The sequence below is a fragment of the Uloborus diversus genome, chromosome 3, assembly GCF_026930045.1.
Source record: "Uloborus diversus isolate 005 chromosome 3, Udiv.v.3.1, whole genome shotgun sequence".
NCBI classification, from domain to species: domain Eukaryota; kingdom Metazoa; phylum Arthropoda; class Arachnida; order Araneae; family Uloboridae; genus Uloborus; species Uloborus diversus.
Genome location: NC_072733.1, coordinates 40881977 through 40946050, shown reverse-complemented (window position 1 = coordinate 40946050; position 64074 = coordinate 40881977). Strand labels below are relative to the sequence as shown.

At 32.7% G+C, this 64074-nt stretch overlaps 1 long non-coding RNA gene across 1 annotated transcript; it reads right to left on the bottom strand.

The window, feature by feature from the left end:
* Positions 1–17938: 17938 nt before the first annotated feature.
* LOC129218633 (uncharacterized) lies at positions 17939–47270 on the bottom strand. Its single transcript, XR_008580351.1, has 3 exons — positions 46810–47270; positions 31177–31301; positions 17939–18060 (listed from the first exon to the last, which is right to left on the bottom strand). It is a non-coding gene; the product is annotated as an uncharacterized LOC129218633 (long non-coding RNA).
* Between the last annotated feature and the right edge of the window lie 16804 nt (positions 47271–64074).

Sequence of the window (64074 nt, the reverse complement as noted above, 5' to 3'; positions counted from 1 at the left end):
AAATCCTCTTTATAAAACAGTTATCCAAGGGAAAAGATCTAAAGTACAATGTATATTTCGCGTTGAATGTGACAAAATACATACCGTTTTGCTTTAAAAATGTCAGTCAGTTACGCGTAGAATTGCTCAAGATATAAGCGCAGTTATTTGTTAAACAATAAGAAACAATATTTGTTAAACAATAAGAAATTTTAGTTCAAAAGTATTGAACTAAAATTTCTTTTCACCAAAGCAGGGGAAATCAATTGTTTGGAATAAAAAACAAATTTCCATTCCTTTAGTCTAAGTGTTTAGTTAAGATCACAGTGTAGCTTTAACATCAAAATGCAAAATATCATATAAAATGGGTTTTAGGAACGGACAAACAGAAACGAGTTGTTACCGAATTTTTTACTAAAATGCATGAGCGATAGATAGATCGTGGGAATATAAAGGTCAACAATTGTACACACAAAATGAGAACATTTTTATTACTACTCGTTTTTCACCCCTTTATCTGAAAGGGAGGGCGAAAAAAAAACACCGCTGTTTTACAGTTTTTTAACACAGAATCTATAAAAGAGGAGAAATAAACTTAGGCTATTTGAATAATATCTGCAGACACTTCGACGACTTCAAACAGCGGCGGTAATTGATGTCAGTAAAAATAAACAAAACAAAAAGTGACTCTTGGCAATAAATAAAGCTATATTTTCTCAATATTCAAAAGAAAAAATTAAAATTAAAATTGTGTTTTACATTTCTTTCAGCAAATTAATAATTTTTCCAGCATTATGCTCGAGCCCACTTATGGAACTATCTTGCCTGCGGAGGGAGGGGGAGGGAATTGTACCAACACTTGAGAATCGCTGCGATAAATGTTTTTATACAAAAATTGAATTAGAATACTTTAGGTATTATTTTCTAAAACACATTTATAAATTAATATAATGAGTGTTAATCGTTGAAAATGCAATAGTCCGTTTTTTATACGGACTAAAAACATGCGATATTTTAAAAATTATTTTAAAATTGGAAAAAATTGTGATTCTAATCGGGCTTCAGGAACATCAAACGAAGATACAAGAAATATTTTTTAATTTAATCTTTGAATGAACAATTGGACATTTCGCTATCTGCCATTTTACCATTTTTTTTTTTTTTTTTTTGAGTGCCAAATTCTTTTAGTGTCACATTAACTCAGGCAAATAAATTGCGCACTAAATTATGAAGTACTGGAGTAATGTTTTTTTGCAACAAATAATGAAGAATTTCATTGAACATGCAGCAGCTAAAAATATACTGAACTTCCATAATTAACGAAACTGTTTTTTCTTCCAACAAAACGAGACTTTGGACTTTTTTTCAAAATAAAGAAAGGAAAAAAAAAAAAAAAAAAGAACTATATTGAAATGCAAGTTATTTTCAAGTAATTTGAATATTTTTGAATTTAGGTAATAATTTCACTTTTAAAAGCAAAAGAAAACCATTTATTGTTTTATAAAATATTTAAAGAAATTAAAAAAAAAAAGATAAGAATCATTCTTTTTCAAAATGCTAATAGTATTTCAAATACTAAATAACCAAAATGATAAAATAAGAAAATCAATTGTCTTTGTTTATTTACCTATGTTGGAGATAGCCTTTCCAAAAGTGAAGTCAGCTCACAGAATTCCTTCCCTAAATGGGATCAAAACTTTTCCGACCCGATTATTCGCCAAGGGTCAAGCTTCAGGGCGGAATAGTCTGCTCCGTCTCCAAGACAACGGAGTAACCAAACATATCGACAACTTTGTCTAATTATGTGACAAGAGGGTTAAATTTATCATATTATACCTACAAAAAGCAATTTCACAGATGACCCATGTCTTTTAAGGGCAACGCCTATAAAGGGATTAAAATACCAGAATAAAAAACTTACGATTATATGCTACCACTTACATAGTTCCGGTCAAAAAGAGTTAAACAATTGCGGATTTAATGCTGGAAAATAGACTTAAATTTAAAAAAATTCCAAAGTTGAAGCGAAACAGTTTTGTTTCTCAGTTTTTAACCGACTTCAAAAAAGGAGGTTAAGATTTCGTCATGCGGCTTTTTACGTATGTCTTCGGATTATTCCAAGGATACTGGACCGATTTGAAAAAAATATTTTTTTGTTTGGAAGGGTATGCTTCCCAGATGGTCCCATGGTAATTTGGTTTGGATCTGATAAGGGATCCCTGAGAAATCCAAGAAACTTTAAATTTCACACGTTGTGTCTACGTAATACAGCTTACGCCACGGGCGAGCTACGTCACAGGTCACGTGGTTTTGCTGTGACTAGTGTATTTTTCACAGCTAAGGTTTTGCCATCGTCTTGAACGAGAATTCTCCCAGCATATGGATGATTAATTTTCGCCGCCTGTTAATTTTTGCTTATAGGTGTTACCAATGTTTTACTAGTAGCAAAGCAGTAAATTAAATATATTTTGCTACTTTAATAGCTGAATCAATTACCTTAATATTATTTTTAACTAAAATAACTTTTTTAACTAAAAAAACTATTTTTTTTTTTGATAATTCAGTTTTTAAACATATTTAGTGTTCAATCCAAGGGGAATTGAATTGAATGCAGAACACCCCTCCCCCGATCATTTAACTTATATTCTTTAATAATACGTTGTAACTGGTGTCTGACTTCTCAAGTTTGACCAGTATTCTAGATTTACGATTTTACAATGCCTGCAGTTTAATTTGAAATTAAGGTTATACTAATTAGCAGGCTTCAAAAAAAAAAAAAAAAAAAAAAAAAGGAGGCGGTTCTGAACTCGTCGGATTAGTTTTTCTTTGTACAATGTTCTATAAATACTCGAAGACACCTGTACCCAGGGGCGTGCACAAGATACGGGGATGAGAAAGAACACCTGTTGGCCTGGGCTTAAGAATGAAGGGGGCCCAATATTTTTAAAACTAAGGGTGAAGTATAGGAGTAAACGATATGGAGAGGGGCCCGGAAAAGTCATTTGTGACGGGCCCTAAAATTTCTGTGAACGCCGCTGAATGTACCGATTAGGAAAATTCTTTTTTTTTTTTTTTGTTTTTTGTTTGTTTGAAACGGTATACTTCCCCGGCGGTCTAATGGTAATCAAGTTCGGGTTTGATGAAATTGAGGAACTCTTCAAATATCATACTCAGATTTAAAGCTATTTGTACTTCAGTAACTTTGTCTAGCGTCTCACTTTGTGAACCGGTTTTTTTATTTATTTATTTATTTACTTTTTTTTATTAGTGGATAGGGGGTGGTTTAATTTTACTCTAATGTTCCAAATCTTTGATTTACCCTATTTGTTCTTTAGAGAAAAGTTATGGGTAAAAAACAATAAATTTCACATAATTTCCCTCACGAACGGTTAAATATAAAACCCATTGTAAAAAAAATGCCATAAAACAAAGGTATGTGTTTTCTTTACCCATTTTTAAAGAAAGTAGTAAAAAAAAAAAAAAAACCACTATTATTAAGAGTAATCATGATGAAAATTTTGAATCAAGGATTCGCTGAAGCAAACATAAAATTCATTCTAGTGGAATTTTTTATCTTCATCTATAATGGGGGAAGTGAAGAACCATGCGCCTTTCATTACGAGCTACATGACACGTATTCTTGTGCAACATAAATTACAATTAACAATTTTAAAATTTACAATGTTACAATTTATAATTTACAATTTTACGACTTGCAATTTATAGTTTATTTGTAGTGTGGGGAACCGTAAACATTTAAATGGTTCTAACTAAATACTGAATCCAGTCTATACTTTTCATTAGAAATGAGATGTATCAATTGTTGTATTTCTGCTAATGCTCGTTCATCGTGAGGTTTAGTTAAAAGTTTAAAGGCTTCTAAATCAAATCGAGCTATTAATTTAAGTCTTGACTCTGCTGAGAGCTGCGTATATACTCGTCCTTTCGCAAAGTTCTATTTTCCTAAATATATGACAGCTTTATCGAGGTTGTGTGATACGTATTGTTGTGAAACATAATTTACAAATTACAATGTTACAATTTTAAAATTTACAATTTTACAATTTCAAACTTAGAGCAATTTCTGTTGTTTTTTTAGTGACTTGTGCATTTGCTTTCGGAAAGCAAACTTCGATAAAGTCTTCGCTAACCATGTAGAAGCAAAACTTTCAGCAAAATAAGATCAGGTAGTAATTCATCAATCTTCTGCAATAACGTTTTCTGCATTTTTGCCTTGTTTTTAAAAACTGCTTGCTAATTACGCTTTACCATCAGTTACGCTTTCTGATGAAGATGAAGTCACGACCTAGCGAATTTTTAGTATGTCACATCAAAAAATAGGGGGATGTTCTTATTGGTCTATATTACTTTATTTAGCAAACTCACCTAATGTATAACTATATTTGTAACATGGACACTTCGCGGCACCCCTCGCCTCTTCCTACGGCACCCCAGGGTGCCGCTGCACCCAGTTTGAAAACCCCTGTAATAGGGTATACGTTGAAAGTTCAGAAAGAAGATGATCTGTAACTCAATTTAAAATATTTGAAATAGGTTTTAAGGATTTTTTCTGAAAATATGTAGCAGATCAAGACGCATATTCTTCTATAAACTGTGATGTGAACAATGCATTTTCAATATAAAAAAAAAGGACAGCATTAAATTTTAAAAAAATGTACATTTATGTCATTTAGGTATTCCTGCGCGGATTTTGTCTTTTAACTCTATTTTAAAAAATTACTGATACAAAATATATGATACAAAAATGACAAGGAATACGTTATTTTTCGGAAAACAACAAAAACAGAAGTTATACACCATATTCGCAGTTTTACAACACGCAATGCAGTGTACTAAATATTCATGCAGAACGTAAATTTAAGTGACGCATCCGTAAAATGTTAAGAAACGAATTGGATATGTTAGCTTACTTACTTTCAAACAGACGAAAATCAAATAAGTAGAAAAACTTCTATGAAGATTCCGATAACACAACTTAAATACAGCTAACTATCCTATTTGTTTCAATTTGCTGCATATTATTTACAGCATCAGTTACACATCACGTTCATCTCATAGCAGATTTTTACGCCTTCTGCAATATATCAAGTTCTTCTTGCAGTGATGACGTAAAAAGAAGTGCATCGGGCAATGCTTTTGTGAGATCAATTTTAAGTTACTGATAACATAGTAAAACTTGAGATATGAAAAGTGTGTGCTTAAGTGAACAGCGCCGTCTTCTTCAGGCAACTAACTCTCCTGCTTAAAGAAAGCTCAGGAGTTGGAGGGAAAATGAACGACTGCGGCTCAGGGGCGGATATAGGATTTTAACTTTTTTTTTTTTTTTTGGGGGGGGGGGAACATGCTCAAGAATGTAGTCTTACGTACTACACTTTTCTTGTTAAATTGTATTTTATCCTGCTCCCCCCCCCCAGCCGTAAAAACTCTTCAAATATGCGTACTAAAATCATCGAAATCATTAATAAAAATCATTTTAAAAGTTTTCTTTTAAAATAATTTTTCAGTTTCAGAATGTGTTTTAAACCCAAAATGTGTTACGTGTGGCTTTTATACGTAAGAGGGAGCGTTTTTTGCTTCCTCCAGGAAAAGTATGAAATGGCGAGACTGCCAAGAACTCAAGATCTGGATGGAGGGGGGGGGGGGCAAAATCTGTGACAGTTCAGATGCTGAACTGGCTCGATTGTTCCTTCAATCATTCCTATCAATCGGATAGGAATGATTGAAGGAGCATGCAAAATAATGCATGCAAGGCTCGCACAGAGGAGGGGGGGGGGGGGGGGGGAGAACGAACACTCGTTTGCCCGGGACCAAGCTTAAAGGAGCCCGATAGTTGGGGGGTGAAATATATGTAGGGACGTAGTGGTGAACAAAAATGGGGGAAGGGGGCGTTAAAGCCCTTTGTGACGGGGCCCAAAATTTCTGTGCACGCCCGTGGGATATAACAATCAAATTTTTAAATACAGAGAAGAAGATAAAATGTCGAAATATGCCCATTTTATTTTTGGATAAATGGAGACTCTGCATTAAAATTATTAATTTAAATTAGATTTAAAACAAATAATAAATGCCGGTAACATTTCTCGGTTAAATAGTATAATTTTGTACATACACTTCATTGCGATAATGACCAATTGATATTCTAGACGTTTTGTCAAATGTCTAAAAAATGTCTTGATGATTCCTTTACTGTGTACCTTCAAGAATATAAAGAGCATATGAAGCATTTAGTATTAAAAGTGAATTCCAGGAAAAAGGAGACATGACACTTGAATTTTAAAAATTAGTTTTATGTCACTTGCCATTCTCTTCCAAAACAAATGAGTTTCCTGAATCTGAACTTGTTTTTCACAAATAGTTTGATGACTTTTAGAAAATCCAGTGCAAAATCAAGTTTTCTCTTTGTGTTTCTGCAGGGCAAAAAATATCTTTTTTGTTACATACTGTAACTTCACTAAACTTGTTATCAGCATATAATATGTAGGTTAACTTTTATCTTTTGAATGTCTGGTTTAATGTTTTGGAAAGTAATTTAAAATTCTTTTTTTTTTTCAACCATGAAATAGGTCCATTACTAAGGTGACAAGTTGATGTCCTTCAGTTACCAAAATACTACATCTCAGTTAGTTCAGTAAGAACCTATTAGGTATAGAAACCAATGTTTTTTATGCAAAGCAGAATTATGTCTCTTGTCAAGGAGGCATAGGTAGAATTTTAATGTAGATTTAATTTATGTGGTTTTTCACGGTAACGGAAGGACAAAAAAAAAATTCGGTAACGGAAGGTCATTTAACTATAAGCTGGTACAGGCTAAAAGTTTAGAATGCTAGTACAAAACAAACTATTATATGAAGTTAGTATTCCCATTTAAAACATATATAAGTAATATTTGTACCAAAATTATGTGTGCTTTTATTAAAATATTAACCTTTTATTTAAATTTATTAAAAACTGTTTCGTTATTTTTTTTTCTTCTATTGTATGTGATGAAAATCATGAAAACTACACTTAAAACTTCTATGCATGTGAAAATCACTTTGGTATAACACGTTTGTGATATGACAAGGCAATTCAAGCTGAAACATTTGTTTAAAAACATGAAATTTATATTGGAACAATACAATATTGAAACTGCTTTCAGATTTGTTGCCACAAGTCACAGGAAAGAACTGTTGAGAGCATTGATTTAGCCGTTAAGCGTACTGCGAAGAGATCAGTAAATTCATAGATCAATTTTCAAAAAGATGGAGAAAAAAAGATCCAAAAATATCCATTCTCATCCTGACACACAAAATATGCGCCATTTGAATCCTGTAACAAGTTATGTTATTGAATATAGTAAGTACTTCAACACAAATTGAAGTAGATTTCTCTTCAGAGTCAACAGATTGACTTTGAAAGTCAATAAATAATGTTGAAAATGAAGATACAGCTGAATCAAAAACACCAAATCATAAGAAAATGTCAAAGGCTTCATTAACGTTTGGATAAGTTTTGCTAGTTGAATGGAAGGAAAAGAAATTAACAAAGAGCAATGTTGCTCAGGTACTTCATATAGAAGATGAAGAAATAGAAGTATCTTGTTTGTGAAAATGTGCAATAATGTGGGAATAATCTTCGTGTTTGCTGAGAAAGAAGATAAATGTTCTATGGATTATGATACAATTATTGAGTATTTAAAGAATTCAGAATTGTAACAGTTGGCTTTAGGCATTAGATATCATTGTTTCAGACGACTGTATTAGCTGAATAAATGCTTGTTAGTTGAAATTTACCAAGTTTAATTGCTCTGGACTTCTTGTCCTTCCGTTACTGTTAACAAATACATAATTCATATGCTTAAAATAATTATTTTTTAAAACTAATGGTGAAATTGCAATGATTGAACACTCGCTTATGTGCCTTAATTTTTACAGAATTTTCCCTTTTATAGTTTGGCTGAACTTCTGGGGAGAGCATGATAGCGTGAAAATCATGTCGCAAAATTGTCCTTCCGTTACCGTTTTTTGAATTTGATTTGAAGAAAAAGGTTACTAATAAACAATTCCTGGCTTTGGCTTTTTTAGCAACTTACTGTGATGTGCATAAAAGTCTATGCATCAGTTTTTGAAAAAATGTGTATTTTGATATGCTCACAGACAGAAATGAATCGATTTTTTTGTAAAACTGTCCTTCCGTTAACGCTGGAATTCACCTAAAACCAACTCAATAATCAATCGATGAGTTTTCATAAGATTTCATCTCTCATACTTTGATAATTCTTGATCGATTATGTCACGTTACAAAGCGATTGGAAGGAATCCCTCTGAATCAGGTCGAAAGACGCTTCTAAAGTTTTTTTTTTTTTTTTAATCAAAACTATTTGAACCTGTGCTGTCACTGGTATCAGGTTTAAAAGTTCAGACTTCGAAAGAATCCTTTTTATGCAGAAAAAATATTTTTCTTTGTATGCTGAAATACAGAATTTTCAATTTCTCTGTAAGCGTAATTTCAATTTGGGTTTTTTTTTTTGTATAAATAAAAAATTACTATTCCAAATTGAAGTTATGCTTCTTACTCACTTAACCTGACTTATACATTATTTCTCTAGCCTGTTTTTCAGTCACTAGGGAAGATCTTCTGTATACTTTTATAAAATTCCGTGATTTATCAGTCCTTTTTTAGCTTATCGTACCGATTAATGACGAAAAATAAAACCAAGGGGTTTTTTTTGTCAAAAAAACTTTTTTTCTGTTTTTTTAAAATTAAACATTATTTCAATGGATAGCCTCCGAAAATGAAGACACACTGGCTCGATTGGTACGAGCGTCGTGCTCATAATAGGAAGGGTGCAAGTTTGAATCCGGGTGGGAAAATATCGTTTATATGGGCTAACCAATATTCAATATATATAAACCAATATCCGGAGCATCTTACGAAGCATTTCATTTGCAAGCTTGTGGAGGACTAGCGGTAGTCAATTTTCAGTTCCTTAAATTCTCTGTTCCATGAATTTGATTGTTGTACGTTCTTTCTTTTGGTTTTGAGTTCAGGTAAGAATTTTGTTTCTCTTGTGGTTTAAATATTGTTCTATTTTATTTATATAAATCTTGTAACTTAAATATTGTTCTATTTTCTTTAGATAAAACTTGTATTTTTCGTTTGTAAAAGGTTCAATGTTCGTATTTCATGTCATGCTGATATTCCGGACTTTCAGTGCCCCTATTGCTTGTTTTGTGAGATGTCAGGGACTAGTACTGCTCTTTTAGGCAATTTCGCCAGCAGCACTCACGAAACATCTCATGGTTTTTCTCTACCCTTGCAGAGTACCCCCTGATGAGGCCCCAGGGTATTTTGGGATTTTTTCATTTTTTCGTTCTTTTAAAACTTTTAAAAGAATTTTTCTTTCTTGTTCAATCCTTATATTGCTATCAAATATCTATCTATCTATCTATCTATATATATATATCACAGCGACTGCACATGCTCGTGGACTTAAGCTCATTCGACTTTATGTTTTAAGATTCCATGTTGTTGTTTAAGCAGAGAAACAAATTAAGGAATGAGATAAGAATACAGCCCCCCCCCCCCCCTCCGCGAGTTTCGCCGATACGAAATTTCCTCCCTTCATGTTTTTCAGTTTTGATATATTTAAAGGGGACGAACTTTTAAGTGTCGACGAAACTGGGTTTTAAACAATTAGAATATTTTGCGTGACATATTATATGAAACTGTACGCATATGAAAATGATACATAAACTTTATAATTGAAAACAAAAAATAGCACTTATTTATTGGTTTGCTTATTTTCGAAATTAATGCATTTTTCACAAATATAACACATTATGAATTGAAAATATATGAAATATGTGTGTGGATATCCGTCTTTTGCAGTAATTTGTTAACAGACAAAATTTTTGCAATTAATTTAAGCAAGACTTTTCGAATGAGCTAAGTCCATGCTCATGCGCAGTCGATGCAGCAAATTTGAGATATCCGCGATTTGACGTTGAGTACAGTTGCATACATCTTCTGACACATTCAAATTTAAAATGATTAATGACTTAGATTTTTTTTTTACTTGGCCATAATATACGTTATTTTGTCTTTTTAATGAAGTTTTAAACAAAACTAGGCATTTAAAAAGACAAAGACTTCCACCAAAAGAAAGAAAAATCACCGAACAATTAAAATTATCCCATAAAACGTAAAATAATCCACAATTTAAGAAAAAAAGTCATTGAATAAAAAGTGAAAAGCTAGATTAAAATAGCCCGCAAGGTCGCAAGCTGTAAAACATTAAATAATAAAAATAAAAACCTTCATGAAAATGTTGAATAATCCGTCAAATAAAGAAACTGTAATAGAATTTATTGCGAAGTTGTAAAATACTTGAAAACAATATAATTTAAAACATAGTATTTTATTATCCAAGAAGTTTACTTTGCAACAGAGAGGATACAAGGATTGCAATAAAATTTAAACGGCCCAATCAGGCCTGTACTGGCCGTAGACTTGACCGGGACATTTCCCGGTGCGCCCTCTCGAAAGGCGCCCTTCTGTTGTAAACTTATTTCCCAAAACAATGTATGGGAATGCAATATAGAAATAAATTATGTGGAAGCAAAAAGTGTTTTGAAAGTAAATGTTTTCATTCTTTGCTCTCTATCTTCTTATACAAAACGTTCTCTTTTACTCTCATAAAAGCTCCTTTCGTTTCGTCAACTCTGCTCCGCCCTCCACTGGCTTCTCTCTGCTCCTTAGCCTACAGTCATGTTCTGAGAACAAAAGCAAACACCCGGTGTTTCCCAGGGCCTTTTAGGTGTTTCCTCATAAAAAAGGGATGTGATGTTGATAGTGACTAGTCCTGGATAGTGACGAACATTATCTATAGTCAAGAATTACAAGAATTGTGTGATTTATTAACCGTACTTAAGTTGCTGTCAGAGCGGATAGCCTGACTCCCTGTTCTCCATGTTCTGCTGTTTGTACACAGATGTTTTGTTCAGCAATTTATTAGACTTTAAGATTACATCAAGATTATAAGCAGAAATTACGGGAAAGTTTTGTTAAAGACACAAAGATTTTTCATTTTGTAGTTTTAATTGTTTTGAAAAATGGTAACGACCGATATAGAATACTGGAAATTAATATTCGTTTGCAAAAAAAATAATGAAAAACGATCATAAAGATAATAGAAGCAAGTAAAGTTGCGAATACTGTTGGTTTTTGAAATCTGCGTATTAAAAATAGTGTATTATGGGGGAAAAAATCCTCATATTTTTAGTCGCGTCGGAAAAATCATGACTAGATTTTTCCATTGCCTGATTCCCAAACTTTTTGTGTCAAGGCGCCCTTTTCGTAAAAATTTTTTTTGCACGGCACCCGCCTATAAAATAAAAGTATGAATGACTGACATTTAAAAATAAATAAGACTTTTGTATGTGCATTACATAACCCTTTTTATCCTGCTGAGGCCCGTAAAGTATGGCAAATATTTCATTGATAAGTCTGTAATTAATTGTGAAAGATTAGTAAAAATTCGAAGTGACCATTTGAGGACTGCAGGGCTCCCTGAGGGCGCTCTTGTGAAATTGGATACACCAACTAAAGGGCCTGTTCAAAAGCAAGTTACTCATTTCAGTTTTTATTTCTTTTTATAAAGAAAATATTTTTCTTCATGTGTAATTTTAAATTATAGAATTACTAGCTATGATTCATAATTAGCTGTAATATGATTAGTTTCAAAATGGAAAATAAATGCTATCATTCATAAATATTTACTCAATTTCAAAGTCATTAGAGGGCAGATTTTTGTATTAAAAAATAAAGGGATTATCTATGCATTTAACTCATTTTTGTTCTCAGGTCCGCTGCACATGCTTTTATACCCTTTTTGCTTTATAAAATGTTGATATTAATTTGTCTTTTCTTTGTACATGAAATAAATAGCTATAGGCCTGGGGTATATACTCTGTTATCAGACAAGAAATCAAGTGATATAGCAAAACACAGTGGAGTATGCCATGAGAGTCTTAAATTTCACTTTCCTCCCTTAAGTTACCAAATATTTTTTTTATCGCACTGTTAAGACTTCAATTAAAAAAAAAAATTCTAGAGGATGGTCACTTACCTCTTCCTTTCGCTTCATTTGATCGAAAATATCCTTGAATGGTGTTTTGGTGATTTTAATTTCAAACGATTTCCGGAGAGAGATTCCGAGGAATCCTTTCCAAAAGTCTCAACACAAAGCTTAAAACTGCGTTTATTAAATTTCAATGCCAAAAAATTTCTGGAAAAAGTCCTGAATTCTGACCATTCTTTTAACACCATCAAAGATATCTTGAAATGTGTTTCTAGGACTTCATTCCCAAAACGTTTTTGAAGAGGGGATCTGAATCTTTCTTCATTTCCTTATTATTATAAATAACCAAAGATAATCTAAAATTGCGTTTTCAAACTTTATTTGTAAGTAGGAAAATCTTTGACTTGAAATATTGTTGAATTATTGGCTCGTCTTGCCTCCAAAAATTTACAATGTGGCCCTTCAGCAAAAAAGATTGGAGATCCCTGTGTTAGAGTATTTTTGTACCGTTGCCGTAGTCAAGGCTCCCACACGAGGGAGGATGGGGGGGTCACGGAGCAGACTACGTTATTGAAACTTTCAGGGATTATTTTAGGGGTCTTTCCTCTTTTTTTTTTCGGGGGTAGGGACTGTTTCTAGAGGGTGCTCAGTAATATTTAATGGGTTTCGTCATTGCCCTTGGCAGGGAAGGGAGACTCTCCTACTATTATTAAACTTGCAAAAAATATGACTTCCCTTTTAGGCATATTCTGAAACAAAAAAAGCGCTTATTTACTTCTCAATGATTTTTATGCCCTAAAAAAGTACGTATTAAATCTTAAGTTCTTAAGGTATCGTGGAGGCTAAATCGGCGCCTTCCGACGTAGCCTTCCCGCGCTCTTTTGACCACCCAGTCCGGCCCTGGACCCAATTCTCACCAAACTAACATAGAATCTTACTGGTCAGAAAATAACATGACGTAAGAAAGGGTAAAAACTGTACTGGCAAAATATTTTTGCTCATATTTGCCAAAGTAGCAAAGCTAGATGTGCTTTATTAATGGTTATTGGATGTAACTAGTTTAATATTATAGTAATATTAACTGTATTCTAATAATTTTCATGTTTTATGCCTAAAATATTAAATTACATCAGTGAAACAGTAATCCACATGTTAAGTTTGTACTGTTTCACTAAAATGCTTTTCTAATTATTACTTTGAATGCAAACGAAAGAAAGTAGAGATCAAATAATAATAAAATAACTCACTGATTTTGGTTTAAACTATTAAACTGTTCAAACTATTAAATTTAAAATTCTTATCTTTTAATTAATTTTGGGCGGATTAGTAGTGCAAATTTCGCAATGCCATGAGAGTAAAAAAAAAAGAAAAGGTGAAGTAAACTATGATTATATCAAGTGTGAAACATAAATATGAAAAAATGTATAACTCATACTAAATAATATTTTTGTTATTGAAAATTACTCATGAAATAGTTCAAGCACATTTAAATTCAATTGAATTCTGTAAAAAAAAGCAGGAACTTTTTTTTTTTAACATTGCATTACGATAGTCAAGTCTTAAAACAGTACCTATTTCCCCTAACATTACTTTAAATTATTTTAATTATGACTTTATATTAATGAAAAACCTAGTTAAGTCTCAATGGTATTCTTTGATTCAAGTTTCAATTAAATTACGTAAGAAATTATATTGTTCTTTTGTAACTTTTTATAATCGGCAATTTTTTAGTTTTTGTAGGTTTTCTACATCAGCGGTTCTTAACCTAAGGGGGGGGGGGCAAAATAATATCAAGGTGGGGGGGGGGGGCGTTAGGGTATATCAGATAAAATAAAATCAACCCTCTAAGATTAAGTGACTTTAGAAGAATGACATACGTTAAGCCTAATATTATGACCACTTTACCCCATCTTACTTAAAGTGTTCTAAAAAAATTATACAAAATAGATTCAGCTTACTGCTAATGAGTAAGAGTTATTGAGACATGTAGGAAGTTTCCTGCGCTGTCAATCTGTTTGTTCATAATTCTAACAAACAACATTTCCCGAGGAAGTTAAAAGAGGTGTTTGGATTTAAAAAAATTTCATATGCACACAAAATATTTTTTTTTACTGAATAAAATATTGCCAGTTGTAAAATTTTGCATTCAAAATGTACTTTTTTACTTCCCTACTCTAGAATAAAAATTTGACACTTGTTCGACATTTATTTCCAAGCTACAGCACTTTATTTGTGTGTGACCACTTTCCCCCCCCCAAACCCTATACTTTAAAATCTCTTTGAAACGTATTGATTGAAATTCTGATTTTCTCATCTTTTGATATAAAGGAAATAGTAAATGAAAAAAAAAAAAAAATATGCCGACCGCACAAGCATGCCTTTCATTTCACATTTAATAATCCACAAAAAGCTATGTGTCGATTCATTTTCAAAGCAAAAGAAGAATGATGCGTATTGCATGAGTATTGTAATACGGGAAGATCGTTGTCAGGTGTTACGTAAACCAATCAAGTTCAGGCTGTGAAAACTTTTCAATAGTAATTATCTTTTTTTTTCTTTTTTCCATCCTTTACTATCGAAAACAAGTGCTAAATAAGGATATTAGAAATATTTCTTCACCCTATTCTTCAAATTATAATTCTTAATATTTAGTACATTTTCAATAAAAAGTTTTTTTTTTTTGCGAAGTCTGAAACAGAGGTTTTTGCACAATTCTTCTCCAAAGTAAACAAATTTTAAACAATTAACTATTGATACAAATCGTATGACAGTCCAGCATTAATTGTTCTGAAAAGTTTTAAGCCTTTTTTAAGGTTAAAAGTGATTTTTAAAGTAATAAAAAACTAGTATTTTCTGAAAAACTTTTATCTTTTTTTAAATTTCAAAACAACAAAAAACCCCCTTCTACTTTTTTTTACACAGCAAGAGAATGATTTAAATATGTTACAAAAAATTTTTGATGCAGATCGTAGTAGGTGCTCCGGAGATATGATTTATTTAATCTCCCAATTGAAAAAGCATAAAAACTGACTTTAGATAAAGTGGCAACCCTCAACTATTCACAGAATACTTTCTGTCGTTCACACTGAAAGAGAAAAGTATTTGCTTGAAATTGAAATCAAATTCAGCTTAATTGGTTGAAAAATAAAGAAATTAGAGAGATTTTCTAAATCCATGCTAAAACAGTGTCTCCAAAAAATGATTCAAAATCAAATTTTTGAAAAAATTCTAAAAAACTTAATTTTTATTCATAAAATTTAAAAAAAATAATTCGGGCTTTTCTCATAGATATCTATTAATTGGAAGTTAAATACCAAATTACAGTACATGGAATTCCCTTTTAAATGAGGCATTATACAACTTTATAGCTCTTGTAAAACTTGAGGTACATTTTTAAACTGATGGAAAGTAAAAAAAGTGCTAAAAAATAACTTTAAGATGACAAAGGGTAAGATTTCTGAAAATTTCATAAAAATCTGGGATGCTCAGGCAGAGATTTTTTTTTCGTTGATTTTCTATGGAATGACTTGTTTCATAAATGTTTTAAATCGAATGCTAACGTTGGGGCAATCATTTTGAAACGCTAATGAAACATTTAAACAGTATGTGTGCGCTCAGGGTTGTTCTATTTCGTTCACTTCAGAAAAAAAAGCCAGAAAAAAACCTGGAAAAATCTGCTTTGGATAAAATATCACTTTGTCCATTTCGTCCACTTCTTCAGTAAATTGAAAGTTTTTAATTCTCCCTATTCAAGTACTAATTTAACATCAAAATAGCATACATAAATATATATGTCAAGTTGAATGTAAAATATTTTAAAGTGAAAATGAAAAAAAAAGTTCAGTTGAAGTCCATTAAGTGTTTATAAATAACAATTGAATACTAATAAGTTATAATGCATGTGATAGTATTTTAAAAAACAAACATATCAGCAGTAAACTTTAAGATGTTTTTCCGTGATATGGGAGTTTCATTGCCCATAATAAAGGTAGTTATAAAAATAAAAAGTTTTCAGGCTCAGGGCCCAGTTAGGCTGGTCCTAGTATATTTATTAGTCCTCATTGAAGATCAGTTAAAGCTAGCTACCACCTAGTACTTACAGTCTTCTCCGGTAAGCTGCTCCAAGTTCTCACAACTCTACCAAAATAGTAACTTTTCCTGATTTGTATAATATTAATATATCTGTAAAAACATGCACGGTACATCTGTACCTAAGTTATCTAATGTTTAGGTTTTATATAATATTTAGTTATGTGTGTGTATTGAGATTAACATATCCATAAAAACATGCAGCATGCATAAATAATTTGCTATGAGGGGAAATCAATAAAAAGTTGAAAAATTTACAAATAAAAATGTTTTTGAGTTAAATTTATTGAATGAAGCAGAATATGAAAAAAATATTTTTACAGCAATGCTTAAAAGTTCTATTGTGAAATTTTATGACATTCAATGTGCATAGATTGAAAAATATTTAATAATTGCCAAATACTTCATCAGTAAGTTGTCAATTTAGAATTTGAGCTTTCATACGCCATTATCAATTTTGATGCAGTTTGTATATACTTCATATGCAAATTTGGATATAGTACTTCCAAAATCACTGTTTCTCTTCAGTGATTCCTACTCACTCTGCAGGGGTACCCACCGCTCTAAGGGCAAGGGTGCACCTCCCTCAATATAGCGGAGACCCCCCCCCCAAACCAAGAGCCTCTCCCAAATAAGAAAAATATCCCTCAAAATACCCTCCCCTAAAAATATCAATGGCACAGTCTGCGCCATGACCCCCCCTTAGGTGGGCACCGCTGCATTCTGCTGGTGATATATTTTGTCTACGATTGTCTAAGAAAAATATGCATGTACATTGGTTGCTAGAAAGAAAGATGTTTTATACAAAATGTAACTAGCGTCAGATTTTTATCAATGACATTCAGCCAATTCCTTGCTATTTCTCCTAGGTAAGTCTTCCACTAATGTATTTCTGATGTAACATATATGATGCAATGTAACCTACAGTGGTGCAGTTTTCAAATCTTTTCTGCAGAAACTTGCTATGAGTTTTAGTTTCTTCAGCTCCCAAAAGTGTCAAAAATTCGTCAGTTACGTCTGCAATAGTTGAGAATTTTCTTGGAAGATTCTCAACTCACTCATTTCTTTTTCTAATGAAAATTCATTTGTTTCAAAAGAGAAATTAGATGTTTCACTTCTTTATAATTACTATATTCTTTAACCCTATATTATCATTCTTTATGTTTGTATTTATTTTCTCTTTAGGTTTATTGACAATTTTTAAGAAAATAAGTTGGTTTAGTATGTATTTCTCCAAGCATTTAATGTGACTCTTCCAATGAGTTTAATTCCTATTATTGTTATATTATTATCACACTGACTTTGCCTCTTCACTTTGTTTCATTTTATTATTTTTAAGTAAAATATATAATCTAAAATTAGTTGCACTAATCTGTAATTAATAATTTTTTTTAGTTTATTCGATTCTCAAGTGTACAATCATTCTATTTTAACTAAATGATTAACTGACAATGAAAAATGTATTACAAGTATATACTAATTTTTTTACATCATAACAATAAATTAAACTATCAAACATATGGAAAAGCAGTTGATTTTCATTTCATCCAATTTCTTCCAGTATCCCGGACATTTTGCAAAAAAATGGACAAAATTGCTACCTTGTATGTGCGAGATAAAATTTTCCCTGATGAAGATAACTGAAGCCATTTTGAGAGTTAAGAAAGAAACTTGATATTTTAAAGATGCCTGAGCTTATTTCCATCAAATAAAGAAATCAATAAAAAAAAAAAAAAAAAAAAAAGACACATGAGCATGTTAAACTTTGTATAAAACTTTATTAAAATAGGTACATAAAAGTGAGATATAAAAAGCCACAGTAGAGATTGGCAACATACAAGAGTAAAATATCACGCTGAATCACTCAGATCACATCTTTAGAGCTTAGATGTTCCATGCACTTTATATCTCTAATATAGGGAAAAAGAAATCATATGAGATTTTTATATTAGCTTAAATAACAAGCATAGGTGATGAAACATATAGAGAGAGTGAAATGGTGTAAGTGGTCACATGTGTTGTAAAGTTGAACATCAACCAGGCATAACAAGTCAGTTATCAATTCAAGATTATCCTTATTACGAGCCAGTTTTTATCAGAACCGGCAGAAATGGGGTGTACAGATATACACCATTTTTGATTTTGCTAAAATTTTTATGGTAAATTCTTTTAAAGATTGTATAAGGCACATATTTTTTCTTTTCCTCCAAAAATATTTGGGGACCTGTAAAAATTCGTAAAGTGGAGCCTGCCGTAGAAGTTTTTTCCAAATCAGTTTTTTAAAATTCGATTATTTCTGTGTATTGAGCATCCGCCAAAAAACTTCTTGTGTTGGCAATATGATATTTAGTACCTGAATTGAAATATATCGTAAATTTTGTGGATGACCTTCAGTGGACCCTGGCAGGGGTGACTAAACTGGGCCGAAGAAAGTGAAACTGTGTCATGTTTGAGTCCTCCCTCCTAGTTCCATGCACTGAGGCTCCACCATGTTTTTTGTACGTAATTTGTGTAATAATATATATAAACTATTCAATACCCTCATATTAGTTGCTCAGCTAACCCTCTGCGCTGACAAAAATTGGCGGTTCTTCTATCGAAAAATGCTAAAAAGTGCAGTTTTCATGAGCATTTATCTCAATGCACTGAGAGTCAGTGTAGAACTGGACTAAACTAGAGTATGTGTATTTTCCCAAACAAGTGACAGAACTATAGGCAAATTCTTTTCAAGAACACAATACGTATTTCAAAACAGTAAAATGAACTGTTCCGTTTTCAGTTCAATCAACATATCCGGGTTTAACTTTCCCCCAGGGACTTCCAGATACTACTTAAAAAACTAGTATGATCAAAAACTTACCACAAAAGAGTTATAGGCTTGCAAGTAGACTGATTATACTTACTTGCATACTTTATATTATAACTGGAAGCAAAGTGAAAAAAAAAAAAAAACTTGTTATTGCAATAAAAACTTAAGTTATTTGTAACACTCTTTTGATGGTGTTTTAGGCACGTTTTTAAATATTTTCACTAAGATAGCTTTTTTTGTTGGATAATTACTTATTTTCTACCACTTTAGGCTGTACATTATGGTAACAAAAATAATTTTCTCTGCACTAAACTACCATGATAGCAAACAATTTCAAAGTCATAATTTATTACTTATCATAAAAGCAATATTATGACATTATAAAACAAGGATACAGTTGCCTAACTGACTAGTGGGACAGTAAAAAAATGCAAGACAAAGCATATAACTTGAGTACAACTAACTGGATGCGTCGTTAACTCGTGTGCAATTTCCTCATCTTGAACTGCATTTTATGAGCCTGCAGAACCATTGCCCAGAGTTCTGTCACTTGTTTGTGAAAATATATACTCTAATTTGAAATGCAGGTATCCAGTTCTACACTGACCCTCAGTCAGGGGCGGATCTAGACAGCTTTGTAAGGGGGGTCAAGTTTCAATGGCCAACGTTATACCTCTTATGCAAAAAATATTAGTTAAGCAGGGATGCCTCGCCTCCAAGGGTGATGGTCACCCTCCTCCTAATGGGAGCACAACCGTTTCACCCCCCTCCATCCTAAATTTTAATGGCGCAACCTGCGCCATGGATCACATTCTCTCAAACTTTCATCAAAACTCAACTGCCCACTTGTTTAGGCAGACAAACATTACGGTAAACTTTGAAATATATGAGATTTCAGCTATAAACTAGTTGGAGAAAAAGTTCATATCTGATTCCCAGAACTATTTTTTCGGCTTCAAAAAATGAAATTTTATAATAGTCGTAAAACAAATTATTGTCACAGGAGGGGGGGGGGGTCAGCTGACCCTTTGACCCTCCCCTGAATCCGCCCTTGCCCTCTGCACTGAGATAAAGGCTTATGAAAACTGCACTTTTTAGCATTTTTCGAAACAAAAAACGCCATTTTTTGGCAGCGCAAAGGATGAGCCATGCAACTAATGAGAGTATTGAATAATTTATATATATTATTACACAAATTACACAAAAACCATGGTGGAGCCTTAGTGAATGGAACCAAGAGGCATCAAACATGTCACATTTTCAATTTCTTCGGCTCAGTTTAGCCAGGGTGCACTGAAGGTCAGTGATAAAATTTACAATATATTTCATTTGAGGCACTAAATATCATGTTGTAATCACAAAGATTACTTTTGCTGATGCTCAATGTGCAGATATAATTGAATATTAAAAAATAACGATTTGAGAAAAACCTTAAGTCGGGACCAACTTTCGGAATATTTGCGGGTCAAAAAAATTTTTTTTGGAAAAAAAATGAGTCATCTAAAATCATTTGAAGAATCCTCTGCAAATTTTTTAGCGAAATCAAAAATGGCATGTATCTGACCTGCCTGACTCTTATAAAAACTGGCTCTTACTATTAGTTTTGAATTGTTAACCTTACACTAGTTATTTTCACAGCATAATTGTTTTTTCTGACATTTTAAAAGTTATGACCTAATGGTTGGATATATATTTTTAGTCCCAGGGATGAAATTGGAGAATGTCCAATTTATCCATCAATCACCAAAACAACAATAATTCATTATCTTATGCACCACAATCAATTAACAGCCATAATTAATCAACTAATATTTATCAAACAATCCATTGACAGCCTATGCCGTAAAGTTATTATTTGACTTGGCAAGAGTTAAAAAAAAAAAAAAAAGAAAACACCCTAATGTGTTCAACTTGCTCCATAAAAATTTTTAGGGAAGGAGAAGGTGAATATAGTTTTTCATTACATCAAGTACACAACTGAATAGAAGTTTAAGCAATAAAATGCAAAGGACATTCTATTCTACATGCATGTTAATCAAATAAATGTAATATTCTTCTAATACAAAGTTAAATGAAGAAACAAACAAAAGAAGTAACCTGAAAAATGCAAATCAAAAATAACTTTCACTTTTTATACTGCATTTGCCCCTTCAGGAAAATTTTGGGCTAAGAGTATCATTTATATAAGTATTGCTTAATAAACCAAAAATTCGATGATTTTCCCAATTGAAGCCCAAAGCTGCAAAAGTAGGCATTGTCCAAAAACAAATTTTCAAGGACAAATTCATGTATCAGTCTAAACAAAAAGTCGGTTAGTTACAATAACTTTTCCTGTTTTGGTTAGACCATTAAGGTGACCATTTTGAAACTCTCCGACTGTCTCAGGTTGTTGGCCTACTTGGGTATTTCACTGAAAAAACTGTAAAAAATGCATTTACGCAAAAGTTGAAATTACATACCTACTTTTGTAGGTATATGTTGAACTGTGTTGAAACTTCTACACCACTGGACAAGAAATAATTTTTTCAAATAAAAAAAAAATATATATATATAAAAAAAACATTGAATTGGAAACATAATGAATCTCACATGATTCAGAACATAGGCAATGGTAGTTGGCACGGGGGAAGGGGGGCAGGCAAGCTCCCCTCAATATTTCAGAAAAATAAGCATGCATTGAAAACTTGGGGACTTTCATTTCTGAAGCAAAACTGATTTAGAAACAGAACATAAATTGAAATAACAAAAATTTCCTTATCTATTGCATATGAAGGACTATCTGTGAGTCAGTCATTTCTTATGCTGCCTTCATGGTCTTTGTACATTTTCAACTTTATTTTACTTTTTTACTCCTACTCCCTAATTTGGATTCAAAACATTAGAAAATAAGTGGAACAAAATTTTATAACAATTCAATAATATTTAGAGATAGCTCAAAGTTGATGAGATTTGCACCATTGCCGATTATAAAGGTATTGACAAAGAGCCAAACTAATCACAAGTATAACAGCTATTTCTATTAACAGAAATTAATGACATTATAAAATTGTTATTTTATGTAAACTGTTTCAACATTAGCCATGAACAGAATTTAATGAAGTGGTGGGCATATGAATAATGTTATGAAAGACCAAACAGGTGGCAGTGAGTTTGGTTGACTGGTGGCAGAACCAGTGTAAAGTTTGTACGTGATGTTTTGTGTTCAACTAGTTTTATTTTTGGTAACTAGCTGTAATGTACCGCTCTGTGTTCTTCTGTAAACAACGAATAACAAATGCCTGCTGGTGATATATAATCCTTTCCAGGCCGCAATGGCCGCAATTCATGCAGGTTCATTGGGTAACAGTATTCTACTGTCATCCAGAGTTTTTCCAGATTTTTTTTTGATGAAACAAAAATTAATGATTTAAATAGTAGGTTGTATGATGTAATCATATGTATAGTTACGAGGAACAAAATAACTGAAAAAATAATCAAGTTGTGTCACCAAAAGCAGGGGTTAGGGTATAATCATAACATTTTAGGAAATGATCCTGATTTCTTTTAAGAAATAAAACAAAAGAGTTGGGGGGGGGGGGAGTTAAGGGGAGGTTTAAGTGGGATCATTTACATTTTATTTCTGTTACATTTTTGGCTTTCAAAAGATAAATAGAAATAACATTAATAGCATAAAAATAAAAAGTAACTGCAAGGCAAGTGATATGAAAAGAGGGGGAAGGGTGGTTCAAAAAAACTTTTTTTCAGCTAGAGTCCATGACACCCCCTATTTTTTTAGACTTACTAATAGTATTGTGCTGTAAAAGTTTTAGCTTTTTACGCAAATTTTAAGAGGGTGCTCAATGATCCCTCAATTTAACATTAGCCGTACGATAGAAAATGTCACAAATTTAGAAAAATGTAATTTCCTAGCTTTTTTTTATAATTATTTTATTGCAATGTATATTCATATTATTTGTGTATATTATAATATGTAGCATTGTTTTTTCAGTTCAATGTATTTTTTTAATCCTCCTCCCCATACGTATGAAGTTTGGGGGAGGGGGTTGAGCACCCTCTTTCAGTTGAAATAGGAAGCTAAAATTCTTCCAGTATATTCCTATTCACAAGTCTAAAAATATTGAGGGGTGTCCTGTTATCTAAAAGAAACTTTTTTTTTGTACGTATTTATGAACACCCTAAAGAGCCAGTCAGCAAAATGTTTTCAATAAAGCTGGGTAAGAACATTTTTGTATTCTATTTCATCTAACTTTTAATACCATGTAAAACTTGCATGATGGAATAAACTGTTAACAGCACCAGTGTCATAACAAAGATGGGAATAATTGATTATAACTTATCTGTAGCCCTAAACTATTAAAACTATATTATGCACATACAGGTGCCCCTCGTATAACACGGTTCATTCGTTCTGTGTAGTATTGAAACCATGTTATACGAGATTTTTTAAAATAGTTTTTTCAAACTAATTAATCATGTACAAATGATAACTCGTGTCAATATGTATCCTATTGTATTGAAAGAGTGTTTTGTGTCATATTGAAACTGTGTAGTACAAGACTTAGAAATAACTTTAATCAAGGAATGTGTATTGTGTTATATCAAAACCAAGCCTTGAGGTGCAAATTTTTATAATGACTAAAATTTTGGTTAAATAAATCATACAAACAAAAACTGGCAACCAAAACATACAATAGACCACTGATCCAAAATTTGTGTTTTTATAAATGATGCAACTTTATTATTTTATATACTTCAAAGTAAAATGATTACGAACAACAAGAGGAAAACTTTACTAACTTTCTTTACTAAGTATAAAGCACATTCTATCAGAAAAAAAAAATCTGAGCTTTTCGATTGCAATAAAGTTCACCAAAGGAACAACAACAAAACAAAATATAAAATAAAATAAATAGAATTTCTATTCATTTCATTTTATACTTTGTTTTGACTGCATTTTTTTACTGATTGTTTTCCAAATTTAGCTTACATTTAATCCGATTGTTATTTTCTTACAATGCATTGGAAACAAAATAATTTTCATCTTTTTGCATTTAGATGGGAAAAAAAAAGTTTTAAAAGTTGAAAGTTAAGTGTTATGTGGGGAAACCAAACTTTCAAGCTTGAAATAAGTAATTTTTCATATAAGTTTCATAAATACAAAGTAAAAACTTATTAGAGTTATTATCATGCATTTTGTAATAGTGTAATAAAGAAAAGTTAAATTCGATCTTTTTAAATTTGTGTTTCATTAAAACTGTCAAGTATTAAATTCAAGTTTTGTGCCGTGTAATATTGAAACCGTGTTATAATAATCACAAATTTGGTACCGTGTAATATACACACCATGTAGTACAAGTACTATGTTATACAAGAGACACCTGTATATGCAGTTGTATATTGGCGCCTCAGAGCAACAATAAGATATCTTAGTATTATTTATGGGATTAGATATTTTACTGTTGCTCTGAGGTGACGATATGTAATCATGTTAATAAATATGAGAAATAAGTAAATATTCTCCGTGACAGATTTCTTGTTTTGCCACTCGAACAGTATTACCATTCATATTGTATTTAAAAGAAAACCTGCATGCACAGTACTAAAATCAAACTTAATTAATCTAACAATTAGCTAAGTAAGCTAGTATAAAACATAGCTCTAACAGGATGGTCCAAAAAAAAAAAAAAAAAAGAACTTTTAAGTTCCTGATTTCAAATGTATTGATAAAAGTACAATTCTTTCACTGTGTAATAGCACTAGAGATATAAAATTCCCAGAAATTTTGAAGTGATGGAAAAAAAAACATGGGTTTTTTTTTGGAAAAAATGGAAAATTTGATTTTTTTATGCATAGAATAGAGTTTCTTAATGTTTTTTGGAACATATAACGGGTTAAGCATTAAAAAAACATATGCAATCTAGGCATCTTCGTTTTCTGCTTGACAGAAATACACATAAAGGTAAGTTTCATTGGAAAAAAATAGCCCTTTTGTTTCATAACCAAGGGCTTTTTTGGTCAAACACAAGAAATAAGTCAAATTGTGGCTCAACCAATAATATTGGGTAAGGTGTGTCAACTCATAACAATTAGGTTTCCTATTTCAGATTGCCTTTGAAACTTGAAATTATAATAGCAATCATTGACATTCAAACATGATTGATATTGTTTGAAAGAAAAATAAGTATGATTTCCCTCCCTAGCAATGTAACTTTAATGTCTGAAAATGAAAGCTTTTGAGTTTCGATTTTTTCCAATCCAGTCTAAGTCCAAATCAAAACTAAATTGGTGTTTCTTTATCTTTCCAACAGAAACTCCAAGCCAAGCTGTGTAATGATTTCTAAAGCTGAACCAAAACTCATGCTGGAGTTTCAGTTAACTGTTCCACCTGGTGACCACAGTAGTAAAAGTAGTCATACCTGCACTTTTGAACAAAATTGAGTTATTGTAACCAAGTTGTTCTCTGTTTCGCATTTTGCTTAATAAATGAAATGTTTTAGGATCATTTTATTGGGAACTATTTTTTAGAAAAATTCTGGGAAAAAAAAAGAAAATGACTTATGAATCGAATATATGGAAGAGCCAAACTTTAAAACGCACTATCCGAGTTTGAGCTCAATTGCAGATTTCACTTCTGATCTAAGAACGGCAGAGTATGCAGAAACTTTTTTAAAGTGGTGTTTAATTTACTGCTCTGTGAATTTATAATAATTAAATTCTGTATTTTGTCAAAATTTTTTTATTTTCGTTTAAGTTTTATTCTGTGTTATGTAAAAGTTAGTTGGGTTTTGTTCAATGGAATGTGAAAGTTCATAATAAAATAGATATAGGGTGCCCCCCCCCCGCAAAAAACAGAAAATCGAATTTTCAAGTCACACCCTGTTACAAGGGCGTATATAAGAGAGGGGCTGAGGGGGCTTGGGCCCCTCCAAAATCTGGAAAAAATTTTAACTAAAAGTAATTATTTGGTTTTAGTTTGCTCACTGATAGTTTACAAACTTTAGGCTACAAATAATAATAATAATAATAATAATAATAATAATAATAAATAAATTAATAAATACATAAAAGAAAAAAATAATGATAGTGCCAATAATACTTATAATACGCTAGACCAGGGATTTCCGAACTCGGTGTAGCAGGAAGAGGTGAGGGGTGCCGCGAAATGCCCACGGTAATAATATGTACATTAAACTAGACTAGATGCCATGAGAAAATTCTAATTTTTCAAAAGGTGCCGCGATAAAGTTTGGAAACCCTGCGTTAGAAGGCACTAGGCAATGGTAAGAGTTCAGAAGGGGTCAGGGGTTCCGTCTCCCTTATTCAAGAAAAAAAAACGCGTCTTGGGAAAGTGAAGTTATTTTAACAAAAATAAAAGCAAATAATGTTGGGGGAAAAAAACTCGATTCTTTCAAAAAGAAATTTTTAAATTAAAAATATTTAACAGATGCGGGTTGTTGCTTAGCAAATTAAGTTCCCGTCTCTTTCTTTCACCCCACCCCTCTTTTTTTCCCCTGAAGAGAATTTGAAAAGAAAGGTTTTCAAATGTTTCTCTCCTTAACTCTCGTCCCCTGCAAGAAATTTAAAATAAGTTTTAGTTGTTCGATTGAAGTAATAATGGAAATTGGTGTTCTAAAAATGCATTTGTTTAGGCACTTTTCGACCATCAATTTCAAAACATTTCTAACGTAACGACCAATTATTTTTAATTAAAAAAAAAACAACCGCCTTAAAAAAAAAAAACTCCCAGGAACTAAAGCAAAGAAAAAATTGGTCACATTTACATACAATTTTTTACCCCAACCTATAAATCAAATTTATTTTACAATTCCAGTACAAAAATCAACTAAACTAAACACCAAATTATAAAATAAACACTAATTTTAAATACTCTACCACAATTTTTTTTTTTTAAATACCTAACTAACCATATACGATCTCTTAATTTTTACTCACCTTTTGAAGTCAGTGACTCCTATAAGCTAGTACCTAACCTACTGAAAACCCACCGAATCCTGAGCTAAACAATAATTTAACTAGCATGAAATTAATCTTTAAAACCAAATCTAGTCAGTTACAATAGGTAGTATTGAAGATTTCAATTTTGAAACATTTCGGAGGAAGATCTCTAACCGCTCCTAACTTCTAAATGTCTCCAAAGATCACCTGAAATTGAGTTTTTCCTTTCAGGGGAGGATTCTCTCTTCCTTTCCCAAATTTGCATTATGTTGGGAGAAAATCTGAATTGCTTTTGAAAAGAAGTTTTAAAATAAAAAATTCAGAAGTTGCTGACTATTCATCGGGAAATCCCGCTAACATTACCAAAACCGCTATCGTTTCCAAATATGGTCCACAATCACGTTTTTAAGAATTCAATTACGAAAAAATTTCGGACGAGGCTCCGACTGCTCCCGTATGAAATCTGAACATGAAAAAACCTACAATTTCGAAAAGTGGAGGGTATTTAAATTCCTCCCCCTAGTATCACTGAATATCACTTTAAAACTTCGATTTTTAGATCTTCAATTTCAAACTAGTTTTTGACAGGAACCCCAGAGCCGCCCTGCCTATAACATTATCGAAGTTAGTCTAGAAACTACATTTATAGAGCTTCAATTGCGAAAAAAATTGAGCAGAGATGTAATGAATATCGCTCTTTTATTTTTTTAAATCAATCGAGCGGGCAATTTCAAGAAGTCCCGTTCCTTTCATTACCCTAACGTCAACAAAAAGCCTAAAATAGCGTTTTAAAGATTTCAAATTCTAAAACTTTTCGCAGAAAGTCTCCCGAATTTTTCCTCCTTGTAACATTTCAGGAGACCGTCTAAAACTGTTTCTAGGACTACAATTTCAAAAAAATTCCGGGGCAAAAACCTCGGATCCCCCTTCCCTTCCTCGTTAGAAGCAAGAGTTTAAGAGTGCCCTCCCCTTTTTTTTTGGTTGCGACACTGGGTGACAGTATGAAGTCCTTGCGCCACCTCGAAAAAAATGAGGGAATCAAGCCCCCACCCTCCCCCAAGAAAAATGGAAATTGAAAAGGGGGGGAGAGAGGGGAACTGATTTTGGGGGTTTTGAGCCCCCTCCAAAATAAAAACATATATATGCCACTGCCCTGTTATATTTTTCCTTTTAGGTTATCAAAAAAACAAAAAAGAAAGAAAAGTAAAAAAAAGTTTCATACAATTTGAACAATAGCAACCTGTGCCAACATGTGTCTGAACACTATGTACTAGACCAAATCAAAAAAATATATTTTTTGGAAGTATGATTATAAAATGTTGCCTCTAGCTGCACATGTACCACAAAAATATTTATTCAAATCAAAAAATATTTAGGCGTCAAGCAGGCCTAAAATTTAATTTTCTTCAAAAAATTGATTTGATTTCTTTATATAATTTTAAAAATGTAAGGTAAATTTCAAGAAGTTATCAAGATAAAAAATATAAACAATAGAGTCAATTATAGCGTTAAATAGCAATTTTTGCTCTCTTGCGATATTTAAGTCTGTCACATGGTACTCAAAATATGGATCTTTTCAATTTTAAGTTAAACTTTTCATTTTAAATATAATATATTTTTTTTATTATTTATTTGCAAATGTTGATTTGAAAATGTGTTCGCAAATAATTTTTGAACTTGATTTTTTTTTTTTTTTTTGAATGCATGTGTATTTTTTTAAAAGGTAAATAAAAAAAATCAATTTTTTGAAGAAAATTATAAATTTTAAGCCACCTGATGGACACCTAAATATTTTTCTATTTGGATAAATATTTTTGTGGTACATGTGGGGCTATAGAGGCAACGCTTTTTATCAACATGAAATTTCGAACTTCCAAAAAAAATCTTATTCTGTCTGTAGAGTAGTCTTTCATGTTAATAAATAATTTATAATTTAATTATCTATTAAAATTAATATAAAATTAGATTAAGTATTTCTTAATATAAAATTAGTTTTTCAGTATCTTAATTGTAGCCAACATGAGATTGGTCAACAGCTAGAAGCTAATTTAAATATGATGAAATCAATGGACCAATCTGGTGTTGGCTGCACATGTAACTGCATTTCCAACTGTTGGTTTTCAGCGACATGTTTTGATTTTCACTATGTATTCAGTGGGGCCGTAGTAGCCCGATTGTTAGAATGTCGGATTAGGGGCCGGAGGGTCCTGGGTTCGAACCTCGATGGTCGAAGACCCACCGTCGTCATTAAAGGGGACTGGGCGACGTTAAATATGCCCGTGGTCTCAATGTCCTATAAGTGAAACGATACCTCTGGGGGTGCTAGCCCCAGGTAGCTATTTGCTCCTGGACTAGTTCTAAATTCTCATTAACTGTTCGATCCGGTGATGGTGCTGCCATCTATCGGTATACAAAATAATGGAGGCAAGGCACTTAGTATGCAGTCCTCGACATAAATACAGTTGTAGTCAGTTGTGACTCTGAATAGGAATGTATTCAGTTGCTGTATCTTGCAAGAAGCAAGTTGTGTTCATGTTAAATAAAAGATTTTTGCAGAAAGGTTTTTACTCTGATTTGAAACAGATAAGTAACTTTGAATTTTTATAACACTGCCTAGCACACAGGGCTGGTTTACTTTTAGGCACAAGTCAGCAAGGGTAGCCGTTATTTAAATTATATGAATTTTCTTTTACAGTTGTTTTGATCTAAAAGGAAAAATATAAGAGGATGTGCGATTTGAAAAACCGACTTTTATTTTTTTAGGACACTCTAATAAATAAATAAATATATAATTGATATTATTGAGATAATTTCTCGGAAAACATTTTATTTTTTGGGCAAAAAGTATTAAAGTTTTTTTTTAATCGATATATGCAAATTTTACTATCACACAACAACTTGCATTATCAAAGTTAGACAGTATTTTAACATACAAGGAGGCGGTGGGGGAGAAGGAAATAGCATCAGAATTTAAGTATGAGATCTACTAATTTTATCACTTTTTGCTGAAAACTTCAGTTAAAACTTCCTGAAAAGTTCAAAAAATTCAATTTTTCGAATCGGAAATAAACCTCTTCGGAATTTTTTTTACCCATTTTTTCCTGACTGTTTTCATCTCTAAATAGCACATATATTGACATTTGAGATGAAGACTGAATTAATTGAATTAAATAATAAGCTGTATGGAATTGCTGACCTTGGAAGGATGGTTAATTATTAAAAGAAAATTTCATGAGAATAATTGATGTAATGCCTCATTTGACGGGCAAGTGGTTAAGAATTCAAAAAGAAAAGAACACCAAAAGAGTTGCTAATTATGCACTAAGTTAAAGCACTCAAAAGTCGCAGTCATTTTGATGCCATCGTATGACTGATGATGTTTCCAAATCTCACACTGATTTTAATTGTTTACATGTTGATGGTCCGACTTGAATCTACCAAGAGTGTTTGGGGTGCAAGAGGAATGGCATCGGAGTGCAAATCCATAGTTATTACTAATGACAACAGGAAGTGAACGCATATTCTTTGAGAATCAGCCAACCACTTCGTCTCAACAGGCATCCCAACAACTAAGCATATCCAAAGCATCATTACATAGGCTCACAAAAGCAGTGGTGTTGCGTCCATACAAGATTATCATCACTTTGGCCCTGAAGGAGGCCGTTTAAACGTGACATTTCGGTGCTGGTTCATACAAGATGAGGCTTGTCTCCATAAAGCTGCTGAAGTCTTCACTTGACTTCAAATAATCCTTGGTGAGCATTAGATTGCATTAAGTGCAGAGAAAATCATGGGGGGTACGAGATAGAGAGGTCTCCTATACAGTCTGGACATAAATCCATGCAACATTTTCTTATGGGATTACATAAAGGACAGAATCTATGTACCTGAAATCACTGTAGGACCTGAAATCAACCATCAAAAGTAAGATTAATGCACTTGTTGGTCTCTGCACACTCCAGCAAGTTATATAGAGTTTTGGAACAGACTTTATAATTTCATAAGTGGGGATGTCTCACCGTTCAAGAATATTGTATGTTGAATGTCATTTATATCTATATTAAAAAACATTTGCTTCAAGTTTTTGCATACTAAATGTTTTAAACAACTATCACTTACTTCCTATTCTGTTTTTTGAACCACCCTGCATGTTTCAGTATAAACAAGTTTCAATGTCTCATTACTAATTAATTCTATAAAAAATGTGGTAAGCAATGAGATTATAAAGTATAACAGGAAATAAAAAGTAACAATAGCGTACCTAAGGCTGCCAACATTCTGCCACTAATCGCTGTAAACGAACTGGCAGTTGAAGGCCCAAAACATCTTGTCTTACACGCAATGACTTTGACACAGTCATTGCAGACAGCTCTTGCAAGGCCATTACTGAAAAAAATAAAAATTGCTAATGTTAATAATGATCGCAGTAGTCAATATGATTTTAAAACTATTCTTGATGTTTAAAAACATTCTAAGAGCATGAAGGAGCAATAATACAATAATCAGGGCCGGATTTAGGGGAGGGCAGGCAGGGCTACTGCCCCGGGGCCTCCACAACAAAGGGGCCCCCCACAATAAAATTTTTACAAAATATCCTAACTTTCATGGGTCGAAAAAAATATCGGATATATACATATATATATCAAAATATTCGGATGTAAATCAAAGTATCGGATATTTTCAAAAATATAACAATCTTTTTGAACCCTGATTAGGGGCCTCCACTCCTTCGTTGCCCCGGGGCCTCCACACTTCCAAATCCAGCGCTGACAATAATGTATGTAAACCATCTAGTAAAATGGAAAAAAGTTCTTTACTCTTTGCTTTACTAATTATGAATATATTGTAGCCTCAAAGCAACAGTAGCATATCTTACTGTTAGTTCTAGGCATAGATATCTTATTATTGCTAAGAGGCAACGATATGAGTAACAAAAAAAAAAAATAAGCAGAATGCATCAAGCAGATTTGTTTAGTTGTCACATGATCAATATTATTCTAAAGTCACTTTATTTTTTGTTCACTGAAAAACAAAAAAAAAAAACTTTGATTCATATGTGAAACGACCAAAGTAAATATATACAAATACTAAAGTGAAGACCAGCACTAGGATCTGAGTCTGTCTAGGATGGTCCAATCCAACTTACTTGTTCCCAGTGACAATCAACAGCCTGCTTAAGGCTGGCGAACCCCTTGCCTGCTATAGCGTTTTTCTGTCAGTCCCAAGTGCTAAAAATCCTACTGAAGCAGATATTTCACCAAATTTGCAGATTGGTCAAATACACTACTGGCCATTAAAATTGCTACACCAAGATTGCAAAAATTAGATCGTGACTGGGATCATGCAGCAGCATTAACTTTCACTTTAACATGCTTCGTTATTATATGAGGTAGTGAGAAGCAAAAGGATGTAAGTGGACATTTTCAAGTTTTGAGTGAAACGCGTTTAAAGGTAACTTCCTAGGTAGGCTTTCATAGATTTTTTTTTTCTAAATCATGCTGTAGAGCAGCACCTACCAGGGCTACTAGTGCTATCTCTTGCCCTAAGACAGAGGAGATGTTCATCTACCATTTGTACTGGTTATCTCCAAATTTTTAATTTTGCCACTTACATCTCTTTGCTTCTCACTGCCTCATATGTATCAAATTACGAAACTGGTAACTAATTTTTCTAGAAACACAGTTTACTTAATTACCAATATATTCTTTTTATAAGAAATTTAAATTACTTTTAATTTTCATTGTGTAATAATTTAGGTTTGCTCAGCGTTAGAATACTCTAGCGTAGAAAAGGCATGACAATAAGGTCAACACGATAAAGACTTATTAATTTAACCAAATATCATAGCTTATAATAAAATTGAAAAAATCTCACCCAATGAACATTATTTTAGGTGCAGCTTTTAATTCAAAAATCTTAAGTCTTAACTCTTATTATATTAGCACGACACTGAAAACCAACTGAACCTAAATTCAAACTGAAACTTAAAAAATGGCAAACGCCTTTTCGAAAATAAAATGTCCATTCAGAAATTTCGAGAATGCGCTCTAAGTTAAATAAAGAAAAATAAGCAAATTAAAATGGACATCCCATGCAATAAAATGAGTGGGAACCCGAAATATTGTAAGCCCCAGTATCTCATAGTAACAGACGTTTAAGATTAAAGAAAAGGAAAAAAATGGATTAAATCAAAGAGAGAGAAAGAGAAAGTGATGAGAGAGCTTTTCCTTTTCCCGTGGAGTGGGCTCCGAAAATTCTGCCCATCGCCTCACTGAAACTTTGTATAAGCGACGCGAGAAGAGACACATTCCTCCCATTGCTTCTACTATTGCTATTGGATGAAGATATTTTTCGAGGGGGCAGGAAGGGAGCCGGCCCATACGCATCGTTCAGGGTGATGTTGCTTGCCGCTTTCATTACTTTGATTTAATGCTCGCAGTTGGTTAAGTTGTGAGCCACCGTTAAAATGGACTAAAGAATCATTCTTAAAGCGTTGTCGCTATTTGATAGAAAAGGAACACTTTCTTCTTATATTATTAATTAGCAGAGTGCTAGAAATTTAAAATCATTTTCATGCCCTAATTTTATTGAAACACAAAAGTCATTTTTAAAAAATCTAATTATGCGCTGTTTTATCGGGTAGGCTCGGCCCACCCAGCCCACAGTGACGAGCCGCCACTGATATGCAGTCAAAACTCTATAGTAAACATTTCACTATGAACGCATTTCCTTTGCATGAATTTAGTATTGCATAGTTTAAAATTTTGAAATTGTGTCATAGATTTCAAAACAAGGAACTATGTATATATCTATCTATCTATATATATATATATATATATATATATATATATGCACAATGAAACATTACATATTTTGCATTGGAACCTTGTTTCTTTCCTTATGCTCTTTTCTACATTATCGAACTTCTATCTTCAAACAATACAAGGTTAGGTTGGGGTCTTTTTTTGTTTGTAGCTTCGATATATGAATGGAAATGACTTCCAGTTAGGCGATCTTGAATCTGATTCTGAGGTACATCCTTTTTATCCTTGTGTGTTCCAATCAAATTTTCTATGAGGTCCAACCTGAAGTCCAGATGGCGTTGTGCACCACCACTTTTTTTTGTAGAGTACAAATGCGTTCCAAACATATTTGTTTAATATCTGCCTGAAAATTTTTATGTAATACTTTTTTTGCTGATTTTGCACCACTGGATAATAGGACAAACTCTGATCTGCTGTGTCGACTCCTCCTATAGTATTATTCTAATCCATAATCGCCATTGTTTTTGTTTTTTTGATCACTTTGCGTTCAACACCGTTGTTTCTTTTTCTTTTTTTTTCTTTCTCCACAAAATCAATTGTATGTATCGCGCTTAGAATTACTATGGGTTTTTTTTCCATATATTTGAAAATGCAAATTCTGCCTTTTTGAAATCCTAAGATTTCCCCTTTTGGAGGATTCCTAGCCTTGATTTCTTGTGAAACTTCCTTCCTGTTGCTTCTCAAAGTTCCATATGTATCTGTCCTATGTGTGAGTAACAGTTCAGCAAGCTCTGGTGAGGTATAGTAATTGTCCACAGTGACACAATATCCTTTATTGAGTAGATTGTCCATCAACGTCATTACAATGTTCGTTGTAAATTTGTAGTTAATCGTTTGTTCCTACATTGTCGTATCTTTTCCGGTATAAATTACACTAGTCTTCCTTTATAAAGTAGTAAGGATTTGTCAACAGATACATCTTTTTCGGGTACATATACAAATTTAAATTTATTGTTTATGTATTCATATACTTCATACATTTTTTTAAGTCATGGCTGGGGATGATTTTATTGTCCGTGAAATGAAAAAATCTCATAATCGTACTGAACCATCTTTCAGACATAACCCTGATGTTTCCTCGCTACAAGATTTCATATGCTCAACAATAAACTCATTATGAACTGCACATATATCGCATTTAAAACATAAACATTGCATGCAATGGGCACCGCCATGTTTTCTAACTGAGCAAACCACCCTTTTCCTTCGTGAGCTTCGTTAAGAATTTTGCTTCACGAAACTGAGTTATACTTCCTGAACGGCCAGTTAGCTAACCTGTTCTCTTTTTAAACGCCTTGTTCAGTTAACTCGCATCACTCGTTAAACGCCATTCGACTTTATGAATGCACCATGAATATTCATTATCTGAACATTCGTCCAAATCCATTTCTTCAGAAGGAATGCAGCAGAGTTATTTGCTCAAATCAGCAGAGTGGAATATCATGAGCAGCGTATTCTACTAATAAAGTGCAATTAAGAAGCAATTAGTCTTGAAAACGACTTTTTTTTTTCAAAAAATATTGAAACGTTACTCAGAAGAAAAGGCAGAAAAAAATATTAGTCAACGCTGATAATCAGTGAATGAAATGCAATTTCTTGCCATCTCTCCTACTTATAGTTTCCCAAATGGATAGTTTGTTATCAGTTGAATGTTTCTACAGTATATGACAAAAGCATACAACCTAATCCATCAAGAGTAGCACTCAAGTTGAAACCCCTAAACCACATGCACATTTCCTATTGAACTGATCACAATGCCCTGTTTCCTGTCAGTTTCTTTCCTTTATTCTGGTGCATTTAAAAGAATCAAAAGGACCTGCTCTGTCACTTATTTGTTTGCTTACAATGATTTGATAGTGAACAACTTTCTCCAAGCATCCATTTCATTGTAGCAGAAGCATTCATTTAAATTTGAAATGAAGACATACTTTGTGTAGAAAGAAGGCATGCTTGAAAGAAACCACACTTTGAAAACAAAATCAAACAATTATCCCTTATCTGTCATTAAACCAATGTTTGATTATAAAGCACTAAAATTTTCGTACACGTTATTTGATTTTTGGCTTTGATTATCAAAAATATTCATAAAAGTGAGAATTGCAAAAAATACACTTAAAGAAATATATATATGAAAAATGGCTTTAAAATAAAATGAAACTACTTATCATTAAGCAATAATTTTAATCTTGTAGCATTATGTATTACTTAAGTATTTATAATTATATTTGAATATGAACGATAAGAGATTTTGAGATAATATTTCAATAATAATTTTAAATGCTTGACTTAGATGCAAAATGACAAAAAAATCAAAAAAAAAAAAAAAAAAAAATCATAAAAATGAGGCAATAGTGGAAATTTCTGAAATGCAAATAAATTAATTACAAAAAATAAAAAAAGTAGCTTGGATTTAAAGAAAAAATCATACCCTAAACGAAAGGAGAACTCAAGACTTCAAAATGTACTCAAAAAGAAAAATTATCTAAGTGAAGTATCCCATTGAAAAAAGGAAAAAAAAAACAGTAATTTTGCGTTTGACCTAGGTTCTTTTTAGCCCATATGGTTTATTATCCAAGAACTTTGGAACACACACAAAAGCGTTCTTTAACATATAAATCTTAAAGCATTTTTATTAAAAGTGCACTACTGGCTTCTTTCGTTTGAGAACATGCAGTTTCTCCAAAATCTGGTTCGACTTTTCATTCCAATTTTGAACAGCTGGAAATAGCCACTCCAATCAACTATAATTAGTGCCTAAGGCATTAGAAGAATGAAATATTTAAAAAGTAGGACTTCTAACATCTGGTGAAAAATATATAACATCATTAAATCGAATGAAAACCGACATTATATCATAATCACCCTCTGATATTCTTACATTCAAACTAGCATTTACATTATGTTAGCTTTATCACAATTGTGCCACTCCGCAGCTGCCTTTTTATCCATAATATATATTTTTTAATTTACTTGCAGAGCCCAATCATTCTGATAGGGGAAATGGGGATCATTTGTATTCCAGGGCCCCCCTATGGCCCGACTAAGATTTTCGAAGACACTGGGCATGAAATTTATTCTTTCCTCCGTGCCCCCTTATTCTGAAGCTATAAAATATTTCGATACTTGCGTATTAACACAACCATGCTAAATTTGGTGGTAAACTCATATCACAATGTTTAAAAAGTAGAAAAAGTAGGGTATACAATAATTATATAAGATGAGGTTAAACTTTGCCAGTTTAAAATAAATACCAAAGGTATTATGATATAACTTTTAATAGTAAATACTGACTAAACTTCAAGTGGTTTTGAGATTTGCAAAGAGATCAATTTTTTAAGGCTAATTTTTATCAACAAATAAAGATATTTTTTTCCTTGTCTTTGAATTTGCGAAAATATCAATGACATCATTGTACTCTACATTCTGAGCAAAATCATTATTTTTAATTAGCATGATAAATTAAGGATATTTTGCCCCCCCCTCCCCCATTGAAATCTAAGATTGGGGGGGGGGGCCTGTGCCCCGCATGCCCCTACGGTAATCAGGCTGTTTACTTGATTAAAGAATAGGCTCCTTAGAATGCCTAAACATGTGTCTGTTGCTCTTATTACAATTTTTTTTTTTCATTTTTAACATCACTTATCGCATTATTATTGCAGTTATTGCATGAATGAAAACATTTTATTTATAATGTGATGATTTTTTTTTCTGTAATTTAGTTTCTTTACGAGAGAAAAAAAAAACATGAATATTTTCCAAAAACTTCTAAGCTGCGTAAAAAACGTGAAGTTTCACAACGTTTGAATTTAAGGTTATATATTAAGGCTATATATAAGGTTATATACCCTTTTTTACATTTTATTTATATTTTTTTGTCAAGATTGAATTCATTGGCGTACTTATTGTATTAGCAGAATATTGTTTAATAGCAACAATATTTTTATGTAAGCTCATTTCGTTTGCATGTAAGTATAGATATTGTGAATATACAACACAAAAAATAAAATAAATGAAGTTTTAAAAAAGGTGTGGTGCAAATAAGCATTTGAAGGACTTAAAACTAAATCGCGCTAGTGGCAGATACACCCGGCTGGCAACCGGGCATTTGCCCGGTGGGCCAGTCATGTATCGGGCTGATCAGTTGCCCTGTCTACAAACAGTAAAATGTAAATACCGCTACATAAATTCTCCATAAATTTTCAGTCCATCTTTACACATGGGCTCAAGCCTGCAGATGGAAGGTGCAAGGCCGTCGCTAAGAAGACCGGGGACTACCAGTTTTTCAGAAATGGGTCGCCAATTTCATTTTAGTAATGCAATAAAAACAGAAAATCAAGGGCAGTATTTAAAAGTTAAAATACTTCTGTCCATTTTTCAATTTTATTTATGAATTGTAGTTCATAACAATTGCAATAAAAGTGACAAAAAGTATTTTTTCTACAAAGCTTTGACAGAAAATGCAATCTTAAAACACAATTTGGAGCATCCAAAATTCTGTATTATAAAGATTATTTAAGTAAAGACCTCCTAAACGTTTCTAACATTTTCTTTTGCGAAAAATAAAATGCTCAGTTTCTCTCACTCAATATCCCTCGAAGGGTTCAAATTCACGGCTGAAGACCCTTCAGTTTAAAAATGATTATATAAAAAAATATGATTCTCAGGGGCCTCTGACACGCCAACCTTTTCTACCATTTACCTTTCCTATTTTTTTAAAATCAAAAATATCATTCTGAAAATCAGAGTTATGTAAATAGAAAAATACACAGGACCCCAAAATATGGTTTAACTAGGAGAAAATTTAAAATATAACGAGATATATTGAAAGTATTGAAATTAATAGTCACACCAGTAGTTCCAATTGTTTGAATGTAAAAATCATGTATATATTGAAAATTGAAACAAAACTTTATCAAGAGGGGAAAAAGGAATGATGTTTAAAATTAAATAGAGTGAAAAAAAAGACCATAGATTATTAAGGTTATTTAAGGTCACCAAAGCACCAGATCAGTTCAAGAAAAGTTTTTTTACCTCGTTCTGCAGATGGCTTGCATTTCAAGCAAATAAAAATACTAGATTGGAAATTTGAAATTTTATTATGGAAAATCTAAATGTAATTTTTTTTGAAGGAGAACACTGTTGGAGGGTGTTTCATGTTTTTTATCAATAAAATAAATAAAAGAAGATTGGGACGTAGCCAAAAGGGAGGAAGAGAGGGATCTAAAAGCTTATATCTTCCTTTTTAGCCACCAAAGCTTGCCTAAAGTGCATTTTTGAAACTTAGCTTTTTAAGGAGCTCCATTCCTTAGTTTAACGTCATTAAAGATGGCCTACAACAGCGTATTTGGGGTTTCAGCTTCGAAAAACTTTGAGGAGAGTATTTCTATCACAATCAACCTAGACACGTCCCCTCCCAATCATTAAAGAGTGTCAGAAATCAGTATCGAAAAAATTTCCGAGGCCCCTTAAGCATCTCCTTCCCATAATATCATCGAAGATCGTCTAAAATTATCTTTTTTGGGCTTCAATCTCGAAAAAAAAAAAGGAGGAAAACCCCCAAACCCCCATTTTCCCCATAAAATCATGACAGAAGATTTTTTGACCTATTCCCAAAAATTAAATTAAAACCTCAACTTTAAATTTAAACACCACACACCAAGCAATTTTTGCAACTAGCGAAAGTAATGTCCCTATCGATCTACTTCGTTTCTCACTTTTAGATTCTGTATCATGTAAAAGTCTATGTCATAGTGTCATGGACTCACAGGTACACCAGACCTTTATATCTTCCATTGTCTACTAACCTCATCTTTCCGCATTAAATATAACCCCTCTAATTTCTCTTTCTGAAGTTTTGATTGTTAACCGGTGAAAGCCCTCAATTCTCTCTTCTTAGTAACATTATGAAAGATCGTTTATAACTCTGTTTTCGAATTTACAGCATTGAAAAATTTCAAAGAAAGCGCCCCCCTTCCTCCCCCTTCGCCATCATCAGTAAAGCACGTCAGAAATCTCATTTTTAATGCTTCAATTTCATAAAAATTCCAAGGAGAGCCTCGCCATAACTCATCGAAGGTCAGTAAAAGTTTTGTGTTTGGAACTTAACTTTTGAATAACTGTCGATGTCCTAGTTTTTATCAAAAAAAAGCTTACAATCACCTTTTTAAGATTTCAATTTCAAAAAAATTCTTGATGGATGTTGCTCAAATCTCTCCTTTTCGTAGCATCACCCAAAATTTTTACTAGTATAAATGCTAACAAATGAATAAATAAAATAAGCTTGCATTTATTTAAGATTTTAACAAATATATAAATTCCATTTACCACTTTCATTTTCCCATAGCCCACAAATCAGGTGAAATTAAAACTGTATAATGCGACATATAATGCTATAAAACTTGCATGTAATTAAACACTTAATACAAGCTGAATCATTGGACACCATGATTACAAAATGACATTATCAGTGTAGCTAAACTTTTTGTGGAGCAGCTGGGTATATTCTATAAAAATCATTAAAAAACTAAACACAATCTAAAACTTTTTGAGCTTTGATGGTCATTTTAAGCACTAGCATAAAAATGATTATTTTTAAATTGATAAAAAAGTTTTAAACACTATGTCATGATTTGAGAAGATAAGCATCTTTAATTTGCTATATTTACATGTCTGTTTTAATAAAATAGCACATTATAATTAAAATAAATTCGAATGTTTTAAGATCTTTGGTAAGCCTGATAAGCATTAAAACTAGATTTGAAGAACGATGTTGGCTTAAATTAACTCGGATGGAATAGAATAAACATATTTGAATGGGCGTTGCAGTCTTCATAAAAAATAAATAAAGTATAAGAAGGGTTGAAAATATTAGTCAACAAAAAGGTATTAATATCTAAACAGTAGAATGGCATAGCAGATAAAAATGAGAGAGTGTAACAGAAGCGGATGCAATCGGATTTCAAAAGCTACATCTAACAATTGCACCCACCATCACTCTCCAGCATTTCTCCCTCCATTCCTATTTCACCCTCTTCACTAACACAGCAAAAAGTTCCTTGCTTCTTTCTACTCAAGAAAGAATGTATGCCTCAGCAAGAATCCTGATGGGAAGGTCGGGGCAGAAGGGAGTTGAGAGGGTATTTGCGTGATCGCTAGAAAGTGACTGTGAAATGGGCGTGGCAAAACAGTGAGCATACAAGTCTTCAGCAAAAAACAAAATACATACAAGAAGGGTTGAAAGTAATAGTCCACAAAAAGTTATAAAGGTTTAAGTGATAGGATGGCATAATAGACAAAAATGAGCGAGAGTTATGAAAGCGGATGCAATCGGATTTCAAAATGCATAAACGCCGACGCTTTCTATGTCATTCTCGAGCCTTTTCCCCTCCCCACTCACAAAACGAAGCTCCTTCCTTCTTTCTACCTTAGAAAGAACACGTGAGTCAGCAAAAATCTTGACGGGAAGAACGCGATCGCGATCGATCGCTGGAAAATGCTCTGCGTCCGGGAAATGAAAAAAATACAAAAAGCGGAAAATCGCGGATTCGCGGAAGATTTTCATCCCTGTAACATAATTGAAGATAATATAGTATAAATGCAAGTTCGGAGTTTCACCTCCAAAAAATTGCCAGAGGAGGACCCTCAAACCCCCGCTCTCCATAAAATCACCAGAGATAATCTAAAGTTGCGTTTTTATGACTAAAATTTGAAAAATTTTCCGGGGGCGAGACCCCAGGACCCCATATTTCTGAATCAAAGTTAAACTTACAATTAGTTTTCTAATGCTAATATTTAATGACACCTACATGCAAGAAAAAAATCAATCTTCTCCCTATCTCTTTCTGTATTGATACATGTGTTTGACAAAATTAAGGGGTTGCACACACCCCTTGTCTCTTTATTCTAGCTGAAGTAATGTTAGAAGATATCATTACAGAAATAATCAGTACAGCACCAGGCACTTAAAAATACCTTAAATAGATTATTACAATACCCCGCCTTTTGTTTTACAAACAAAGGTTTAGCTTATCTTGTATCAATTGTTCATCATCAAAACACAGAAAAGAATCCCATCTGTTAATTTTTTTTTTTTTTTTTAAGAAAGTATTTATTTATTTATTTTTTGAATTTCCTCATATTTAAGTGATATTGTTTCTCAATCATTTTTGTAAAAATTAGTATCTATAGAATCTATGAAGCAGCAATACTTTTATGCCAGGGCCGATTTCTTTAACCAATCCGCCACTGAGGTGGACGATACATCACCTTCGGCTGAAGGATCGAAGGAAGTGACGTAACGAGCTTTCCACCAGAGAAGTATCCCTACGCGAGCGGGAAATAGGGCTGTCACAATGAATGTGTCAAAAATGGACGATAATGTTCAATGTTGGGAGAAATTGTTTCTCAAATGCGAATCTCCTTATTTTGGATATGTTTCATCTTATGACAACTAAATGGGGAGCGGGGCACGAAATGAGGGGGCGACGCGACGTAAGGCGTAGAACCTTTGTGTCTTTTGAAGTACTCGTAGACAAAAATTCTGAGAACATATACCTGTTTAGAATCTAACAAAAGTCACTTCTTTGTTTAGTTCCTCTAAATTTCTTGGAATATAGCCCCTGCGTGGGCTTCCTGGGGAAGTGGGGAATCTAGCATTAAATTTTGCTGCCTATTTTAAATTCAAATGCATTTAAAATTATTACTTGACACTAATTACAATTAAATAAATTTTTCATCTCTAAATTCTATTTTTTAGAAGATCTGCATATTAATTTGTCAAATTTCCTTTGACCCCCCCCCCCCCCCCGGAAATGAAAATCTCGCTACGCCATTGATTGGACCCCCTCCGAAATAAAATTCTGGCTACGCCACTACATACAATCCTTTACTGCTGCTTGAGTCATAAAATATGACACTATGAAATACAAAGGGTAAGAAAGCTCCATATGTAAAAAAAGTGCAGGGCGAAATGTATTACTATGCACTTATTTCTGAATACTTAGTTGCGAGTTTTAAAGACAGTAAAATGTAACATCTATTTTTATGCTGTACACATTGAGGGAGGGAGTCTTGATGACAAGCCTATGCTTTACACATTTTTTAAAAAACAATAGTTAAACTCTATAATTGCAAGTTGATTTTTTTTTTACATTATACAATGAATTTTTGAAATAAACAAAAATCATTTTTCTGCTATGAATGGGGCAAACCTAACCTGGTTAGTTTTTAATGGTGTGATCTGCTTGATAGCTCTGCAATGCCAATCTCTTCTTCAGAACACAGGAAAATGTAAATTTACCTTGTCACCTTGTCTAATAATCGCATAAATTCTGAATTTGAAGTAAATCACAATGTTTTAATGTTTAGACACAAACTTGCTATGAAAATATAGTAGGCATGTGTTGAAATTTTCGGAACACCCTTGCCAATCAATGCCAGGAAATAAAAACTACCCGAAAATAAAATATTTTGGAGTTAAATGCAATGCCTTCAGTGCAAAGAAATTAAGTTACTCGCCAGAAATGGCTATTTTGTCCGATTAAATGAAACTAATTAAATGATCCCATAAAAAAAAAAGAAGTGATAAGTTTCCACCTTTTTTATGGAGATACACAGATTTACTATCAAAAATAAATGTTTCAATGCAAGTTATATATTATTCTTTCTTTATGAACCACAATTTTCAGAACAAATTTTACACTTGTTCATTTTTTAAAAAGTATAAGTTATGTTAACTACAGTCGGACCTCCATATATCGAAGTAGCAAATTGCCAGAAAAAAATTCGATATATAGAAATTTCGATATACAGAAACGATATCATTTTATCATAAAAATCTCCTAAAACATTAAAATTAAAGCTAATTTTCGTGCATGAAACCCAATTTCTAATTTATACGAGCATAAACGAAAGTTAATAACTGAAAAATTAACAGAAATTACATTTTTGTGCCTTCATACATCTTGATTCTTCGGCAGTTCAACTTGATTCGCAATATGAGATTTTCGTTTTGACAATGTAATCGAGAGAAAAGTAAAAAATCAATTTACTTAACTTGAATGATTTTTACTGAAGCTAAAAAGACTAGGAATGATAATCAACAGACAAAAAGGATAACTTGAAACTGATTTTACAGTGTTACTGGCTACAACTAAGATTTGAAATAAACTTATGGGAATTTAAGAACTCCAGAACGGAGCACAACGACCTATATCTACACACCCCTCAAACTCAGATTCCTTATGAGTTTCTTAGCAACCTTTAGTAAACATAATTTTCTCCCCTAACCGTCATTTTTCATAAGATAAACAGTCTAAGTAGAAAAAAAAATCTACGAATGTCCCGAAAAAAAATTCGATATATAGAGATTTTTTCGATATATAGAAACAATTTTTCTATGTAATGAACATTGAAATTTGCTGGGATTTCGATATATAGAAAATTTCGATATGTGGAAGTTCGATATATGGAGGCTTGACTGTATTTCACTTTGCCCCACATTCCCCCATATTGCGAAATAACACTTCCTCATTCTACAGGAGTTAATACTTAAAAAAATTAAATATTGGTTCTTTAAAAATTCCAAATAAAAAACTAATGAAAACACATTTAAAAATTAAGAACGGTAATTTTTATTATTGTACATTACAAATAAAAATTAAGATATTACTTTATATCATTAAAAATAAAGTATGTTCTTTTATCCCAATCAAAAAACGACTGAAAATACTTTTGGAAAATATAGAACAGAAAATATATTTTTTACACTTGTATGTTAATCACGCCCTTCATTTCTAATGCTCCCATAAATTTTCTCGGATCCGGCTGGGGGGGGGGGGGATAATAAAATAGTTCAATAATCATGCCCTTTTCCGTTTGTTATTATACCATTAAGACAGCGAAACACGGATAACAACTTCTGCCGCAAACATGGGAGGAAAAAAAGGCGGAGCTAAAATGACGTCACTTCCTTGGATCCTTCAGCCGAAGGAGACGTACCGTCCACCCGCCACTGAACATAAGCTGCCGAGATATTACATAATATGTGAGCATGTAGTGTGGTTACTCACTCAATGTTTAGACCAATTTTCTTATCATTTTAAAGATACTAGTGAACTGTATGGAAAAAAGTTAAAAGAGTGCTGAGATATTAGGATAATCAGCATCCAGGACAGGATGGTATAAAAAGACATTTCTGATCTTTTCAAAGAGACTATTAGACAAAAGGTTACTCAAAACAGTCAAACATTGGAAGCTTTCCGAGTCGGGGGAAAAAATATTTATTAAAAAGAACTATTGAATATTATTTTTTTGTTAATCGTTTGAGGTGTGTCAGAGAAGCTAGTCATCAAATGTTTTTAATTTAAGCCAGTTTAAGTCTAATTAAACATATTAAAGTTTTAAAAAAATAACTTATATCATATAAATAAGACCTAATGGACAGAAATGAAAGTCATATTTGTTCTTAATGCATAAATATATGTATACAAATACAAATGTGACGACCAGCAACAGGCTCTGGGCCCAGCTAGGCAGGTCCTAGTCAATTAATTAGTCCCCAATGAAGATCAATGGCCCTCTTAAAGCTATCCAATCCCTTGCTCATTACTGCCTCTTCCGGTAAGCTATTCCAAGTGCCCACGACCCTGCTAAAGTAGTAGTTTTTCCTGATTTCCAAGTTAGCCTGAGATTTAAATAGCTTAAAACAATGACCCCTTGTCCTGCTTTCCCGCAAAAATTTAATCCATTTACATCTTTCATTTTGATAAATTTAAATAACTGAATCATGTCCCCTCTGACTCTCCTTTGCTCCAGGCTATACATGTTAAGCCTATTAAGTCTGGTATCATAATCTAAATCTGAGAGTCCCCTTACTAATTTAGTTACCCTTCTTTGAACCCTTTCCAATACAAAAATATCTTTCTTCAGATAAGGCGACCAAAACTGAACAGCGTACTCCAAATGAGGTCTTACTAAACTCCTATATAAAGGCAGAAGAACTTTCTTAGATTTGTTTGAAATAGATCTATTGATGAACCCAAGCATTTTGTTGGCTTTGTTACTAACAATACTGCACTGTTGACTAAACTTGAAGTCCTGATTTATAAAGACACCCAGATCCATAACATTTTCTGCCTGATTTATGACTGAACCCTGTAGACGATATCTCATACGCTTATTTCCATGACCTAAGTGTAGCACTTGACATTTCCCTACATTAACTGCCATACCCCATTTATCTGCCCACTTAGTAATATGATCTAAATCCTCTTGCAGCTGTTTTACTTGTTCTTCATTTTCGACAATCCCCAAAACTTTTACATCGTCAGCAAAACAATTCATGCTTCCAGAAATATTTTCATTGATGTCATTCATAAATATAATAAACAAAAGAGGCCCTAAAACTGATCCCTGAGGAACCCCACTTAAAACATCACTCCAACAGTATGATCAGTTCAATAAAATGTGCGCCAAAATATGTGTTTCCTTGTCTCATTATTTAGGAGACATACATTCTAATTTAGAAGAAAAACGAACTATCCTTATGCTTTCAACTAAGATCCATATTATGTCCCCTTTTTTGTTGAACTAACAGGTTGTAAGTTGCAACTAGGCATTAAACTACATTCCACAGATTCTCTTTTGTACCAGCTTTGATGAGCAGGTGTGCTGTTGTTCAGTGTCACGCGTCCCTAATGAAGCAGAAAGAACTCCTCAACCCACTGCAGATTACGAGGGGAATAAAATTCGTTTGAGAAAAGACCGACTCTTTATGGGTCCATGTGGTATTTCGGTGACAACACCAATCAACACCAATCAGAAATTCTAGAAAAACATGGCCGCCGCTTGGAGGGTTAGACTAAAATTTATATATATATATATATTTATTTATAAATGTTCAATGATTAATGTCTTAAGTGATTGACGACAATCAATTAAAAGAAAAAAAAATAGTAAAAAAAAAAAAAAAACCTCATTTAAGAAATCTGATTTTTTGAATGGAGAAAAATTAATGAGTTAAATCACAAACCCTGCCTATAGTACTAACTATCGATGAGATTTTCACTTACATGGTCTTGTAATTCTCACATAAATCACGATTTCAGCCCCAGGTTGGTAACGAACTTCGTCTGGGGATGGACACACGAATGAGTATACCCCGTTCAATAAGTAGTAAAGTGGCCGACCATAATCCGAGGCGTGCCACACATGATCCACAAAAGTATAAACGCTCATTCTCCCATCTGGTTCTAACAGACCGTACGGTTGACACGAGCCATTGAAATCAACCCAACATAATTTGATGTTTCTCGGAGTGCAGTTATGAAATACAACTCTAACTGAGCGTTTTGATGCGCCGGATCGAACTTCTATTCTTATGTTGCCGTCATACGTGATGACAATTGGACGTGGAGTATCGTCAAGTTCCACGACCATACTAGCCATATTGCTCATTATTAGAGAACCAAAAGCAAACATAAAACAAACAAAAACAAATTGCTCGGCCAACTGAGCTGTTAACAAATGTGCTTTCTTATGCCACCATGCAGTAAACAACACGTTCCGTTAGGGACCGAACGCGTAAGGGTGAAATGGGTGAAATAATGCAATATCTTCGCTTTTCTGCTTCATATTCTTATCGTTTATGCTGCCATCTAGGGGATAGATGTGTGAGTATCAATCATTTTAATATTTGAAAATTAAAAAAGTTAAATTCATGGTTTACCGTGGGAAAAAAAAAAAAAAAAAAAAGAAAGGAAAAAAAAAAAGAAAAATAAGCTTTTTCATTTACATATTTACTTACATGATTATTTACATTATATACTACAATCTTATAAAGGAAAGAAAAAAAGAATATTATTTTTTGGCTACACTTGGTATAAATGGGTGCATAAACAAAGTTTCAAAATCAGTAATATACGAATATGATAAAAATCAAATTGCCTATAATTGTTAGTAATAACAAAATTGTTCAAAGAGAAGAATAAGATAGCATTATTAAAAGTTTCTGAATAAATACATTGTGCATTCACATGAAATAGACTTAGGATATGTGAAAGCTATGGTTCATGCAATGAGTAATTTAAAATTGGACGAAAAAAATAACAAATTTTGAATGTTTTTGGGAATTGGTATTTGTTACATTTGGAGGCTCAAAAATTAATCCTCTGAACAAAAAAGTTCATGTAACCTCAACTGATGAAAGTATTCAGTCAACTTAACTAAAAATTATTTTATGCATGAATAAAAAAAAAATAAGTAGTTTTAGAATGATTTTCTTCCTATTCATTTACTTTTTACAATTAGCATTCATATGAATTAATGCCAGGTGAAAAATAACTAAATATAATAGAATAAAAGTTATTGATCTATTGTTGATAATCATATCTTTAAAAAATGGAAAGGGTGCTGAAAAATGTCAGGCAAATAAAAGTAAATAACGAAAATTTTTGAAAAAAAAATAAAAATAAAAAAACCATTTTTAAATTGGTTTACAACAAAATAATTGATGAACAGATTAGTTAAAAATATGAATTTCAGCTTTACATTAAATACATACAAAAGCACTCAAACATTATAGTCTGCAAGACGCTCATATGTGAAACATATTTTCTATATATTAAAATTCTATATGAAAATAGTTTAATTGCAATAATGATAAAGGTTAGAAATGACTACTTAACATCAGGGTTTGTGATTTTAATTCTTTTTCTAAATAAAAAATTTCGGATTATTTTAAGTTTTTTGAAAACATTTAGACATTAATTACTTTACATTTATAAGAATAATATATTTCCTACACAATAGATGAAAAAGCAATTTTTTAGCTATTTTTATTTCATGGCAGTAGCTATGTTTTATAATAGATATAAGTAGACGAGTTTTTACAAATAAGGCATGATTCTAGTTAAATTTAACGTTTAAAATAAGGAAAAAGAGGTTTACAGAATTTTTATTTTGATCTTTTAATGTAAGTACAGAAAGATAGTCCGAAGTAAGTTTCAATCATAAAATGTATGTACATTGTGCAATGTACATATTATGTTATCTACAATTTTTCTCCAGTCACTTCTCCCCCTTTTTCTGAGTTTTCAAGAAGAATTTTCTCTTTTTATAAAAAGAAAATTGTCACACATGATGATAGCAGTTTTACAATGACAATTAGACATGCTTGAAAACAAAATTTGATTATCAACCACTAGGTTTCAAGTCTAGCTGCTTTGTCCCCCCCTCCCCCCCCCCCTATTACCACCAATCCTTCAACTATACTTCTAGGAAACAGAGGTATCCCTATTTCCTAGAATTATAACTTTCATACTTTTTTAAGATAAATTCTTAAAATTTGACAGTTTTCTATGATTATTAGCTTAGAGTCGACAAAAGTTCTGAAATAAATTGAATTGGGGTAAATAAGGCAATTGTTAGTTAATTAATGAATTAATACTTAAATGATTGAATAAGTATGCTAATTGAACTATTTCACTTTGCCCAGCGTACAGTTGACTAAGTTAAGAGAACTTTTAAAATAAAAATTAGTTTAATTTTAAAGAAAATCAATGCTGCACCAAAGAATTAGTAGGTCTCAATCAATATATAAAATGCTAATAACAAAAACCTTATCATTTTATCATAACAAAAATAGTTCTTGACTTACAACAAAATATTAAAATTTGAGTACCATTTTTTGAAAATTCCTTATTGTTATTATTTTTTAACTCAACGGGTACGTATTTTGGTATCGTATTCAAGCTTTCGATTTTGTTAATACTTACTGTTAACTGCTTCACAATCTTACATAATGTTAAGCAGTCTTTGTTGATTTAAATTATGATTACAATCATGATTTGAATCAAATGATTAAAAAAAAGATATTTGATTTGAATCAAAAGATTGTTTTAACAAAATCATCGATTAAATTCCGTTGATTTTATTTTTATAAATAAAATTTGAATTTTGGAATATATTGCTCGAAATTTAACTATACTGCATTATACCATTATACAAATTTAACTTCAAGTGGCTAAACTACATAAATCACTCTTTATGTGTATGTGTAACAGATTTTCAGACTCTTGCAATATTGCTTTTATTCCAAAATTACAGTTCAGAAAAAAAAAAATATATATATACATATATATAAAATTTTGCATTTTTCCTTATATACAGGAGCGGACCAAGAGGGCGCCAACCTTGACTCTCAAAGGTCGCAAAAAAAGAAAAAAAAAAGATATATAATTAAAAATAAATAAAATTAAATGAATAAAAAACCGAAGGCGCAAAAAAAAAAAGAAAGAAAGAAAGAAATAAAATAAATAAATAAATAAAACACCCTAAAGGTAAGAAAAAAAAACGATGGCACCCACAGAAAATTAACAAAAAACTTTTTTAAATTAATATTAATAAATAAAAACATCGAAGGCGAAAAAAAAAAAAAAAAAAAAGCCGACGACGACACAGAGTTTGTAAGCGCGTAAATAATTTAATAAATAAATAAACTTAAACATACAGGTTTGAGGCCGCATAGGGAAAAAACAAGGCGCACACGCTCGAGGGTGCAAAAGAGAAACTGGAGGATTTCAGGTTCAAAGGTACAATACAAAAAAAGACCGCACAGGTGCGTAAGGTACAAAAAAGAAAAAAAGACAATCAGGTTCAAGGTCGCAGAAAAATTTAAAAAATAAAACAAAGTTAAAGTTTTAAAGGGAAAAAAAAAACCTAAAGCGCGACGCGTTTGAGGGCGCAAAGAGAAACAAAGACAGACAGGTTTGAGGGAGAATAAACAATTAAAGGCGAAGGTGCACACGTTCGGGAGCACAATTAAAATAGAATAAAAAAGGTAAATTTTTGAGGGCGCAAAAAAAAAAAAAAAAAAAAGGTACACGAAGGCACAAAAAAAGATGAAGGCGCACAGCCTTGAAAGCGCAAAAACAAAACAAAGGGGGAAAAAAAAGAAGCCGTTCATATTCAAGGACGCAAAAAAATGAGAGATAGGTAAAAACAAAGTCTCACAAGTTTGAGCAAGTAAAAAAAAAAAAAAAAAAACGAAAGCGCACTGAGGGCGTTCGAAGGTGCATCCGAAGGCCGATGGGCCAGTTCGCCCCTGCTTATACGCCATGACTAATATATTTAAGAAAAGTAATTGTTTAACATATTATTTTACACTAAAATTGTACATGATGATGGAAACCTTATCATTAAGCAGGGGTGCCCACCTAGGGGGAGGGGGGGGGGGGGTTAGAGGTATTTTCCTCAATTTTGGGGGCTCTTGATCTGGGGGTCTTAGTAACAGTTAGGGGGTGCTCTTGCCCTTAAGGGGGGACACCCCTGATTAAACAAGGCATAAAACAAAATCACATCTTATCTGAACATTATAACGTATTTATAAATCTTAAGAATTTATTCAATATTTAGAGAACTTATCCTAATTTTAAGAGTGAGCTGAGAGTGAGCTGGCTGAAACTAAGCTCTTAGAAAATTGCCAAATTTTTATGAATTTTTCTTCTAAAAAGTATGAAATAATAGAAACTAGTGGTATCACTGTTTCCTAGAAGTATAGTTGGTGGTAGTAACTGGGGGGGGGGGGGGAGGCAGAGCAGCTAGAGTTGAAACCTAGTGGTTGAAAATCAACATTTGTATTCAAGGATTTCTAATTGTCATTGTAATACTTCTATCATCATGTATCATGTGTGACAGTTTTCCTTTTAAAGAAAATGAGAAAATTCTGTTTGAAAACTGCTTAAAAAAGGGGGGAGAAGGGACTGGAGAAAAATTGTAAATTACTATGCACTATACAGACATTTTATGATAGAAATTTACTATGGACTATGCCTCTGGACTTGTACTAAAAAATCAAAATAAAAATTCTATGAACCTTGTTTTTAATTTTAAATGCTAAATTTAATTTAAATCATTCATTATTTGAAAAACTCTCTCGGGTCTACTTATACTTATTATTCAAACATAGCTACTGCCACGAAATGAAAATAGCTAAAAAGTTGCTTTTTCATCTATTGTGTGGGAAATATATTATGTTTATAAATGTAAAGCAATTATCTACAAAATTTTGAAGATTTTAAAACAATCTGAATACAAAATCCGAATTACGTGATTGAAAAAAAAAAAAAAAAAAAAAAAAAAGAAAAATCAAACCCTGATGTTAAGTAGTCCTTTCTAACCTTTATCATTATTATTACAATTAAACAATTTTCATATAGAATTTTAAGATAGAAAATATGTTTCACACAAAAGCGTCTTGCAGACTAAAATATTTGAATACTTTTGTCTGTATTTAATGTAAAACTGAAATTCATATTTTTAACTAATATGTTCATCAATTAATTTGTTGTGGACAAATTTGAAAATGATTTTTTTTTTTTTTTCAAAAAATTTTATTGATCACTTTTGATTAACTAACATTTTTCAGCACCCATTTCTTTTTTTAAAGATATGATTATCAACAAACTAGTTTAATAACTTTTATTGTATTGTACTTAGTTGTTTTCCACCTAGCATTAATTCATATGAATGCTAATTGTAAAAAGTAAATGAATAGGAAGAAAATAATTAGCTTAATATTTTTTTTCTTTATTTCTAAAATATTTTTAGCAAAGTTGACTGAATACTTTCATCAGTTGAGGTTACATTAACTTTTTTGGTCAAAGGATAGGTTTGGACTGGAGGCTTAATTTTACATCCTCCAAATGTAACAAATACGAATTCCGAAGAACGTTCAATATTTGTTATTTTTTTTTCGTTTAATTTTAATTTACTTCTTTCATGAATCGTAGCTCTCATATATCCTTAGTCTATTTCATGTGAATGCGCAATGTATTTATTCAGAATAACCCAAATGAAAAAAAAAAAAAGTTTAATAATGCTACCGTATTCTTTTCTCTTTGAATAATTGTATTATTACTAGCAATTATAAGCAGTTTGAATTTTATCATGTTTATATATTACTGAATTTGAAAATTTATTTATTCACCCATTTATACCAAGTGCAATCAAAAATAATACATTCTTCTTCTCTTTCCTTTATAAGATTGCACTACCTAATGATAAATAATTATGAATGTAAATGAAAAAGTCTATTTTGCATTTTCTCCACCGTAAACAGTAAATTTAACGTTTTTAATTTTTCAAATATTTATATTTTTGCTAATTATAAAGAATAAATGAATACGAAAAAAAAGAGAACCTCCATTAAGAGAGCTTTGCAATTGCAACCTTGTTTTTATAATTATTAAAGAATGATATTCACACACATTTTCAACTGCCACCAGATGGCAGTATGAACTGGCGATAAGAAAATCAAGTAGAAAAGCGAAGATATTGCATTATTTCACCCTGACGCTTTCGGTCCCTAACCGAACATGTCTACATGTTTACTTTACTTTACTTTAAATTCTCTTACGATGAAAATATAATGAAAGCTCTGGATCTTTAGTCTTTCCTTCGCATCACTTACTTCTAGAGATGCAAAAAACCCTCAGTTTTGGAGCTACGGGAATAAACCCGGAACTTTGGGGAATATTGGAAATTAAACAAACTCCATGTTTTTCCACAATTGAATCTGGGCCTAATATGTACTTTTTTTCAGATGATATCATTGCTAAAAAATCTTTTATGTTCTCAGTATAAAATGTGCCATTTAAAATTCAAATCTAATTAAAACTAAAAATATGCTTCTTGAATTTTTCTTTCTTTTTTTTTTTTGAAAAAAATTCAAATTATTGTTTGAGGCCCAAAAATAATTGCGTAAGCAACCCTTGCTTACGTGGAATGATATGTCTTATCTCAGTGAAAATATTAGAGAATGTTAATTATACAAATAAATCATTTTATGGTTAACTAGCCGCCTGCGGCGACCAGCTGGTCCGCCTTTTTACGCCAATGTGCCACCTTCGGCGGCCATAATTGTGTATCAATTATATAAAATTGTTTTGCTTTTTATAAAAGCTATCCCTGATCACTCCTCTTTCTTTTTTTTTATTTTTCGAATTGAAACGATTTTATTTTCTTTGATGATGGAATGTTATTTTTCATGTATCGATTTGTTTCATTTTGCTCTGCGTCAACTTCTGCATTAAAAACAGTTATTGAAATCAACAATCCAGATTTAAATTTTCAGTAATTTTAAAGAATTAAAGTTTAAAATAAAATGAAGTGGCTTTGAATTATTTGAATCTCCAGTGAGCAAAAATTCATGAACAAAATTAATAATAAATAAATAAAATACTTTAGGAAAAAAAAAAAAAGAAAAACAACAACAAAATAATAGGAAGAAACGTGTTGAAGAAATAATAAATTCACAAAAATTTAAATTTAAAATCGTATTTCTATTTAATTTCAAATCATATTAAAAAAAAATACAAAATGTGAAAGTAGTTACAATATCGATTAATATAGTTTTCATTTTTAATTTGTATTACTTTGTTCTGCTCAAACTTCTGCGTCCAAAACCCGCCCCCCCCCACCCTTCATACGAACAGAGAAATTAAGCTGGTTGTAACTTCAATGGACAATGTATGAACGTATTTGTAATTTAATTATTAATGAATAAAACAAACTGAATTATGTAGGTAGTAAATATTAAAAAACTAGTAAGTGAAACCTTTTTTTTTCATTTATTAAGCGGTAGTTTTTCAAAAACAATTTTTGAAAAGTGGAATAATGTTAAAAAGCTAAATTATACTTATCTGTAAAATGTCACTACACAAGATACATAACAAGCAATCAAAAATTTATTCAGTACGCATTTAAATCATTCTGAAAACATGTATAAGCATTCAAAAGCACACAAATACTGAATATTTATTAACCTAACACATTAAGGTAAACACACTAGTAGTGGCCACAGTTAAGCATATATCGTGGTATTTATTTAAACTTTGGGTCTACAATATTATTTCCAATTTCAAAACTCAATGAGCGTATTATAGCTCAACTTTCCTTAATCGTTCCATTTTCTAAAAATGCCAGAATTCCAATTTTTTATCCACTTTTTCCCAAACTTCAAATTTAATCCATTAGTTTCCACTTCAAAATCTGAAATGTTCAGTAGTATCCACATGCATGAGTCAGTAATGGCCATCTGACATCCTTTCCCTGGAATTTACATTACTTACTTTAAATTCAAGTATCTGATGAATAAAATTGATTCAGTATGATAGTTACATAAGGTACCACTATATTAATCATATTTTTGTTGTACATTTCTTTCTTCAAGGTACATAAGTACTTAGGACAAAATTAAAAGATTTTAGTAGAAAATTTGTATTTGTATTTTTTGTAAGCTAATGTAAAATATAAAGAAAAAGAAAATGTGTATACTAACACGAGTATATACATATAAACTTTGGTAAGTATAAACTGAATGTCACTATCACTTAAAAATCATTCGCAATAAAATAGTAAGGTAAGCACACAATTCAATGTATTTCTAGGACATTTTGCTTCTTACAACTTACCAGTGCACATCAATGGATATAAGAAATTGGGTGCATAAGTTTTCAATACGAGGCAGGGTGCACCAGGAGGGCAGGGGTAAAAAAGTCAGGGTGTCCGCGCACCAGCAAAGTCATGGATTTCGGCTATGATCGCAAATGGTCATGGAAAGTTATGATTTTCGGCAAACAATGCCTAAAAATCATGGAAATTAATAATTGGTTGTGTATTTTGAGTTCAAGAACATGTATATTTATCTAATTCTACATATTAGATTAAACATACGCATCTTGGCCACTTTTCACGCTATTACACGTCGATCTCAATTTTTCACACATTTTGAAATCCAATTGCATCCGTTTCATTAATACTCGCTCGTTTTTCTTTTCTATGTGATTTTACCATCTGGACATTTATAATAATAATTATGTATTTATCATTATTTATAACAATCTTTTAATGTCTTATTGTGTAGTTGAGGACTTTTAGACTTCTAGTTTTGCCAATCTCATTCAATGCGAAAATTCTAAGTCATCCATGTTGATTCAAAAGACTCATAAAAATGATCATTAATTATCAGCTGTATCTTAGAGTTTAGAAAATAAAATTGATCTGAAGAATTAATTACGGAAGTTTTGGACATCGACAAAATACAGAAATCAAGGAATTTTCAAAGGTAAAATTTTTTTAAAAAGTTCGTAAATGTTACACATTTCACAAATTTGGAAATTTTACAATATTTGTAACCTATCCTAAACCTTTGGCGGTAAATATCTGGAATATCAGGTAATGTATGGTAAATTATTTTTTTATGTTCTTTAATTTAATATTTTTTTCTGATTATTTATGTTATTTATTGTAAACATAATTTTAGTAACTATAATAAGTTATTGCTAGTCACAGCAGTGGCGGATCATGGGAATGTGAGGCCCCAGGTGCAACCTGATCCGGGGGCCCTCTACTGACACAACAAAAATGATATAGTTTGCTAATACACTCCTGTTTGTAAAAATTACAACACCACGAAGGACTTACTCGAATGAGCTGAAAATTGCAGGAAATGTAAAGTAGGGCATGATATGCAAATGATTAGAATTGCAGATCGGTAGCGCATGCGTATGCTGAGGAGCGCCCTTCTGAACGGCGGATCGAACCGAATATAAAAAGACTGCTGTAGCGAGGCGTGTATGATTATCGGTGGTTATATGCTAGAGTAAACGTTAACTGAATCCTTACTATGCCTTTTCGACGAAAGAAAGAGAAATTTGAGCAAATGTCGGAGTTTGAACGGGGCAGAATCGTCGGCATTCGTGAAATTGGATTGTCTTATCGTGCAGTAGTTGCTCGTGTGCAGCGTAACAGCAGCACAATCATGCGTGTTTGGAAGCAGCGGACGGACGAGGGTCGGACAGCTTGGAAATCCGGGAGTGGACCCTGAAATGTGACGTCAGCTCGCGATGACAGACGCCTGGTGCGTATGGCACTGACGGCTCGCACAGCTTCTTCTAGACAATTGGCAGCACAGTGGTCAACAGCTACAGGTCTTTCATTGTGTGCTTCATCAATTCGGAGACGTCTGCTGCAGCGTGGGCTGCGCGCAAGGATTCCTTTATACAGGATTCCTCTCACGCAAAACCATCGCCGCCTACGGGTACAATGGGCCAATGTGCATAGGAGCTGGCGTGCTGATTGGCAGCAAGTCGTCTTTTCTGACGAATCCCGCTTCAGTTTGTGGCACCATGATGGCCAAATGTGTGTCAGGCGCTATGCCGGTGAACGGCGCATTCCGGAGTGCATTATCGAACGCCACAGTGAACGAACACCCGGAGTTATGGTCTGGGATTCCATAATAGCATATCATGGACGATAGCAATTGCTACGAATTGTGGCCAATTTGAACAGTACCCGATACATAATCGAAGTTTTACAGCCCCAAGCTATTCCTTTCCTGCAAGGATTGCCAGGGGCTGTATTACAGCAGGATAATGCTCGTCCACACGTCGCCAGGACTGTCAAATCCTACCTTGATTCGCAGCAGGTACAGCTTCTTCCTTGGCTTGCATATTCCCTGGATATTTCACCGATTGAAAATGTGTGGGATTTCGTTGGGCGGCCTCGTGATCCTCGTCCTGTTGCTTCGGCAGACGAACTTGGTTGCGCATACAAATAATATGGAATACTCTTCCGCAGGAAGATATTCAAACTTTATTTCATTCCATGCCGAGTCGTGTAGCAGCTCTGATTACGGCGCGTGGCCACAACAAAATACTAATTTCTATCCCTTTTTATTGTTTGCTTGGTTTGAAAATGTAATCATTTATTTGTACCATTACCACTCAACTGTGTATTAAATTTCATTCAACTATGATGCTTCGTTCATGATGTTGCAATTTTAACAAACAGAAATGTATAAATAATGCAGAAAATCATAACTTTTTTTTATTCTTTGAATCAACAAGATTTGAGGGAAAGCAGGTAGTTATATTCTTATTTAAAAAGGGAAAAAGCGACATTTCTGACCAGAAAAAAAGCAAAACATTAGTGAAAAAATTTCAAGCTCCAATCTTTGGCATCTAGCAAAATCCCAGCTTTTTTACTGTTTTTCAATGCAAGTGTAATTTAGTGGCGCAACTAGAAAAAAAAATTTAAGGGGAGAGGAGGCAATAGACCAAAAAAAAAAAAAAAAAAAAGGGAAAGAAAAAAAAACCTCTGATTTGATAGGGAAGGTAAGGAAAGAAGGGTCCGAGGGATCTCCCCCAGAATTTTTTTTTAAACATGTAGCATTCAAAGCGCAATTTAAGACTTTCTTTGCTGATGTTAAAGGACAAAAAGGCGCAGGGCAGGGGTCTTCAAAAATAATAGTTTCAAGATAAATTGGTAATACTGTAAAAGCATTACTTTTCGCGAGTCGTAATTTTCACGAAAATAAATATGTTAGCGACTTCGTCTTGTTTTAAAGAAGAACACTTAGCAACTTTTAATAAGTTTACTATTCATTTTGTTTTATTTTATTTTATTTTATTTTTACATTTTTAAAACAGTTTTAAAAAAATAAAGATTAAAAGTTGTGGTGCGGCGGGGAGGAGTTCTAACTAATCTACAGGCTCATGCCACCTCATTTCAAGCATACTCCAGAGCATTTTTTAAGGAATTTTCACTAGGCGACATAAGTTTAAAATAATTAAATGTCTAACTGTTGCTATATCCAGTGGCGGATACAGCCGGCGGGCAACCGGGCATTTGCCCGGTGGGCCGGTCATGCTTCGGGCCGATCAACTAACAGCAAAGTCTTTCGGGCCTGTCTACTAACAGCAAAATGTAAATTTTGCGCTCATGTATTTAGAATAACGCAAATTCGCAAAACACAGCCTCAGCTCCTCTTTACGCATGGGCTAAAGCTTGCGCGTGGAGGGAGGCAGGACCGTCACCAAGAGGGGGGTGGGGGGATTTCTGAAATGGGGCTGCCTAGGGCCTGATTACCACACAGGCTGACTAGGCCTAGGCCTGGGGCACCATGTTCCTAAGGGGCCCCAGATTTATGCAAAGCATGCAACGATATGAAAAATACAGGTACATTTTTTAAAAAATAAAAAATATGACTTATTAATTAAAAAAAAACTTCGTTAAAGGGGAATTTTTAATCATTCTGCCAGTAACGAATTTACTTGGTCACGATTATGAGGGGGCCCAAAGGGGATTCATAAATGCACATAAGTGATTTATACATAGTTGTGTGATTAGACAAAGAGGCCTCCAAAAGTACATTCGTGCTTTAAAAATGTATATGAAACACTGCAGTCTTCAGGGGGCCTGCAAATTAATTTGGGCCTAGGGCCTCACTTTTAGCTAGTCGGGCACTGGAGCTGCCAATATATTTTCAGTGGTATAATAGAAAATAAATGAATAAATTAAAAAAAAAAAAAAAAAAAAAAAGGGAAACCTTAGCGGCCGTAAAAAATTTAAATACTTTTGGTCTTTTTGACGCTTTTATTTATAAATGACAATTCACAATTGCTATAAAATGCAACTTACAATAAGGGCCGACATGAGGTCATGTCAGCTTAGTTGGAGAATAGGGCGCCCGGCTCGGAATTGAACTCGCGCAGAGGGTAAAATATTCTAATGGTGAAAGGTGTAGAGGAGGCCTGTGAAAAAATTGACCTATGTAATTTTTCCCCACATCCGCTTTTGCTCTCGGCGACTCTGTTTATAACAATTGGAATTAAAGTGACAAAACATTTTTCCGTAATATTATTTAAAAAAAGGCAATCTTAAAATACCATTGAGGAGCATGAAAGACTCTACATTATTAAGATTATTAAATCAAAGGCCAAAAACCGTCGAAATGCGAGTTTCAAACATTTTTTGACGAAACATAAAGTATTCTGTACGCTGTACAAGCTCACGGTTTCGGTCCCCTCAGTTTTAAGAAAATAAGTTGATAAAAATCAATTTCGAAAGAATTCCGGTGGTCCCCAGAGCCTCCCCTCCCTCCTAATATCATCGAAGATCGTGTGAAATTTAAATTTTTGGCTTTAATTTTGAATAACTTCATAAGAGAACAGCCGAATCTACTCCCGCCATAACATGGAATTCCAGTTTCGAAAATTTGCTGGAGGAAAGTACTGCTCGAATCTCTCTCATTTTTTTTTAACATTCCCAAAGATGGTCTAAAACTGTATAACAGTAAATTCACAGTGTGTAAATTAACAGTAATAAAAATTTTCTGGGAAAGTGCCCCTTCCCCTCCTCTCTTTCGGCATCATCAATGAAGAACGTTTTAAATTTCGTTTTTAGCGCTTCAATTTCGAAAATTTTCCGGAAACTCTTTTTACTAACATCACTGAAGGTCAGCTAAAATTTCGTTTTTGGAACTTAATTTTCGAGTAACTGACGGTGCCCTAGTCTTTACCAAAAAAGGCTTTTTAAGACTTCAATCTAAAAATTTTCTGGTGGATGACCTCGGAATCTATCTCGACTTAAAATCACCAAAGATCTTCTTAAACTGCGTTTTCAGAGCTAATATATATATTTTTTAAATTTCAGAGGAGAGCCTCCGAAACCGTTCTTCATACCATGTACTCGAAGATAATTTAAAATTCTGCTTTTTTTTGGATTTCTACTTCTGAAAAATTGCTGCAGGAGAAACCCTGAACCTACGCTCTCGTAACATCACCAAATACTGTCTAAAATTGAGTTTTTAAGACTACAATTTCGAAAATTTTCCGTGGGAGAGACCCCCGGACCTCCTTATTTCAGACTCAATGTTAATCTTTCCATTAAGTTTATATTGCTAATACTTTAATGACTCCCAGAAGCCAGAAAGCTAAGTCCTCTCTCTCTCTCTTTGTATTGGTACATGTGTTTGAAAAAAAATTAAGGGACTGCTAAACACGTACCCGACCCCTCCCACCAGGTTTTTGACCTAACATCGAGTCTGGGGGTCGTCAGGGTATGGCAGTATAAAAAAAGGGAATGTTTATGACAGGGCCCAGTAATGTATGTTTGTGTCGACATACCCATCACGTTCTAAGACGGCCCTAGTCTTTAACCCGTGAACATCGCTAGATCAGTTTCATATAACAGGGCAATTAAGTTACTTGATATGACTGCAAAAAAGGAAATGCTAGCCAAGCAGTGTTATCATTACGGAAATATTCAATCAAGTTCCGGGCATTATAAAAATACTTAAATGGACAATTACAATCACAATTTCTCCTCAAAATAAGGTTTAGCTAATACTGTATCAATTTGTTCACCATTAAAGCACAGAAGTATTCCTATCTGTTAAATTTGGTTTAAATAAATCATATTTAGTTGTTAAGAATATTTTCCTCATATTTAAGTGACATCCCAATCCTTAGGTAAAATTTAATATCTATAAGAGCTATGGGGCCGCTACATCTCCTAATGCCAGGGCCGATTTTTTCAACCAATCCGCCACTGGCTATATCTATCTTTTTATATCCGTCGTGAGATCAAAAACGTAGGGGACGTATGGAACTGGCGGCTCTTTAATTATTTCAAGCGAATCTTAAATGCATACAAAGAGAATAGGTTCAGCTTCTGGTTTATGAGTAGACCTTTAATAGATCTAAATATTGACAAAAAGAACCTGATTGTAAGTAGTCGAGCTCGCTTATTAGATTACCGGGAAAAGAGAATATCTTGCTTTATAATATTAACTCCGAAATAAGGGGGTTCGGGGGTTTCTCCCCCGGAAAATTTTCAAATTTGTAGTCTTAAAAACGCATTTTAGACGATCTATGGTAATGTTAGGGGAGAAGTGGCTTGGTGGCGCTCCCCTGTCTAAGGAGAGATTTCAATGCCCTTCTCAGAAAAATTTTCTCATTTGTAATCTTTAAAAACGCAAATATTATCTCAAATTATGTAAAGAAGAGGGAGGTTCGGAGGTTCTCCGGCGGAATTTTTTCGCAATTGTAGTGCTAAAAACGCAGGTTAATATCATATTTTCATGATATTACGTGAAGGAAAGACTCGAAGCCCCACACCAGGAAATTTTTTAAACTTGCTGCCTTAAAAATGCATTCTAATTATCTTTGGTAATGGTAGGGGAGAAGAGGTTTGGAGAGCTCCCTCAGAAATTGTTTGAAATTGTAACTCTGAAAATGCTGTTTTAAACGATCTATGGAGATTTAAGAGGAGGAGAGATCGAAAGACCTCCCATCCCAGAAGATTTCCCATATCAGGAAAATTTTCTAATTTGTAAACTTAAAATCGCATTCTAGACAATCTTTGGTAAGATTAGGGATATAGATAAATAAAAAGAACACAAAACACACTGCAAATTTTGAACAAAAGCAGTTTTGTTTAAAGCTAAAGAAGTAATGCTGGAGACAGATGCCCAGAGTGGCAGAATACATTTAACTCACTGGTTTTGAACTCAAAGGAACGTACTATCGCGATTAGTTCACTAATTTTTCCTTGATGGAATCAATATTTTTTTTTTTAATGTGTAGTTAAAATGAAAGAAATCATATGGCAGTTTCTTGTAAAAACCATGATTATTAACGGAAACGGCATGTCTCAACAAAATCTAACCAAATGTGTCGTGAGTGTTACCTAGTAAACAAGTTCTAAAATTCAATTCAAAAAAACAAAAGTGAAAATATGATACTTGGTAACACTCATGACGATGAATATTGTGCATTTTTATTTAAAAAATATTATTTTTTTTATGTGATTCAAGGGACAAATTAATTCCTAAAATGTATGATTTTTGTAAAAATAAACACTTAAATACTTCGTAGAAATACTGTCATGTTGTCCAGTAACACTCATGACCTTGAAGGCGAAAAGTTTACTTTTAAAGTAAAATATCTCTAGGTGTATGAAATACTAAGCTCAAATGAGGCAGTGAGAAGCAAAAGCATGCAAGTGGACATTTTCAAGTTTCGAGTAAAGCGCGTATAAAGATTACGTCCTAGGTAGGCTTTCATTGGATTTTTTTTCTAAATCATGCTATACAGCAATACCTACCAGTGCTACTAATACCATCTCTTGCTCCAAGACAGAAAAGGGGTTTACCTACCATTTGCACTGGTTATCTCCAAATTTTTAATTTTGCCACTTGCATCCCTTTGCTTCTCACTGCCTCAAACATGATTGTACCCTTAAAAATAAACTATTACAAGACATTTTTCCCGAAATAAATAAAACAGTTGATGATATTTATGCTTGAAATTTTCAAATTTTGTTTAGGCAAAAGTTTGGAAAATGACCCTGGTGATTTATTTTTGCATAACCAAGAACAGACGCATCATATATGCACATTTGAAACGAAATAGATGTGCTTGTTACAAATAATAACATAGAACAATTAGTATTTTTTAAATATGTTGAGTCGTGATGCAAACGAACGTTTGGCTAGCATTTACCACTTTCTAGAAGACAAACACATGCATGGCCGGATCCATCTTTTAGTTTCAGAGGGATCATATCCTCATATATATAATAGCAAATGATCGAGTAACCTGCATGTTTCAACAATGAAACTTGCGTCACGGCATGATAATATGTTTTGGTAATGTTTAACATGCAGGGAAAGGCTATTGTGACAAGGCTGAACTCGATTCGGTAACTTAACAGTTTTACTGGTAAGACTGTGTCATTTCAGGGGAATAAAAAAAAAGAAAAAAATGGTCAACAATGAACGCTACCTGCTGGAGTTTTGGGGTAATTCACTTGAGTTACGGTTACAATTTTAAGTATCAAAATATCACCAAACAGGCAATGACTTCGTTCAAATGTAGAAGCAATTTTCACCCGTCATACCTTGACGGGCGATTTTCTAGTGAGTAAATAATATTCATGAACTTAGAGAAGTAGATTTATATTGACCAGACGGAATATTAAAAATATAAACAAATAAATAAATAAAACATTTAAAAATAAATGCATGAAAACTTCGTTGTGAAACATCGAATGTAAATATGTATGTGTGTGTGGGGGGGGGGGGCATTCAATTTACCGGACCCCCTTCAAAAGATTTTTCTGTATCCGCCCCTATGGATGAATGTGGGAGGTTGAGGGGGGGGGGGGGGAGTGCGAACTAAACCATATGAACCAGTATTGTTGACCCGCTTCATCTCCAAAAACTTGCAATGTGGCCTATGAGTAAAAAAGGTTGAAAACCCCCGCTCTAAACCATATCCCGGCATTCTTATTTATTCAGATATATATTAAAACAAGAAGTGTATGTATTTGAATTAAATAACAAATTAAAATCAAAGCCTAATCATTTATTTCTCTTACCTTTTTGTGGAAGGAAAGAACAACGTTTCATGCTGAGTGGTGGCGAGAAAAAAAAAAAAAAAGCTGTCAAAGAAAACGCCTTTTGTTCGTAAACTCTTACTCTAAACTGCCCA